The 72,089-nt window shown below is 32.9% G+C and overlaps 4 protein-coding genes across 4 annotated transcripts in view; all 4 read right to left on the bottom strand.

The window, feature by feature from the left end:
- Positions 1 to 5,765, bottom strand: part of LOC124940564 — an 8,587-nt gene extending 2,822 nt beyond the window's left edge. Inside the window, exons 1-6 of the mRNA XM_047481089.1 lie at positions 5,430 to 5,765; positions 4,656 to 5,015; positions 1,921 to 3,832; positions 1,763 to 1,834; positions 603 to 755; positions 1 to 163 (exon numbers count right to left, since the gene is read on the bottom strand). The exon at positions 1 to 163 is cut by the window's left edge and continues 1 nt beyond it. Of these exons, the coding sequence (XP_047337045.1) occupies positions 1 to 163; positions 603 to 755; positions 1,763 to 1,834; positions 1,921 to 3,832; positions 4,656 to 4,969 (2,614 nt within the window). The 5' untranslated portion in view covers positions 4,970 to 5,015; positions 5,430 to 5,765. The remainder of the gene's footprint in view (positions 164 to 602; positions 756 to 1,762; positions 1,835 to 1,920; positions 3,833 to 4,655; positions 5,016 to 5,429) is intronic.
- An 18,957-nt stretch (positions 5,766 to 24,722) lies between these two features.
- On the bottom strand, positions 24,723 to 30,462 carry LOC124938821. The gene is made up of 13 exons (XM_047479338.1): positions 30,241 to 30,462; positions 29,688 to 30,017; positions 29,189 to 29,239; positions 28,574 to 28,704; positions 28,393 to 28,509; positions 28,161 to 28,280; positions 27,750 to 27,823; positions 26,657 to 26,829; positions 26,467 to 26,520; positions 26,270 to 26,379; positions 25,403 to 25,516; positions 24,995 to 25,120; positions 24,723 to 24,907 (listed from the first exon to the last, which is right to left on the bottom strand). The coding sequence occupies exons 2-13, from the start codon at positions 29,862 to 29,864 to the stop codon at positions 24,880 to 24,882; spliced, it is 1,275 nt and encodes a 424-aa protein (XP_047335294.1). The 5' UTR covers positions 29,865 to 30,017; positions 30,241 to 30,462; the 3' UTR covers positions 24,723 to 24,879.
- Positions 30,463 to 37,132: 6,670 nt separating this feature from the next.
- LOC124940121 (acylphosphatase) lies at positions 37,133 to 37,881 on the bottom strand. Its single transcript, XM_047480605.1, has 2 exons — positions 37,577 to 37,881; positions 37,133 to 37,497 (listed from the first exon to the last, which is right to left on the bottom strand). Exons 1-2 carry the CDS (start codon positions 37,829 to 37,831, stop codon positions 37,231 to 37,233), a joined length of 522 nt encoding a protein of 173 aa, XP_047336561.1. The 5' UTR covers positions 37,832 to 37,881; the 3' UTR covers positions 37,133 to 37,230.
- A 15,036-nt stretch (positions 37,882 to 52,917) lies between these two features.
- LOC124939057 (chaperone protein dnaJ 6-like) lies at positions 52,918 to 55,600 on the bottom strand. The gene is made up of 8 exons (XM_047479569.1): positions 55,520 to 55,600; positions 54,739 to 54,847; positions 54,558 to 54,685; positions 54,411 to 54,470; positions 54,213 to 54,319; positions 54,067 to 54,149; positions 53,382 to 53,472; positions 52,918 to 53,304 (listed from the first exon to the last, which is right to left on the bottom strand). The coding sequence occupies exons 1-8, from the start codon at positions 55,598 to 55,600 to the stop codon at positions 53,097 to 53,099; spliced, it is 867 nt and encodes a 288-aa protein (XP_047335525.1). The 3' UTR covers positions 52,918 to 53,096.
- Positions 55,601 to 72,089: the final 16,489 nt, after the last annotated feature.

Below are 72,089 nucleotides of genomic sequence, written 5' to 3'. Positions count from 1 at the left end.
TGTCCTTGTGAAGCAAGACATGTCTCAAAGAACCATCAACCATATACTCTGTCACTGTAGCAAGTGTTCCCCCGGGTCCATTTTGCACCACACCATAAAATGCCACAACATTCGGATGGTGAAGCTTTGACAAAATATCAGCCTCCCGCCAGAACTCTACAGTCTAAATGATTGACAACAGAATTAAATTTTCATATCCAACTACATCATATGAACACAACCCATCAACTTTTGAGCAAAACCAACAAAGACACAACGAACTCTATTAAATAAAATAATCCCTGACTACAATTTATAGAAAATTCAGCCCTATACTAGGTGTCTTTCCATGGAGAAGGCTAGCAGAATAGCCCACCCACATCAATCAAGGTGTTTTTACTGATAATCAAACCTAAGGCATCATCCCCTTAGTTCATGACTCTTACCACTTACTCTAGGTGGGTAGCACTGTTAAATTGAAGATCATTTAACAGAGAAGTCATAGCATGTATAAACCAATTTTTGGTTATAGACATATGTCATTCAATAATCTATCTCCACATAGAATGTGTATCTGATATGCTATATGACATAGCTAGAACAATAGTGGAAGGAATATATACCAATCGCTCTTGCTCTGACAATCGAGCAGTAAAGCAGCTCTTCTTTATTCTCTTAATGGCAACATCTGTTCCTCTCCATTTACCATGATATACAGTCCCAAATGTACCAGAGCCAAGTTCTTTAAGTTCTTCAAGATCTCCATTATTTATAATCTGAATAATGTAAGGAAACAAGTATGAGTTTATATTAACCTACAATAAGTCATATGCTTAAAAAAAACATGAATATAACCACCAGTAGTGTGTAAAGAGGGAAATAATTCTTCACAGATTCAGGCAACAAGAAAGATGAGATAGACCTTATAATTGAAGTATCTTTCAGAAATACTGGAATTCAGTTGAGCTCAAACATTTAAGGGCTTGTTTGATAAACCTCTATCCCATCATCAATAACTTCTTCCATCAAATCATCAACTAAAATTACAAACTGTTACTTTACTTATAATATCCTTTTAAAATCTTAAATAGCCTAACGGCGTTTAGGTCGTTTTACCCAAATGAACCACTTTTTAAATCAAACAATATTTTTTGGAAAAAAGTGATAAAACCCCAAGATCAAAACAAGCTATAATATATCTATTGGTTTTAACTGGTCAAATAACTTGTGCCATCAACTGAAAAAAGTGATCAAGAAGAAAACAAATCCACATGCATGTTACTGGACCTGCAGAATCATTAATAGGCATGAATTAACTAGGAACATAGACAAAGTAAGACCTAAGATATTAAGTACTTTGATTATCAATTTATTACCAGCACAACATCCCTTGTTCAAGAATCCAAATCTAGGGATTCCTTAAAACCCGATTGATTACTAAATAAAGCAACAATGTTATTATACTTTTAAGTTTTAGATAACTTGATATCCCAGTCTCCTTGAGGTCCTAGGTTCAGTCCCGTCAAGCGGTGCATCTGGTTAAATTGGTTTAGTATGTCTGCGGGCTATGTGCTTAACCGGCGGGGAATAGTCGCACTCCGAAGAGTTGTGGAACCTAGCGTTCTAAAAAAACTTGATAAGGAACAAGGAAAAAGCAAAGTTTACAGAAAGGTACTTTTCACAAAATTGGAGAGAGAGCTTCTATCTGTGCTGAAACCTTTTTTCAATGATATTTGCTTAAAAACATATAGCATGACAAGTGGAGCAAATGAATGCATTATACCTGCAAGGTACTGATATCAATCTCTCCCAAAGATGGGTTTAAGGGAGGTGGGCCAACACTCCTGATCTCATCCTGGATAATATAAGTGGCAATCAGTCATGACTATACCAAATAGACATTATAATGAGAGTGTCATTAATAGTGAGACATTCATCTACCTGGGAAGGATTGTAGTTTGACACCAGAGTAAGATTCTCTAACGATGCACCATTCAATTCTTGGTGATCTTCTTCTCCACCATAGTTGATTTTGGAATCCACATGGCTTAATTGAATATCTGTTGTAAATTGTGAAAAATCATTAGTAAGAGAAACTTCTTCAGCAACATTTGGCAGTCCCGATGAATAACCAAAATGATCTTGGTCAATAAGAGACATATCCCCCTGAGCAAATCCGGCTCCAGCTAATTTCTGGAAAAATGACCAATGTTTAGGATCCTGATTTTTTATGTTCAAGCTCAAACCTGATCCATTCCGCTGCAATTTATTAATGCTAGGGAAGTCATCATCTGAAAGAAGTGACTTTGAGAATATATCAGAAAGGAAATCCAGTGGGAATCGATCATTGATATCAATAAGGATATCTCCGTGTTCTGGTTTGGAATCCCCAGACATGGGATCCCCTTGATAAGCATCCTTGGTTGAGCTTTCCATCCAGGAAGATGGTTGAGAACCTCCTTTAAAGTTATCAATTGCATTGTCCTCAGTCTTGTCAGGGATACCATGCAAAGTATCTTCATGGTACTTTATAAGACCCAATTGGTTCACAGAAATGGTTCCTTGACTTCCAACTTCAGTTCTTCCATTAACCAAGAGATCCTTCTTCATATCCTTATAAAATGTTGCTTCATTGTAAGGTCTATGCTTTCTACCCTCATCTATAGGATCTTTAACAACAGTATCTGAAAACACATGTTTCAATGACGGGGGCTGCATAATTTCATCATTTAAAACATGTGGATCTACTGAAGTTGGATTTTGAGACAAGATAAGCTGATCAGGGTGAAGGAGATTTTCATTCTGCAACTTTTGAACTGGATCAGAACTAAAATCTTTTGTTGTTGACCCAGAATGTGGATGGCCAGATAGCAATTGAGAACCAAATGAATCATCCGACTTTGATAACCTGATTAGTAAATCTGACTGCTCACGAGGGATCCTCTCAGAGTAAAAGGTCCTCCGAGGAAGTACTGATTCAAGGTAACTCAAATCTAGAGGGTCAGAGACAGAGTTGGCACATCCAGAAGTAAGCACACCATTATAAGCCTTGCATGAATTGTCACGAGATTGAAGAACCTGATATTCATTGAAATTGGCAAAAGATGAAGATATTCTTACAGGAACATGGTGTGTTTCCTCATTCTTTGATGACAATGAGAATTCTCCTTCTAGTTCTTGGAATAGAGGAAAAGGATCTTTGAGTTTTCCATCAACAGCCTCTGCCTGCAAGACAAAACTATTTACAGAAGGTTGTGTGAAATAATTTCCAAACTCCTGCAGGATTGAACCATCACTCTTCACTCTGGACATAATCAGTTCTCCTTGAGAGGGCAGTGGAACATGCCCCATAGTGAAAAGAATATAATCAGCATGAGGCTCATTATCTAGTTTATTGCCTGAAGTGCTTTTCATTCCATGCAAGTTCATGTTATTCAATGATCCTGTATCCAAGGAATTGACAGCAACAACATATTGAATCTCAGAATCAGCATTACTGCTCCCCAAACTAAAATGAGCATCATCTAGATCAGTCATGGAAAATAAAAACATTCTTAGTTTCTTTGACCCTTCTCCATAGCCTAAGATGTGACATTCCTCCATCATATTCTGAATATCCTCATCATAAGAGATAGATACTAATGCATCAAGATCCTCCCCAGGAAGCTGATACTTAATTACATGAGTGTGGCTATAAATAGCTATGACTTTCTTCCAAAGCTTCTGCCAATTTATGTTATTTTTTATAGAGAAAATATGGGTTTCACCCCCGACATACCTAAGTTTACCATCACTTGGCCGAGGAAGAATTCGACCACCAAAACTGCATAAGACCTTAATCTTCCTTGATGAACTCATAGTTGTCAATAGCGTATAGCGCTAAATAGCGCCAAAGCTGCTCATGGCTATAGCGTAAAGCGAATAGTGTAGCGAGGGCTATTTGAAAATAAAGCGTAAAAAACATGTAAATACTAAAAATAAAAAACATCACAAAAATAAAAGTTTAAAACAAAAAACCATCAATTCTTAAACTAGAAAAAGTTCAAAACATAATCTAAAATTCATTGTCATCATTTTCTTCATCAAGATCAAGATCATCTTCTTCATTTAAAATTGCATAATGTTTGGAATCATTCTCTTCTTCACTTTTTTCAATGTAATCAAATTCATCTAAAATATCAAATGTGTTAGATATTTCTATTGGTCTTTTCCCCCTTGACTTAGATGTGATTGCCTTCGAGCTTCTTAAATGTGTAGATGAAGAGAAAATAAGAGAATAAAGGATAAGAAAAGGCTAGAGAAGAGAAAGAGGGATAAGAATAGGCTAGAGAAGAAATGTAGAAATAAGATTAGAGGAAAGAAGAGAAAATAATTGGAAAAGACTAGAGAGGAAAAAATAATAAGAGAATAAAAGAAGAGTGCAAAGAAAAGGAAGAGTCAAAAAAAAATTTTGAAATTTAAAATTTTTGGGGAGATAAAAAAGTCATAATTAATATTAATTTTGTAAAAGCGTCGCTACAAGGGGCAATAGCTTTTGGCGCTATAGGAGCTATAGCTACAAAAGCGGGGCTATTTGAAAGTGCGTAGCCTATAGCCCCTTATAGCTACAAGTGGGCGCTACGCTACGCTATTCGCTATAGCTAGCGCTACGGGCGCTATTGACAACTATGGATGAACTATCAAATGCTCCGTAGTCTGATGATGTATGTGGAGCTGGTTGGACAGATCCATGAGAATAAGGTGTGTTTGAAACAGATGGTTTCCTAGGATTCACATGGTCCATAAACTCAAGTGCAAATTCCTCACCTGTCTGGATTGAATAATTAAGTATTGGTTTAGCCTCTTGAAAACTTAACTCCTGAGGTTTCTTACTGGGATCAGTACAATTTGGATGGCTTAGCATGAACCCCCTTGATGTAGCCTCATTGTTCTCTTTCCAAGGCTTTGCCAATTCATAAGGAAGCGGGCCACGAACTTTTGGCCGATCCATTATGTAGTGTTATCAATTTACCTTCCTTCGTATGTCAACTTCAATTCTGGAAATTTTCAGAAGGAGAGCAGTGTGAGAATCGAATGAAAGTCAATTATCTGTTGAAGCAGAAGTAGAAACTAGAAACCTTGTTCATTGTTGGATACATGAACAGTGGTAATTCAGCTCTCATCGTTTCTAAGAAATATTATACCAATGATAATAACATTTCAATAATTCGATAAAGTCAAGCCAAACCAAGCATTTAAAGCTAATCAGGCAGTTTTCATATTATTAACACAACTAACAGAGCTGTCAATTGAGCACTTAAATATACTACATGAATCATTCTTAACTAATAAAAAGAAAGAAACTCAAAACTCAGCTGAAGTGTGCATATCTTGATTCTTGAACTAGGGCATGCGAAATTGCGAGGAAGGATATCTCATCGATCAAATAGTATAGGAATCTTGATTTTTACCTCGAAAAGTGGCATACATTTGGTCGAGACAAGAGCACATGCATCCTCCATTATCTCTCAGATGAGAAATCAGAGTGAAAGAGAACTCAATAATATTATTGTTCTACTCTCTCTGGCGCCTAATAGGGATTCCACATATATTTTTCTGAAATTTCTGCAAGCTTGGCACTTTTTGCAGGGCGGAGATAACGACGGCTGCAACACCTCTGCTCTCTCACTTTCGTCTCACTCATTTTCGTCTCCTTCAGCTATCTCCTCTATGATGATTCCATTGATAAATACAAATTCGCCATTATAGTGATGATTGCTGAATCCCCGGTTAGAGAGATTTCAAGCCTTTATGATTCGCCAAATTGCTCTCCAGTGGGGCTATTTTTCAAAATACACTCTTTTAACTTCAGAACTTGTTTCATACATATACTCTCTTTTTTCATTTTCTTTTAAATAAATCATTTTTTATTATTATTAAAAGAACTATCTTCTTTTATCTTAATTGTCATTTGCAAAAATTAATTAAATAAATTACTAAACACTAATACGTAATATTATAATTTTAAAAAAATTAATTTAAAATTAATAATTAAGATCATATGTTTAAAAACATATTTAATTAAATTAATAAATATTATAGTGTAAAAATTAATAATAAAATAAAAAAAAAACAAATCACATAATTTAATAATTATAATACATAATTAAATATTTTATTTCATTTTGAATGAATTTATAATATTAATTTTTTAATATTCTAATTAATTATTTAAAATTAATATATAAAAACCATAAAAAAAAGACAAAAACTTAATAGCAAATTGAATAATAAAAAAATAGTCCCATTAAATTTATATTTATTCTATTAGACAAGGTAAAATATCAAAATTTAAAATTTATAAATATTTATTTTACTTATTATTTTCTCGTCAAATCTTTTAATTCAAATTCACATATTTTATCATATATTATCCTTCAAAAAAGTTATTATTGCATTTGAACCATTATTCTTTCATCCTCAAATTCGCACCACCATTTCATCAATCTCTCTAATTGAAATTTACATATTTTATCATATCTTATCTTAAAAGGATTCCATTATTAACAATCACCATTCTCTCAATTCCCTTTAATTCGAATTCACATATTTTATTATATTTTATCATATCTTTACCTTCAAGACCCTCAAAGATTTTATCATCAAATTCACACCAACAACATTTTAATTTTAATTTTTATAATACAAACTTTTAAAATGTGTACCGAGTGAGACTAGGAGAATTTGAAATGTTAATTATTTAACTATTGTACCACTTATGAGAATTTAATTTATAATTTTTTGTATGCATATATATTTAAATATTATATATATATATATAATGAATACAAATAATAATGAAATAATAATGAAATAAATAATTGATATGTATATAGAATATATAAAAATAGTCTTATTTAAAAATTTAGATTAAAATATTTTTAAATTTTTATATATAATTATATATTATAAATAAAAAGTTCTTGATGCTACTAGACCGAAAGAAAGAATAACAACACCTCGCCATAATTGGATGTTAGAAAAAGAGTTCGCGATGCCTTCCATTTGTACGAATCGCTCATAGTCCCTCAAGATGAAGCTTAACAAAGACCAACCAATAATTAATACAAGAAAATTATTTATATATATATAAATATATAATTTATTTTAAAAAATTAAATTAAAAAATAGATAAAATAATGGTTGTAACCCCGAAAAATACCTTTTGTTTCAGTTCCATGAAAAACTTGTGGTTCGAGAAATTTTAACATCAGTTTGCGTGCTAGAAATTTTATTTTAAAATAAAACATTGTGATAGGATCGACTTAATCAATAGAGACGGGGGTCTGACGATTGATGAAGGCTTATGAAAAACGGTTTGAAAGAAATCTTGTTAGGGATTTAATTCATTTTCTATTCTACGCAAACCTTTGTAAATACTTGAAACAGAATCAAGTGCGGAATGTTTACTTGGGTTTGAAGCTTAAGATGAAAATGAGAAGATGACAGAAAAGAACAATACATCAATTTGTTTATGGATGTTCGGAACAAACTCAACTATGTCACCCCTTCTTCCAACCACCGGAAAGATTCACTATAATATGATTCGAATCAAATACAGTTTGCACACACTTAGCTCACTATTGAACAGAACACGCTCTGTTCAACTTACAAGATGAAGAATATCACTCAGCTAAAGGATGCTTTGATTTTAACTCTCTCTTGATTAACACACAGTACAATCAAGAAAGCAGCTCACAGTATGAATATTCAAAAACATGATTTCTCAGTAATTTCAGTAAGCAAGATGATCGACTGATTTCTCTCTTTGTAATTTCGGTTGTTCGTCCGTTGTCCTTAGGAATCTTTAAATATGCATAGGTACCAACGGTCGAATCTTCAAAATGATACATGACACTCTTTCATTGGAACGCCTCCATAGTACACAGCAGACTCTGAATACAAGGATCGTGGCCGTACAAAACGAGTAGTGCGCCGAATATTCTTCAGAGATTTACAGCTGTAGCACGTGGGTAGGCGGGTGCTAACTTCAAGCAACTACTTAAGCAAAGAATTAGACGTATTTCAATTAAACGACCTCGTCTAATGAAATCAAACGTCCTCGTCTAATAACAGAATCCATTAGACCACCTAGTCTAAAGGGATTAGACTTACGTCTAATTACAATCACTTCAGGCTAATCTGAAGGAGTTAGACTGTACATCTAACTTTCACCAGTTAGACTGCACGTCTAACTTTCTCTTTCTATTAGACTACACGTCTAACTCCACGAGTTAGACTGCACGTCTAATTCCGTTCCACTTCAGACTAATCTGAAGGAGTTAGACTATACGTCTAACTTTCACAATTCATTAGACTGCACGTCTAACTCCGCTGAGTTAAATTGCACGTCTAATTCCGAATATATTAGACTGCACGTCTAACTCCACGAGTTAGACTGCACGTCTAATTCCGAGATCCATTAGACTGCATGTCTAACTCCACGAGTTAGACTGCACGTCTAATTTCGTTCCACTTCAGACTAATCTGAAGGAGTTAGACTATACGTCTAACTTTCACAATCCATTAGACTGCACGTCTAACTTCGCTGAGTTAGAATGCACGTCTAATTCCGAATATATTAGACTGCACGTCTAACTCCACGAGTTAGACTACATGTCTAATTCCGAGATCCATTAGACTGCACGTCTAACTCCACTGAGTTAGACTGCACGTCTAATTCCGAATATATTATACTACACGTCTAACTCCACGAGTTAGACTGCACGTCTAATTCCGAGATTCATTAGACTGCACGTCTAACTCCACGAGTTAGACTACACGTCTAATTCCGAGATTCATTAGACTGCACGTCTAACTCCGCTGAGTTAGATTGCACGTCTAATTCTAAGATCCATTAGACTGCACGTCTAATTCCTCCAGTTAAACTGCACGTCTAACACCGCTTAGTTAGACTACACGTCTAACTTCGCTAATTAGACTACACGTCTAACTTTGTGCATCTAATGCCAAATAGGTCTAATGAACCTCATTAGAACCAAGTCTAATCAAATTGTTCTTCAATACACCTGCATAAAAAACAATTAGACGCATATATAATTCATTCATCATTTCATCATCAAAATTCCAATAGTCAAACTAGTTCAACATATGGTCAAAATAATTTGACCCAACAATTTCCCCCTTTTTGATGATGAGATTGAAATCCTGCATAGATAACAAATTAAGCATTCATCATATAAATGCAGAGTAAAACTTGTTCATCCATAACACATAACCATTCTCAAAAACCAATATTCCAAAAACATAGTCAAATAAACATAGTTTAAAAAACAAAGTAAGAGAAAGGAGATCATTGTTCTTCCATTTTCACTCGAGGATTGATGGGGAATCGAGTTCCTTCATAGCTCATCCTTTCACTTGTCATCTCTTGACCGGTTAACAGATTGCGAAAAGGAGGAAGAGCGCGACCACCACGACCGCTTCCACTAGATCTCCCACCACGATCACCGCCACTGGCACGACCTTCTTGATTATAACCAGATTGCCCATCACGGCCACCAATACTGCTTCGGCCTCCACGATTACCACCACTTCTACCTCCGCCTCTTTTGGTTGGCCTTGGATTTTCATCGTTGGTTGGTGCTCGCTTAGATCTGGTGCTGGTTGATACATCGTTACCTCTTCTACTGGGCTCACCTTGAGTGATACGAGACTGTTCTCTTTCAGCAGCAGCTTTAACATTCTCTTTCTCTTGAAACTTTCTTGCAATGGAGTCAGCATACTCCAATCTTTCACCATCTATTCTTCTCAAACTTCCTTGAATTTCAATGAGCTGATTCTTGTATAATTCCATTGATTCCAAGACCTCACGATGATTATCAAAATTGATTTGTCTTTCAAGACTCATCATTTCAGATTGCAGACTGAAGAGTTGCTTTTCAAATTTTGAGAAATTTAGATTTGCAACATAAGTCTCATACGTATTCTTCTTCAGAGTATTATCAAATTCTTTAAGGTTTTGACACATTCAGCAACTTCTTTTCTGTCCTCTTTCTGAGTCTTCAAAATATTTACTACATGTGATCCCATAGCCATCACATTCGTCTGAAGAGAGGAAAGCAGAGATGTCATCGACTTCATAAGCTTGGTACCATCAACAGAGGATCCTTCATTGGATGAATCATCTTGTGATTCTGCAGCCATGCTCTGATTGGGATTAGCTTCAGTATAAATCTACAGAGATTGCTCGGGTTCACCCTTCTTAGACTCATTTACAGTTTTATTCTGCTCTTTTTCTTCCAGCTCCCTTTCTGCTCTTTGAAATCTTTCATACAGATTTCCCTTGATGTGGAGAGGATGAAGAAAATTCTCATGCAGACTACCAGCAATAATATTGAGAAATGGTAGAGGCTTGAGAGTTCTAGCGTTTTGATCATGTTCCTCCTCAAACGAGGAACTCTCTTCTTCTGCATCCTTATCTTTTGAGGGTTCCCCCTCAAATCTAATAATCTCTGGCTGACTAGCTTTATCCTCCTTTTCTTGAACTTCCTCTGTTCTGACAACAGGGGATATCACGGCCTCCTTTACAGTTGGAGTTTGAATGATCTCCATAGCAGTTTCTTCCTCTTGCGTTTCAGGAGCTTGGACCAGCTCTTTAACAACAACTTCTTCAAGAGCTTGTTCTTGCTCTTGAATAATCTCTTCCTCTTCTTTTAAGGATGGGTTCTCTTGAACTGGTTCCTTATTTAGCTCGACAACAAGTTGAGCCATTAACCGTCTTTCTTCTGCAAACAGATTTCCAAATTCTATCAGAAGAGCAGCAGCTTGCTCATCTGTATCAGCATTGTCAACAGAGACATCCATTGGTTCGTCTTCATCAGAGAAAATGCCAAAATAGCTCACTCCTGAGCAGTTGTCTCCATCAACGTATCGAGTGACTATAGACAGATAGTCGGCCATAATCTCATCTAATCTCTTTAGAACTTTTACTTCAACTTCAACACCTTTTTCAATGGGGGTTAAAATTGGCCTTTCTGGCTTCAAGGATGGGAAATAAAGCTCTTCCTCTCAGACAGGATTTGATAAGATCTTTCCTTTTCAGAGCTTCCGACACCTGCGGAGTTTTAGCCCATTTAAGAACCTTCTTTTCATCTTCCACAAGCTTGCGCCATTGAGTACTTATCTCTGAACCTGTGATTACCTCATCATACAGAATAGATAATCTGTTCTGGCTCCAAGAATTAAAGATTTCCATTTTCTCAGCAGTAATATCCTTAACTTGATTCATCATGAGGTCAACAATACATGTTGCCTCAGAAACATCTTCACTTTCTTCAATTACAACACTTTTCCCTTTTCCAACAACCTCAGCAAGTTTTGGAGAGGGTCTTGGTTCACCAAAAACTATTCCACATGACTACCTTGTGGAACGCATCAATTTATAAGCCGATACAGGTTTCTTGAAAAGTCCAAGAGGCAGCTTTCCTCGAGTGACTTTCCCGGTAACTATTGAATCTTTCGAAATGGGGTTGGTGGAGAGAGGCTCTCTAACAGAAACAGAGGGTTCTTTTTCAGCATCATTACCAGCAACAAGGGTTAGGACTGCACCTTGTTCTGGTTGAGCAAATTTTGTAGCACCAGCGGCTACTTGATCGAGTTGTTGAACAGGAAACTCATTCCTGTCAATATTCTCAACATTTGGACCAGCTGACTCAACAGTAGGCCTTTCAGCGGATTCCTTTTCAGGAATAAAAATAGATTTATCTTGTTCCATTACAGGAACATCAAACTTGGGCACATCGGCCAGAGATATAGAAGAAGTTACCTTCGATGACGCCTTCATCGATTTAGACGCGCGGGGCGCCTTTGACTTGTCACCTTTTGGGACAGATGGCCTTGAAGATCTCCGCAACTGACTGGCAGTCGGAGACAGTGAAGACATGGGAAGGGTGGCAAGTTCAATTGGACCTTGCCTGATACTGGAATCAACAGTTTCAAAAACCTTCTTTGAAGAGCTCCTTAGGCTAGTGGAATTAGCCTCTAATTCGTTGACAGTCTTGGATCTCTTTGCTCTCGTTGACAAGATGGAAGCGGCTGGCTGTATAGATCGAATAATCGATTTTCCACCTGTCTATTGGCTGGAAGCACCCGAATGTGTTTCCTTAAGATTCTTCATTCTAACCAGAGTGTTGGCAACTGTGAACACATTATATACCCTGGTTGAGTTGATGGGTTCTGGTTCGCCCATCAGAACCCCCAAATGTTCCAACAAACGACTTAGTTGAGCAGCAAATGTTATACTTTCTTTGTTCTCCTAGTTGATGGAGAAGCATAGATTGTTGAATAATGTTGAGGCCTAGTTTACCTGGATCCTCTTTGAATTGACACACATATAGTCAAATCGATCTTGACTATAGAGGTTAAAAGAACCAGCCTTCCCCTGAAGCTCTTTTACCACCACATCATTTAGCAAAATAAACTGTGGTTTAAGGACTTTCTTACTTCCATTTACATGAATCGTCGAGCCGTCGGCAGATAAAACCTTCTTCATCTCTTCTCTAACTTCCGTTGACAGATCCTTGTTGAAGGTATGGCCCTCCGACGGAAGTTCAATGAACTCTGCGTAAAGGGCTTCATCGAAAGATATTTTCATCCCATTCACAGTCGCTAAAATATAAAATAATTAAAATAAATTCATTTAAATATCTTATCAATGTAAATACCTAGTGAAGTTTGCTTCACTTCTATCAGCGCTGTAAATATTTAGTGAAATAAGCCTCACCAGGTAGTGTTTGTTTCACTCTTTTGAACGCTGTAAATACCTAGTGAAGAGAACTTCACCAGGTAGTGTTTGTTTCACTCTTTTGAGCGTTGTAAATACTCAGTGAAGCAAGCTTCATCAGTTAGCGTTTGTTGCATTTTTTTATTCTTTTGCAGACTTATATGAAAGCATGAACGTATAAATGTTTTTACATAAATGTGTTAGTAGTTTTACATTAACATTTATATATATTTAATATATAATTATATAAAATATAAAATATTAAAAATAAATTTATTTAAATATCTTAAAAATAAATGTTAAAATATTTTATTTTAGAAATTTATTTAAATATATTATAGAAATTTTTGAACATGTTGTTTTATATATATATATATATATTTTTATATATATATATATATATATATATATATATATATATAATATATAAAATATAAAATATAAAATATAAAATAATTAAATTAAATTCATTTAAATGTCTTACAAATGTAATTATCTAGTGAAGTTTTTTTCACTTCTATAAGTGATGCAAATATTTAGTGAAGCAAGTCTCACTAGGTAGCGCTTGTTTCACTCCTTTGAGCGTTGTAAATACCTAGTGAAGCAAACTTTATCAAGTAGTGTTTGTTTCACTCTTTTGAGCGTTGTAAATACCCAGTGAAGCAAGTTTCACCAGGTAGCGCTTGTTTCATTTTTTTTATTTTTTTGCAGACTTACATGAAAGTATAAATGTATTTACATGAACGTATAAATGTTTTTACATAAATATGTTAGTGGTTTTACATGAACATTTATATATTTTTAATATATAATTATATTAAATATAAAATATTTAAAATAAATTTATTTAAATATTTTACAAATAAACTTTAAAATATTTTGTTTTACAAATTTATTTAAATATATTACAGAAATGTTTGAACATATATATATATATATATATATATATATATATGTTTATATATATATATATATATATATATATATATATAATCATATAAAATATAAAATAATTAAAGTAAATTCATTTAAATATCTTACAAATATAAATAAATACGGAAGTTTGCTTCACTTCTATCAGCGCTGCAAATATTTAGTGAAACAAGTCTCATCAGGTAGCACTTGTTTCACTCCTTTGAGCGTTGTAAATACCTATTGAAGCAAGTTTCACAAGGTAGTGTTTGTTTCACTCCTTTGAGCGTTATAAATACCCAGTGAAGCAAGCCTCACCAGGTATCGCTTGTTTCATTTTTTTTCTCAGACTTACATGTAGGGTGAGCATAATTTGGGTTTACCCAAACCCAACCCTAACTCAAATCCAAAATTTTAATTTGGGTTGGTTAATTTGTTTGGGTTGAGTATGGGTTGAGTATGGGTTGGGTTAGGGTTACCGAAATTACTTAAATTATATAAATTTAATTTAATTCTTTATTATTAATCTAATATAAATTAATCATGTTCCAACTTTAAGTCGAACACGTTTTTGACATGCTTAACACGTTTTTCACACGTTTAACACGTTTTTCACACATTTAACACGGCTTTAACATTTTTAACACGTTTTCACACTTATAACACGTTTAACACGTTTTCATGTTTTGACACGTTTAACACGTTTTTGACATTTTTAACAGGTTTTCACACTAATAACACGTTTTTGTCACGTTTAACATGTTTTTGATAAGTTTAACACATTTTTCACGTTTAACATATTTTTGATAAGTTTAACATATTTTTCACGTTTTTGGCATGTTTAACTCGTTTTTGACATATTTAACATATTAACACATTTTTGATAAGTTTAACACGGTTTTCACGTTTTTGGCACGTTTAACACGTTTTGACATTTTAACATATTTAACCCGTTTTTTATATGTTTAACACATTTTTTACATGTTTAACATATTTTTCACGTTTTTGGCATGTTTAACACGTTTTTAACATGTTTGACACGTTTTTTACATATTTAACATATTTTTCACGTTTTTTGCATGTTTAACAGATTTTTGACATATTTGACCCGTTTTTCACATATTTTTCACGTTTTCACATTTTTGGCACGTTTAACACGTTTTTGACATGTTGAACACGTTTAACACGTTCACATTTTTAGCACATTTAACACATTTTGGTACGTTGAACACGTTTTTCACATTTTTAGCACGTTTTTCACGTTTTTAGCACATTTAACATGTTTTTGACATTATAACACGTTTAACATATTTTTGCAGATTTAACACATTTTTGACATGTTTAACACGTTTTTGACACGTTTAACACGTTTTTCACGTTTTTGCATGTTAAACGTGTGAAAAACGTATAAAACGTGTCAAAAATATGAGAAACATGTTAAACGTGTCAAAACGTGTGAAACATGTTTAAAATGTGTAAATAATGTGAAAAATGTGTCAAAATGTGTTAAATGTGTCATAATCATGAAAAACATGTCAAACGTATCAAAATGTGCCAAAAACGTGTCAAAATGTGTTAAAAGTGTCATAATCATGAAAAATATGTCAAACGTGTCAAAATGTACCAAAAACGTGTCAAAATGTGTTTAAAACGTGTTAAATGTGTTAAAAACATGTTAAACATGCCAAAAACATGAAAAATGTGTTCAACGTGTCAAAATGTGTTAAACGTGTCAAAAACGTGTTAAACGTGTCAAAAACGTGTTAAACGTGTCAAAAACGTGTTAAATGTATGAAAACGTATTAAACGTATCAAAAACGTGAAAAACGTGTTAAGCGTGTCAAAACGTGTCAAAACATGCCAAAAACGTGAAAAAGTGAAAAATGTGTTAAAAATGTAAAAAACGTGTTAAATAGATAAAAATGTGTTAAATTAGTCAAATACATGTTAAATAAAAAAATAATTTGATTACCTAACCCATACCCAACCCATATTAGTAAATAATATGAGTTGAGTAAATTTAATTTGGGTTGAATATGGGTTGGGTTTACCCGTTTGCTCACCCCTACTTACATAAAAGCATAATTGTTTTTTACATTAACGTATAAATGTTTTTACATAAATGTGTTAGTGGTTTTACATTAATATTTATATATATTTAATATATAATTATATAAAATATAAAATATTTAAAATAAATTTATTTAAATATTTTACAAATAAATTTTAAAATATTTTGTTTTACAAATTTATTTAAATATATTACTGAAAATTTTTGAACATGTTGTTTTATATATATATATATATATATATATATATATATATATATATATATATATATATATATATATATATATATATATATATATATATATATATATAATCATATAAAATATAAAATAATGAAAGTAAATTTATTTAAATACCTTACAAATGTAAATACCTAGTGAAGTTTACTTCACTTTTATAGCGTTGTAATCTTGTTTCACTTCTTTGAGCGTTGTAAATACCTAATAAAGCAAACTTCACTAAGTAGTGTTTGTTTCACTCTTTTGAGCGCGGTAAATACTCAGTGAAGCAAGCCTCACCATCTAGCGCTTGTTTCATTTTTTTATTCTTTTGCAAACATAAATGAAAACATAAATGTTTTTACATGAACGTATAAATATTTTACATAAATGTGTCAGTGGTTTTACATTAACATTTATATATATTTAATATATAATTATATAAAATATTTAAAATAAATTTATTTAAATATTTTACAAATAAATTTTAAAATATTTTGTTTTACAAATTTATTTAAATATATTACAGAAAATTTTTGAACATGCTGTTTTATATATATATATATTAATATATAATCATATAAAATATAAAATAATTAAAGTAAATTCATTTAAATATTTTACAAATGTAAATACCTAGTGAAGTTTGTTTCACTTCTATCAGCGCTGCAAATATTTAGTGAAGCAAGTTTCATCAGGTAGCGCTTATTTTACTCCTTTTGAGCGCTGTAAATACCAAGTGAAACAAACTTTATCAGGTAGTGTTTGTTTCACTCATTTGAGCGTTGTAAATACTCAGTGAAGCAAGCCTCACCAGGTAACGTTTGTTTCATTTTTTTATTCTTTTACAAACTTACATGAAAGCATAAATGTATTTACATGAACGTTTAAATGTTTTTACATAAATGTTAGTGGTTTTACATAAACATTTTTATATATTTAATATATAATTATATTAAATATAAAATATTTAAAATAAATTTATTTAAATATCTTACAAATAAATTTTAAAATATTTTGTTTTACAAATTTATTTAAATTTATTTTGTAATAAATTTTTGAACATGTTATATATATATATATATATATATATATATATATATATATATATATATATATATATAATATATAATATATAATATATAATATATAATATATAATCATATAAAATATAAAATAATCATTAAATATCTTACAAATGTAAATACATAGTGAAGTTTGTTTCACTGCTAATTTACAAATGTAAATACATAGTGAAGTTTGTTTCACTCCTATTAGCGCTGCAAATACTTAGTGAAACAAGCATAATCAGGTAGTGCTTGTTTCACTCCTTTGAGCGTTGTAAATATACCTAGTGAAGCAAGTTTCCTACTTCACTAGGTAGTGCTTGTTTCACTTCTTTGAGCGTTGTAAATACCTAGTGAAACAAGCTTCACCTGGTAATGCTTGTTTCACTCCTTTGAGCGATGTAAATAACTAGTGAAACAAGGCTCACCAGGTAACACTTGTTTCATTTTTTTTTTATTTTTTTTGTAAACTTACATTAAAACATAAATTCTTTTACATGAACGTATAAATGTTTTTACATAAATGTGTTAGTGGTTTTACATAAACATTTATATATATTTAATATATAATTATATAAAAATTTTTAAATAATTTTTTTAAAATATTATACAGATAAATTTTAAAATATTTTGTTTTACAATTGCATTTAAATATATTATAGAAATTTTGGAATATATATATATATATATATATATAATTATATAAAATAATTAAAATAAATTCATTTAAACAAATAAATTTTAAAATATTTTGTTTTACAAATCTATATATATATAATGATGCTTAATTTTTAAAGTGTCCGGATTGCCGGGTCGAGAGCTGTGGTTAATTTGGATATTTATGTGAGAGTAAATGGATACTTTGGTCGGATTGTGGGTTGACCCGTCCATAAACTTAAAACGGTTAAATATAAATTTAAAAATGTTATTTGTAGGTTTTGAACTTGCAACCTAACAAAACAAGTACAACCCTTTAACCAACTAGGCTAACAACAATTTATATTTAAGATTCAACACCAAATTTGATGAACGCGAGACATTTTAACAATAAAAGTTCAAATTTTTAACTAACTAATATATATATATATATATATATATATATATATATATATAATGATGCTTAATTTTTAAAGTGTCCAGATTGTCGGGTCGAGAGCTGTGGTTAATTTGGATATTTATGTGAGAGTAAATGGATAATTGGATCGGATTGTGGGTTGACCCGCCCATAAACTTAAAACGGTTAAAAATAAATTTAAAAATATTATTTGTAGGTTTCGAACTTGCAACCTAACAAAACAAGTACAACCTTAACCAAATGTGATTGAGATGTGGTTTGTCGAGAAAAAATAAACCAGTATCATTTGAAAGTGGTTAAAGAAATATGAATCAAATATTTAATTGACCAAAGTGTGAGGTAATGATGCTAATTATTAAAAAATATGAATCAAATATTTCATTGACAAAGTAAAAGTGTAAAGTCACGAAATGAGAGATTTATTCGGAAAAAATATGTGATGAAACATGTGAGAAAATAAGTTGTTTTATCGAAGTGAATAAAATGTGAAATGAGAGCGTTATATTTTTATTTTAATAATTTTAAACTTTGAATAAATTTTATTATAATTTTTTTAATTTATTTTATTTTGATCCTTATCTGTGTGCATCGCACGGAAATTTTCCTAATTATATATAATAATGCTTAAAGTAAACGAACACCTTAATAATCCACGTCATATTTTCTCTCAGTTCCCTCTTCCTCTTTTCTTTCTTAATTAATTTTTTTCATTACCATATATATATATATCCTATTAATCAATTATAATACTTAACTTTAATTTAAAATTCCATAATATTCAAAATGTCAAACAGGGGCTAAATAGGACTTAACAAGAACATAAAATTAAAGTACCATTTTATAAAAGGGTTTGGCACTTCATATCCAACCTTGATGTTCATTCAAACTTCTAAGATAAGCTATAATTATTTATTAATTACTTTTTTTAGGTAGGTATTTAGCCGACATGATCAACAAATAATGAAATTATCCTATTATGCTAAACATGAAAGCATAAAAATAAATATGTAGAAAGAATAGAAACGTACCCGGAACCGAAGACTAAACACAACGAAGTTCACACTTTTATTGATCAAACTTAAAATATATTACAGGAGAAGGAGAGTGAGAAGGAGAGTGATAGAGAGAGAGTACAATAGAGACTAGAGGGGTCGTTTTTGTCTGTCCTACCAAATGAAAATGAACAGCTATTTTAAGGAAAATATTTTACAAAAGTTAAAAATTGAACAGTGTCTCCTAGGATTCCCGGGATAAGTTTTTTCCGCACATTGCGGATCTTGTCTCTGTCTTCCACATATTGCGGATCTTGTTTCCCATTTAAATTTTAAACTGACTGGATGATGATGATCCAACTTCTTTCCTCGATATTTTTTCAACCAAAGTGTCTTTGATTGCTTCAAAAATATCTTCAATTCCGACATCACTTTGGGCATCTTGTAGATAATCAGATGTCATAGTTGAATCTGATTTGTTTGATTTATTATCATCTTAGAATTTATACATAAATTCTTTTTACATTTTCGTCAATGTATACAAATAGCATCTGCTCTCTTGATAAGTTCTCTGACCTCATTCTGAACTTTTTTGAGATATAATCAAAAGGGGACGGTGCTTCAGCTACTTGTCGTTTTTCTTCATAAAGGTTTTGTTAGAAAATAATTGTTAGAACTTATGAAAATTTCAATGAATAGATAAATTAAGTTCAAATAAATATGTTAAATCGCTAAGTCTTATCAAGTATATTAATTGGTTTAAATATAACAAGAAGCTGTTGTAACGTATTGGTAAACACTCTTATCTGTCACACAGGTGACCAAGGATCAAGTCTCGCCGACTGCAATTAATATTTAAAGTTTTGCTATTTCAGGGAAACTGAGCAAAATCCGAAATTTACCTATGGGAAATATCGGCTTGGAAATATATAAACCGGTTAGGTTGTTTAACTTCGGTTTGAAGTAGAAGCTCGGTCAATCGGTTCGGTCAAGAAGCTCAGTCAACCGGTTTAGTCAACAGTTCAGTCAACCGGCTCGGTCAAGAAGCTCAGTCAACCGGTTTAGTCAACAGTTCAGTCAACCGGCTCAGTTAAGAGATCGGTCAAACAGGCATTTAATGAAAGAAGGCTCAAGTCAAACCGGATCGGTCAACCAGCACTTAATGAAGCATGGTCGGTCATAAATGAGTTCCGGTTTATTAAAAGCTCTGGTTGATTAAATACTGTCAAGCTCCGGTTATTAAATCAACTGCAGACAGCAGGTAGCTGTCAGGCATGCTTGTCTCAGTGCAGAAACAACCTACAGACAGTAGGTAGCTGTCAGGCATGCTTGTCCAAATCCAGAAACAATCTCCAGAAAGCAGGTAGCTGTCAGGCAGGCTTATTCAAGATCTTTAGCATATCTCTGAAATAGACGGTCGGTGCATGCATGTCTGCCAGATGTCCAAATTAGCAAAACATGCACGCCATCTGAACCTGACCAGTGCATGCATGTCTGCCATGTGTCCAAAAGGATCTGTCCAAGAGGAAAGGCGTGCAAGTCCCTTGATCATTACCGGCTTCAGATGGCCAATCTCCTAGAGAGAGAAAATATGATCGTTGTCATATTTTCAATATAAAAGGAAGCTGAATCATTTCAAGAAACAAGACTCTCGCGCGAACACGTTAACACGCGTGAGATCATTTACGAAAAAGTTTATACAAGAGAGAAGAAATAGAAAACGAAAGATCTTGCGCATAAGTGATTGAAATTCCGAAAGTGTTTGTGTATTGTGTGTGTATTTTACTATTGAGTAAAAGTTATTGTATTACATCATACTAAGTGGTGTAACCGACGAGTAGTGATTAAGACTCGTTTATATAAATATCTTACATAATTTTTTAAAAATATTCTTATATATATAATATATATTTAAAAATTATAATGATAAAGTTTAATTATAATACAAAGTTTCTTTATTTATTTCAACACAAAGTTTAATTTAATGATAAAATTATAATACTGTATTATGATTTGTCCGAAACAGGGGAATAGAAAATTCAGTAGGGTAGCAAAGATCTAATTTGTATTTTATTTAGTTAACTTGGGTGTATTATGATTTGTCCGAAACAGGGGAATAGAAAATTCAGTAGGGTGGCAAAGATCTAATTTGTATTTTATTTAGTTAACTTGGGTAATTGAACTTTAAAAAGAAAAAGAAACAATTTGGATTTTATTACTCACAACACTAACAAACTAAAATCATATAAATTTCTACGGCTAGTTTTTTAAGTTCTTTAGAAGGAAACCAAAATACTGACCACGGAAATGATATTTTTTGTCTGTCTTAGCGGCAAGAATAACTTCCTCCGCCACGAATACCGCCTATTTAAATTCCCGCACCTTCTTTTCTATTCCTTTTGTTAGTGGAAAACCAAGCAATTTCTCTCCATCATGTATGACTTCCAAGCTTTACCTTCTTTCTTCATAGTTCTTTGTTTTAGTAGCTACCATGCCCGAATTCTTGTTCTTGGATAAAGATTTCAGCCGACCTTTTCTTTTCACTTCCTTTTACTAATGGGTTTCTGATATTTTTTCATTTTGGTGTCCAATAAAAGATTAATTTTTCCCCATGGAGAAGAAGAATATTAATGCAGAGCAGAGTAATAAACAAGAAGATAATGGAGGAAAGATGATGCAAGAGGATAATTCCACTTCTACCCCAAACCAAATTTCAAATCCAAACCCTCCTCTTTGTCCGCTTTCTCCATTAATATTTCCCAGAAATTTTGAAGTTTCATCTTTATTTCACGGATCACTTAATAATAATCAATTCAACAACAAGATTCGTTCAAATATAGTAACTGTCGATCCATATCATAATCCTGCTGACTGGTGTTATTATACCTATCCAAAAGATCAAAATTTGAGGACACCATTTCGTGATTGCACAGGAACAGGATTTTTCCTTCCAACTTCTTCTAAAATAACCCAAAATCCTGTAAGGCAATCTGGTTCACAAACTAACAACAATAAGAAATCCATTGCCTTTCGTCCATTAATGATTCGTCCTTTTACAAGTCAGCAGGGAAGTGGTTCTTCTGGTAAGAATGATTCTTCTGTATTTTAAGTTTTTAACTGTTAAAGGAGTTTTCATTTCCCTTTTGGATTATGTTCTTAATTTTTTTCAAGAAAGTACTTGATGAGTCCCACGAGTCTTTCATCAACTGGTTTTTGAATTCTTCAAACATTTACATAAAGACACGTGACCAAGAAATCCTTCTCTAATGCTATAACCCATATAATGTCTTCACTGAAACAGGAAACTGCAATCCAAAATTGACACTAACTAATAACAATAATGAATTACTTGGTTTTTGTAAGAATGTGCATGGTCTCATGGCCTTTGAACTATCATCCTAACTGTATTTTAACTGTTAAAAGAGTTGGAATTTCTTTAGTTCTTGCAAACATTTTTTGTGACCTTTATCTTTCTATTGCCTGCAGATGGTATTAAGAGAAGTGTAAACATAGAGTGTAGTCAAGTTTCATCGAGAAGATCGTTATCTACAGCTCAATCATCTGTATGCCATGATGATATTCATTCTTTTCCAGATAATACAGAGACTAACAGTATGCATTTGTATATTTTTTTCATTTAAAGATGTCAACTTTATTACTTAAAAATGTCTTGACTATTGCAGAATTGGATGAGAAGCCACTTGACGTTGGACAAAGTTGCAAAATATGCATTGAAGATATATTGGGTCATGAGACGAGAGTTTTTCCATGTCAACATGCATTTCATATCAAATGCATGCAATTCCTTAATCATCCACAAGCACATTTAATTCAACCTCATTGTCCTCATTGTCCTTTCTGTCTTGAATTTCCGATAAGGCAATCTGGTTCACAAACTAACAACAATAATCAATCCCTTGCCTGTCGTCCATTAATGATTCGTCCTTCTACAAGTCAGCAGGGAAGTGATTCTGGTAAGAATGATTCTTCTGTATTTTTAGTTTTTAACTGTTAAAAGAGTTTCCATTTCCCTTTTGGATTATTTTCTTAATTTTTCTCAAGAAAGTACTTGATGAGTTCCACAAGTCTTTCATCAACTGGTTTTTAATTCTTCAAACATTTAAATAAAGACACGTGACCAGGAAATCCTTCTCAATTGCTATAACCCATATAATTACTTCACTGAAACAGGAAACTGCAATCCAAAATTTACCCATCTGGATGGATGCAGTCCGGCTCACTAACTAATAACAATAATGAATTACTTGGTTTTTGTAAGAATATGCATGGTCTCATGGCCTTTGAACTATCATTCTTACTGTATTTTTAACTGTTAAAAGAGTTGGAATTTCTTTAGTTCTTGCAAACATTTTTTGTGATCTTTATCTTTCTATTACCTGCAGATGGTATCAAGAGAAGTGTAAACATGGAATTGTGTCAAATGTCACCAAGAAGATCATCTACAGCTCAATCATCTGTATGCCATGATGATATTCATTCTGTTCCGGATAATGCAGAGCCTAAGAGTATGCATTTGTATATTTCTTTTATTTAAAGAAGTCAACTTTGTTAATTAAAAATGTCTTGACTATTGCAGAATTGGATGAGAAGCCACTTGACGTTGGACAAAGTTTCAAAATATGCAATGAAGATCTACTGGTTCAAGAGACAAGAGCTTTACCATTTCGTGAGCGCACCGGAACAGGATACTTCCCTCCAATTTCATCTAGAATGGCCCAAAATCATGTAAGGCAATCTGGTTCACAAACTAACAACAATAAGAAATCCATTGCCTGTTGTCCAATAATGATTCGTCCTTCTACAAGTCAGCAGGGAAGTGGTTCTTCTGGTAAGAATGATTCTTCTGGTAACAATAAGAAAGTCTTTCATCAACTTGTTTTTGAATCCTTCTCGAATGCTATAACCCATATAATGTCTTCACTGAAACAGGAAACTGCAATCCAAAATTGACACTAACTAATAACAATAATGAATTACTTGGTTTTTGTAAGAATGTGCATGGTCTCATGCCTTTGAACTATCATCCTAACCGTATTTTAACTGTTAAAAGAGTTGGAAATTCTTTAGTTCCTGCAAACATTTTGTGACCTTTATCTTTCTATTGCCTGCAGATGGTATTAAGAGAAGTGTAAACATAGAGTGTAGTCAAGTTTCATCGAGAAGATCGTTATCTACAGCTCAATCATCTGTATGCCATGATGATATTCATTCTTTTCCAGATAATACAGAGCCTAACAGTATGCATTTGTATATTTTTTTTATTTAAAGATGTCAACTCTATTAGTTAAAAATGTCTTGACTATTGCAGAATTGGATGAGAAGCCACTTGATGTTGGACAAAGTTGCAAAATATGCAATGAAGATATATTGGGTCAAGAGACAAGAGTTTTTCCATGTCAACATGCATTTCATATCAAATGCTTGCAATTCCTTACTCATCCTCAAGCACATTTAATTCAACCTCATTGTCCTCATTGTCCTTTCTGTCTTGAATTTCCGATAAAAATAGACTTGTCATAGAATTCCAACAGATTAGCTTTAAACAAATGTTTATAAAGAGAATTCATGGTCAGTCTTATAAACTTAAGAAAAATAAAGTTTAAAATTTCTTTTATTAAAAAATTATTGTATTACTTTTTCTTTATGATCTTCCCAAGGATATACAAGAAAAATGGCTATACATAGAACAATCACCATTACACAATTATAACAACTCTTCTTTCTGTAGATTCGAGCAGAATCGAGGAGGAAAGTTGTACATTCACATAATGTTGCAGCCCTCTTGATCCCTGCAAAAATCATTAGATGATTCCAATGAATGGTTTCTCTCTAGTCGAGAAAGAAATGATTTATCGTTATTGTATTTTACTACTTACTTCTTCATGTCCTCATATCGGCTCAATGCATTTTCAAACTTAAGCAGTACAGGTCCTGTTTCCTGCCGGTTTACATTCTTCGGGCCACCTATATAAGCCTGAACAACAAACTGTGGAGACCTTTCCCTATAATAATAGCATACCCAACAGTTTCAGATTTCAAAATTGATAAAAACGAAAATTTTGAAGGTTTTTTAATAAGACTTTGTTCGGATTAGTTTATTTGAATAATCTTCAAATATCCCACAATCTATTTCTTGTTTACCAAAATTTTGTTTTTTTTTCATTATATGTTAATGTCTTTCTAGTAAAATAACTCACTTTTTCACCTCAGCTTAGCATCTCAAAAAGGCCTTAAGAAGATTATATGATGGTTTGATTGAATGAAAAAGAGAGAAATAAACTTGCCTTCCTCCATAAAGTGATAGCCAAACCATGTAGGCTGCACCAAAGTAAACGGAAACAAATGGCTTTGTCATATCATCAGCACACTCTACTCTATATGCCTTGTAACCAAGATCCCTATAAAAAAACATTTCTCATAGAGGTCATTCTAGAATCTAGATCATGCCAAATTTTGTTCTCTTTCATATATAATATAAACTCAACTTCAATCCACAAATTAAGCAACTTATGTTCCAATGCAGTCACGGGCTTGTTTGATGTGATTCATTTGGATTTACCATATCATCAATCACTTACATATGTACTTTACATTTATAATACTGTAAAATTGTCAAATATTAAGGATTTAAGGCCTTATTTGATCTTGAATTACTTGAGTAACCAAGTGATTATTTCTAAATAATCTTGTTTGATGTAGGTTATTAACTAACGTTATAAATATATAGTAAAACAATAGATGCTATTTTGGGTGAAAAGTATTTTCAAATGGGATCTAGGTCTGGGTTTTTATGAGAAATATTCGATAAATTTATTTTGAGAACACATGTTTTTGATAAATATCTTTTCTGGATGTGAATCTAGATAAGATAATGTGTTAGAAACAATTTAATCAGATATAAATTCATAAAATTATTGATGTTTTTCATCCAAACCCCAGATTCAAAAAAGTGTTTTCAAATGGGTTAATCTAAATAATCCACGTCAATTAAGGCCCAAATAAACCACTGTTTAAATCAAACAATATTTTTTGAAAAAAACAGTTTTTGTTTTTGCAAATAAAACCCAAGATCAAACTAGCTTTCAATTATTTTGTTTCTGTAAAGGAAACAGTGGACAGAAGAACAATTTAGAGATAGAGGGAACACATACTTGTAGAGCCAGCAAGCTGTAGGGTAGTCAACACCCATTATTCCTGGTCGTGGACCAACCCCATTCAAAAACCGCATGCTAACAATTTCCGCAATAGCACATAAAATTGTCTGCATGATGAATGAGATGAAAGTGATGATCAACTTCTTCTCTCCTTATTCTAGGAGAATCATAATAACTACATACAACTAACTTACAGGCTTTACTCCTCTAGTGCTGAAATGCTTTGACAAAATAATTTCTGCTACTGCCTACAAAGCAACGACGAGATAATGATTCATTTAAGACCATTCAGAGAAATCAAGATTATCAGATTAGAAGAATAAGGAATCTTTGCTTTGTGCTGCCAATCTTTTTTAACAAAAATCTATCTAGTAGGAACATTACCCTCAACTCAACGCGGGATAAATATGGCCTCTTTTTATCATCACGTGAAAAATGCACTTTATCTCTTTTGTTGCCTGATTTGTTCCACTCTTTGCTGACACTGGGACTATTCCACATTTCTAACATGTCTTCAGGTGAAGCTTTAGATTCCCATGTTGTCTCTGTACTGAATGCTATTCATACCAATGAAAATTCAAACAGTCTCATATCAATTAGGGTACTGAGGCTTCTACATAATAAAAACTCTTTTGGACTTGTTTGATGAAGGGTTATGTAATCTAACTACCATCATCAATCACTTCAATCAAACCTTTCAAATCATTAATCAAAATCAAATTACCCTTACTTTATTTTATAAAATTTAAATATTAATACAAAAAGATATTTTAGAATTTAACCCAAATAATATACTCTTTCATCCAACAAGGTTTTCAAACCATAACCCGATTTTCTGAGAAAAATCACAAATAAAACAAGGCCTTTGCAACATTAATAGAAAAACTACTTTTTATGCAATCCTTGAGGCCCTGCTTTGCAGGAAAGGAAAGACAAAGACATTCTAGTCTAGGAACTTGTTTGATGTTGGTTTTATTTTAAAAAATAAAATGGTTTCTTAAGAAAAAAGACTTCCTAGATAAAAAGTGGGTTATTTGAGTTAAATGACTAAAATATTATTTGTATTTAAATATTAAAATGTTATAAAGATTAAAAATTTGGTATTTTAGTTGATGATTTTATAGAAGTAATTGATGAGGTGATGTGAGAGTGGTTTATTTGGATTCAATCCAAATAATCCACATCAAACAAACCCTGGGAAAGGAAGGGACATGACAGTGTATATTGACCAGATTTCTGATCACTATTTGCATTTATTGAGCAATCTTTTTCCTAATTCCAAATGAACAAAAGAGAAGTTACAAGAAGTGCATAAAAAGCAACCCACTAGGGTAGTTCAAATGGCAAGAGTCGGTGGCTATGAGACCAAAAGTCACTGGTTCGATTCCCACTTAGAATGTTTTAAGTTGAAGTAAGGGTCATGACAAGGGATTCGTGTTAACTTCCAAAATTTTAAAAAAATGCATAAGAAGCACACCTGAGGATGGATGGTGATTAGGAGCAACAGAAGCTGATGGGTCATTCATGGCAACACCAACGTCAAAAACTTTTCTGAAAAGTATAACAAGGACAATTATCACGAGTTATATAGCATACTTCCTTTATACCATATACATTTTGCAAGTAAATAAACCACCTTCACATTTAACTCTTGAGTTAATATAGCAAGTCAAATCTTTTCAAGGCACAAAACATTAAATAATAAGGACATTTGGAAAATAACCATTTGGTTATTCAAATAACCCCATACAAACAAGGCTTTAATAACAGTCACCTGTAGATACTGTAGTATGGGTGATCAAGTATTATAATATGTAACAACATTGAAAGAAAACAAGATATTTGATTTGACTTAGAGCAGGTGATGATAAAATAATGAAGCAAGTACCTGGAAGGAAGACTTTCCTTAGCAGCAAGATATCTTTTCCAATAATCCAATGTCGTTTTGTCAGTTGCCTTTTTTGGGCCACCTTTGAAAGCCCTCACTATGAACTCTTCACTTCTTTCTCTACAGATAAATTTCAATCAATCAGTACTCAGTTTCAATAGACAATGTAACTAGAAAGGCCATAAAAGAAGGTTATATATAAGATATAGGAATTACATGGTCCAAAACTCACATTTGATCGTATTTTGAATACCAACTAAGATAGGCAGCGCCAAGGTATACATTTACAAAAGGTCTGTACAAAAGGTCTGAATTCTGTTCAATTTGATACATCTTGTAGCCCATGTCACTGCACATAAATTCTGAATGTTAACAAGTAATCTTGAAGTAGAAACATGAAAATACTTAAATACCTAATCAACCAATTAGCTGTCCTTGGCAACATTTGCATGATACCAATACTAGTTTCTTTTGTCTTTTTGTTATATCTTGTGGTTAGAGGCTTTCTGTCACTTTCAAGTTCAGCTATAGCACAAACCATATCCTGCATACCAGTACAGAATTTAAGAAGTATTAAATAGGGGGATATGATCCTGATAAGCAGTTGACCTTGCTTTTTAAGTCAAATATGAAGGGATCACAACAACATCATGACGGTTCATCATCAAACTGCAAATATAACTCAACAGATAAAACTACTACTTAAAATTCACAATAAAGTTGATACATTATCTTAAGAAATCTTCTTACCCAACTCCTTAGTAAAATGACTATCTCAAGCTTGTGATTTAGTGGAGGTCAAAATATCTCTCTACAATACCAAGTTCCAAAAATTAATAGGTTCTTTTGGCACAATTATATACATGTAAATCCTGGAAACTGGCAGAATAGATAAAGAAACATTTAGTGGGTACAATGATACATAATACCAAAAAATCAGATTCCTCTTGAGCCACACTATAAGATTTATACACAAACTAAATTGCAAAATCAAAATTACGGCACAGAAAAAGCGTTGACGAATATACCGAGTCTATCTTTGAAATAAAGTGCCTGCTAACAATAATTCCCGCCAAAGCCTGGAAAAACAAAGTAAACTATGTATTATTGTAATATTACACTAAATACCAGCTGATTTGCAAAGAAAACATCACTTGATACGAGGGTGGTCAAAACGGAAAAATGAAATGGAGAAATCTCGTTTCTGAGATCAGAAGATGGTACTTCTCTAAGAAAAGGAAATTGCAAAAACAAAAAACAGAGAACTAGCATTAGCTCAAATGCTCAATGGATTCAACTTTCATTTCCTCGTCTCCTCCTGAGAATGGGGATAGAGAAATAAGTCCATTGACCTGATTAATTACGCCAAGCATAAGATCATAATCTATTTTGTTTTTTCTATTTGTTACAATAACTGGCTTATTCAAGTTGGACTGGAACATAACAATGCAAGCCTCAAAAAAAGAGTCTTAACAAGGGTAGTAAACAATTCAATAAGAACAAAAATTTCATAGAAAACCTGTCTACCTTCATCTCAATTTGTGTGAGATAAGGCTGTCCATCTGGATCTCGTGAAAGATGTACTTTTGATCCTTTATTCTCTCCAGCATTAACCCACTCTCTTTTCACTGCATGATCCATCCACATTGCTTCCATATCTTGGGGATCAATGCAGTCATCCCAATACTTGAAACTAACAGCCATCTTTGGTAAACTTGCTAGATACTTTTTATAGCATCAAATAATAAATAAGAGCTTAATTAGTTGTTTTTGTATTAGGATGAAAACGAGATGGCTATGGACATCAACCCTTTCACAACTATGAGCATCATTTAGATTGTTCACACTGATTGGCTCCTGCAGAGAGACAGCCAATTAAAACAACCCTTGTTATTACATTTGCATCAGATAAATTTCTGCAAAACTAACTAATACATGCTTTTTCGTCTTCAATCAATTAAAAAAACATCTGAGATTCATTTAAAAAGTTGAACTCTGGCGTCACAATTCTGTCGAGAATTGCATTAGAGAGATGATAAAAGGTGGGTAATGTTAAAGAAGTGGATATAGGGTGTGGTACCTGGTTGCGAGGTTATATAAATGAAGAAGATGGTGGTCGAGGGCAGGAAGGATGACGGAGGAAGTGAATTATTCTGATGATGTCTCTCCTCTTCCTTCTGTTCATCAGGCAAATGAGAGAGAAAAGACGAGAACTTGACAGGGAAGAGATGGCTGCTATTCCGGGAAAGCACGAGAAAATTCCTCAGCGGGGAAGGCCTGCGGAATGGCCGCCGGGATCCTCTCCACACTTTCCCTCCTCCCATCACCTTCTTCAATTCATTTCTTATATTTATTTATTATCAATATATAACTTCATGTTTTTTCTCATATTAAAAATAAATGATTGACATAACTCATAATTAAAGTTGCATCTAAATAAAATTCCAATTGATAACTAGATTGATAGAAGGTTACACAATAACAAGTAACTCTTTCTTCGAAATGGAAACTAAGTTAATAGGCTAGTTTTAGTTATAGATTATAATTATACAGTCAAGATTCAAATAAAAAATTAATGTTGTTCCAATAAATCAAAACAGTCCGTTATTAATGGAATTCTTTGTCGGTTAATAATTCTTTGTCGGGCTCATGGTGACTCTAATTTAGTTAGGAGGCAAATCAATGACGATTCCTCGTTCTATTCCATATTATAGTCTCTAATAAAAAAATAGTTCCGTGAACATAGAGAAGAAATTGGGTTTTAAATTCTTAGAAACCACACGAGATCAATATGTAAAATCAGAACAGGTGATTGCTGAGATTCTTCTACATCGATTCAACCTATGATAAAAAACATATTTGTACTAATGTAATTAGTAGTTCAGAATTAGTGATGACAATAAGTACTGACTGGTTTACTCGATAACCGTGGGTACCTAATGATTGAGTTCGGGTATTTTAAATTGAGTTCGAGGTCGGGCATGAGAAGGAAGAGAAGGTACCCGGGTTCGGGGACGAGAAGTATACTAAACCCAAACTAAATACCCGTTTATATTAATATTAAAAATAAAATAATTTTTTTTTAATTAAAGAATAAAGTGATTTTTCACATGCCAATAATGACAATTATCATAATAAATACATTAGTTATTTTTCTCTTAACAATACTCCACTCAATTTTTTTTTTTAATATTCCCCATAAAAATATTTATCTCTTACTATTCTTAATTTTCAATTTTTTTTAATAAAAAGTTGTTATTTCTTTTTTCTCATCTTTTATCTTCAAAAACTTTTTTATTTATTTTAATTTTTCATCTTCAAAATCTCTTTAACTTTTTTTCAACCTTTTCGTTCTAAAGTTTTTCTTTATTTGTTATCTTTTAAGTAAGTAAATAATCAAGTATCTTATTGTTAGAATTATCCTAATTAGATCCTAATTTAATGTGTGAGAAATTAAAATCTTGAATTCTGCGGAAGCGTACCTTAATTAATCGCATGAATTGTGAATCTTCTCTTTCCTTAAACTTTGCATGGATTGAATGAATCTTTCCTTAAACTTTCCTTATATGGAATGGTTCTTCCATTTGATGAGTAAGTCAATAGGTTTCTCTCTCTGTTGATGGGGACGCGAAGGAGAATTGACGTTACTTCAAATGGGGACCATTACCGTTACATATAACCAACAATAAGTTAGTTATTATAGTTTGACAATTTCTAATTTAGCCCCTTCATAAAATTAGAAATGTCACTTAGGTATCCTCACTTTATTTTCATGACAAATACACCCATAAGCCATAAACTTAATTTCACATTAGATCACATTATTTTGGCTTATATTAAATATGACATATGCACAATTATTTATTATACAAGTGACCCTAAAAATTCCAACAATCTCCCACTGGGTCACGTATGTACAAAAATAAATGTATCAACCATAATGCGCCTGAAGTTTAATGTCATCTCAATCATATGTTGTATTAAACAATTTTATCAATTAATTATATCAATATAGGACCAAAGAGCTCGTCGTTGTATTTAAGCACAACTAGACCCAACAATGATCACATAAATCAATACAATTAATTGACAAATCATACCATGAATGTGAGGAATGAAAATTTCATGCAAGGTGATCTTTTCATGTCAATTTTCAACTGGTCCTGCTTAACTTTAGTGAGATCATACTTTAAACATAATTATACAAAGTGTAATGAACTGAATAATACTTAAGTTCTGATCAGAATAAAAAATTTATAAATATCTATAAAATAATTAAACTGGAAGATGTCAAAATTACAAACTCCCACTGAAGTTAGAGATCGTTGATCTCTATAACACTCATACGAGCAATATCCTCATGAAAGACATTAGATGATAAACTTATTTTCATGAGGTTCATAACCATAGAGTTTGTACATATATATTTTATAGAAATCTATCCACTTTGTATCATTTCTTTCATAAAATAAACTTGATATCAAAATCACTTAATTTGATGCCTAGTAACATGTCATAAATTTCGCTGCAATAGTGGATGACGCCATAAGTGTTTGTTTGACACTTCTTCAAGAAATGACAAAACCAGCTAGCGAAAAATATTATCCGAAGTAGATTTCATACTATTTTGGCATCTTGTAATATCGGAGTCAGAATACTCAATGATCTCAAGACTTTCCGACTTTCTATATGTGAGCATTTAATTCTTTGTTCTTTTCAAATATCTCGTAAGTATTGGCTACTTAATGTCAAGCAAAATTTGTGACAAACAAAATGTCACCAATAATAAAACCATAAATAGACGTTTACTCCCACTGAACATGTGATACACAAATAATCAATTAAATTCACCTCAAAACCAAAAGAGAGAATTATTATTTTGTAAAATTTGTGGTATCACTAACGAGATGCTTCTTTAAGTCTATAGATGAATTTCTTTAATTTGCAAACCATATTAATTTGGTCTCTCGACACAAAGTATTCTCATTGCACCAAATTGTTTTTCAATGTCTCTATTGAAAAAACCCCTTAACATCTACTATGGTGAAGCTCCATATCAAAATATGTAACGAGTACCATAAATTGTTCTTAAAGAGTAATTCAATTAAATTGGATTGTCATAAAGACACTTGATTTTGAGGTTGTTGAGTTTGTACTTAGTGAGTTTGATCATATTGTCTTGTTACTCTTGATTTTTGAACATTATCCTCAATATCAATAAAATCTTTATAAATGTCAAAAAACACTTGAGATATAAATCAAATATTCCACTATAGGAATTATTGATCTAAATCATTTTTAAAGACACAATCATTTCTCCCCTCAAACTCAATATCCTCAAAAAAAAATATTGCAGTCTCGTCTAAAAAAAACTATCTTTAACTTGACATAATAAAAAATTATAGCCCTTAATCACTTAGAATATTTAATAAAATAGTTGCTCACATTTATAAACTTAAGTAACAATTAAATTCAAATAATGATTTATCCCATCTCAAAATACTTAATGCAACATTAATATCAAGTCTTTGGACAGTAATATTAATTGCTAATAGTATTTTGGTGTAATGATCAAACATTAATAATAAGACATGTCAAATAATCAATCTATCTTTGGATGGATTAATTATTCACATGAATAAGACTTTATAATTATTACATATTTATCATCACAAGTATTAATGCAATTCTGTCAATTAATTATCAGCCTTTGGGCCAAATAATATAATCACATGAATTACACAATACTACCATTCAAAATTGTATTGAATTAATTTCAACAAACATTGTCACTTTGGTGATTATTTGTATCAATCAATACAATCCAAATAATGAACAATAATATCATTAATTTGAATTTAAATGTTATATTATTGTATAATCCAAATCAATAATATATGATTTTCCAAAGAAACATATAATTTATTTTATTATAAAAAATAAAATTATACATTAGGCTACTCTTGAATTTGAAATTTGTAATAGCTTATATTAATTAAATTAAATAATAAATCTTCAAGATTTATTTGACCAAATTTTAAATATTAGCCTAAATCCAATTATTAATTAATTTATTAATAATCATTAACCTTAATCTTTTAATCCTAAAATAAAGGATATAATTAAAATTTTATTATATATATATATATAACCTCTTAAACATTATTAATTACTTAATTCTCTTTTAATTTATAATATATATTATATATTATTTAATCTCTTAACAACAAATATCAACCGTCAATTTAAAACGGTCAATTTAAAACAGAGAATTTCTCCCTTCTTTAACGAGAAAATCTAAATTAAAACAGAGAATTTCTCCCTTTAACGAGAAAATCTAAACCAATATCAACCGTCAATTTAAAACGGATAATTCCTCTTTAACGAGAAAATGTAAACTTTAAAACAGATAATTCCTCCTTTAACAACTTTAACGAGAATATCTAAACGAGAATCTAATTTATCCATAAATCTAGTAAACATTATTAAATAATATCATAAATCTTTATATTCTTTAATCATTTATTCCATATTATTGGAAAAATCCATATATTCATATATTCCGAAATCAATATCCATATATTCCGAAATCATGAGAGAGAAAATTCGAATATTCATTTTATCTTAATCGTAAAATTCAAATATTCCTTAATTTATGACTTCATAAAATTTAATCTAAATTCAAAACAAAATATATGAATTTAATGAAAGATATATTTTTCCGATTAAAATTTTCATAATCTAAGATATATATATATATATATGATTATCAAAATCAATATATTTGTTAATCCCAACAAAAATATATTTTTAAGTAATCTATAAATAAATTCATGCATATATATTCTTGAAATATACATAAATCTAGGAATCTTATATCTTAATGATAATTGCTTAACCTTAATCTATCTCAAGTCAATCTTGATGATATGTATAACGATTACTCTTTAAATGTAAAATCTTTATATTATCATACTTTGATAACATGTTTTTAAATAATTTATAAATAATTCAAGCATATATATATACATATAATACGACTAACATACATGCTTTGAAATTATCTACAAATTCATAAATGAATGCATATATCATTCCAGAGAATCTAAATATCCCCGAATCTAGGGATCTTATCTTAATAATATAATAACTAGTCAAAATAGATAATTATAATATATCTTAAATCTATCGTAAATCTTAATTAATCTTAATTGATATATAATCATTCATATTTAACAAGACTTACCGAGAGAATCTAAATATCATAAATCAATAAATCTTTATATCAAATTAATATATATATATATATATTCCTAATAACATGCTTTTATTTTGATTATGAATTGCATTTTCATTCATATATCTACACCGATATAATTTTCTCACATAATTTAAATTAGGATGGCTCTGATACCAATTGTTAGAATTATCCTAATTAGATCCTAATTTAATATGTGAGAAATTAAAATCTTGAATGTGGCGGAAGCGTACCTTAATTAATCGCATGAATAGTGAATCTTCTCTTTCCTTAAACTTTGCATGGATTGAATGATTCTTTCCTTAAACTTTCCTTATATGGAATGGTTCTTCCATTTGATGAGTAAGTCAATGGATTTCTCTCTCTGTTGATGGGGACGCGAAGGAGAATTGACGTTACTTCAAATGGGGACCATTACCGTTACATATAACCAACAATAAGTTAGTTATTATAGTTTGACAATTTCTAATTTAGCCCCTTCATAAAATTAGAAATGTCACTTAGGTATCCTCACTTTATTTTCATGACAAATACACCCATAAGCCATAAACTTAATTTCACATTAGATCACATTATTTTGGCTTATATTAAATATGACATATGCACAATTATTTATTATACAAGTGACCCTAAAAATTCCAACACTTATGTCTTTTATTTTTATTAACATTTTCAAAATTATAATTTTTTTCTTAAATCTCTATAATAATCTAAATATTTAATCAGGTAATGGGGTACCCGATAAATTGAGGATGGAGATAGAAATGGAGATACCCGTCGGAGTCGGATCGGATAGTAAAATGAAAATAGGGTTTGTAGATGGGTATTTCACTATCCGACCTATAAAGTTCCCGTTGACTTCCCTAGTTACTTCCCTAGTTAGAATTCCAGAACTTAATATAAAAAAATTGTTTTCAAACTAAAGTTAAGAAGACTTCAACTTATAAATAAATTATCTTATTAATCATTCAACCATTAGTAGTACAATGCTATTATTCTTTTAAAAATATTACAATATAAAAATTTGTTAAGTAATAAAAAAAAGTTGGATTTAGCAAGTCTAGCACGCATAAATCAGCCTCGCTTCTACATTCATATATGATAATTGTGGAAAATGGACCCAAAAAAAAATCTCTTAATTTTCAACTCTTGTTTGAAGGACAAGTCCTCAAAGGCTAGATTTCTTCATTGCATTTGAGGTCCTAAGATTGGTTTATGTTTAAAATTATTTATATTTCGTTTATTAAATTGACAAATATTCCATTTTCTCTACATATATACAAGTCATTTAAAGAACAAACATATTTTATATTTTAGTTACATGCAAAGAAACTATTTTTATTTAGATAAAAAATCAACAACCCACATTTTTAGTCATAATTATCAACAAACAACTAAATGTTTGGTATCAAAAGTCACAAACCAAACACAATCCATTTGCAACACTTCAATACTAATGTATTAAACAAATGGAATGTCTCATACACAATATCTTTCTCTTTTCTTGGTTGAGTTATTTTCAATTATAAAAAAAAGAACAATAATGTAACGCCGTGAATTACAATTGTATTCGATTTTGTATTGTAAGAGAGCTCTACCCGCTTCTCCGACAATTGATTTTGTATTCAATCGTGAATCCATTTAAAAAATATAGTTATCTTCTTTGAAACAAGGTATGAAAAATAAGTAAAATAGTGTGATTTGTGTTTAATGAAATGTTTTATTGGAAAACAAATCTAAGACATTAATGATTAATAACCACAAATGACATAACTCCAGCTAAATTGTTCATCATTCATGCTTCACATTTTATCAAACAGTTGATCTGCGTTCAAATCCCATTCCAGGAACCTCATTGCAAGGAGAGACATTAAGACCAGTAACAATTGCCGACGGCGGACCGCGCCTACACCTGTCCTCCATTTCCTGCACCTTATCAGGGTTACCGGAGAAAACTGCCTCAACGGACCCATCTCTTCGGTTACGAACCCAACCACTCAATCCTAGTTCGGTTGCGTTATCTATTGTCCAATTCCTGTAGAAAACCCCCTGTACCTTACCTTTGACCATCACCTTTACCTACACACATAACACATCACGAATCGACACAAGAAAGGAGTTAGACGGAATCGGAGAGTGGAAGGAAGGCGAGGCTTACGGTTTTTATAGGCTGGGAATTGGGATTGTTGATTGAAGATGACATGATTCGAGATCGGAACAGAGGAAGGCTAGAGATAGGGTTGCGATGGATCAGAACCGGCAGAGAACGGTGAAGATGATGATGGAAGAATCGAAATTGTTGTTTCGTTAAGAATTCAGCATTTCCTGCAAAAGAGTTAGCGTATGATTTAAGAAGAATCTGGGAAGATGATATCTCTGGTTTGAGGAAGATCGATGATGCCAATTTTGCCATTCTCGAACACACAAAACAGTTTCCAGATGCCAGATGATTGGATGATGCCACCTGAATTTTTTATTTTTAATAACTTCTAACCTTGTTTTTATGTAAACCATTTTTTAATCCTAGTTAAAATATCAAAACATTTATGATCATTTAAGCTACCAATTTCAAAAATATTCTTTTTTATCAAACACCTTTGTTTTTTTTTTATAAGGAAAAAAATTATATTATATTTTCTAACTCCAAACTAAGAGGTCTTTTAAAAAATGTATTAAATTTTATTTTCTTTCTTTTTATTATAAAATGAAAAGTAACATTATAGAGAATTTTGTATCGAATCTAATGCCTTCTTGGAATAGTTCAGACTAAAGAAGAGCACCATGTCGAATTTCTCTACTATTTTTGTATGCGTAGGTTGATGCAGATTTGTTTTATCTAGAGGGTTTTCGGTGCATGAAGCTCGGAGGCGGAGGGGCAAATCAACCAAGCACCATTATCCTTCACACTAGTGAAAAAATGGTCATTACCGAGAGTACAATCTCTCGGTAATGCCCCTATATTTGTCGGTATAGACATAATACCGAGAGTTTGGGTAACTCTCGATATTCGTCGGTATTTCCACTCTCGGTAAATCTAATTGAGTGTTTACCGAGAGATTTCATAAATCTCCCTATTTAGATACCAAAGATAAAAACCGAGAGTTATTTGGAAAACTCTCGATTTTTCTTGATAGGGAAAAATCGAGGGTTGTGTGGAAAACTCTCGGTTTTTCTTGAATGGGAAAAACCAAGGGTTGTTTGGAAAACTCTCGTTTTTTCCCTTTCAAATAAACCCGAGAGATATTTGGAAAACTATCGGGTTTTCTCTTTCAAATAAACCCGAGAGCTATTAGGACAATTCTCGGTTTTTCCCTTTCAAGAAAAACCGAGAATTATTTGGAAAACTCTCGGGTTTTCTTGAAAGGGAAAAACCAAGAGTTGTCCTAATTACTCTCGATATTTCCCATATACATGTCTCAAATAGGCCAATTGTTTTCTGCAACCCAAACCTGTTCAACCAAACCAATACATTCATAAACCAAAACTTGTTCAGCCAAAACCAATACATTCATAAACCAAAACTTGTTCAGCCAAAACCAATACATTCATAAACCAAAACCTGTTCAGCCAAACCAATACATACACAATAACATTCATAATTCCAAAATTTAAACCAAACTGAATCATCCAAATAACCTGTAATCAAAACGTTTGTTCAAAAACTATAATGCACTAACTAGTTGAGGGAGGAGGAGGATGTTGATACTGCCTCATTAAGAATTCAATTTGTTGTTCATATTTTTTCATTTTTTGCTTCATTTGCATCATTTTCGCTGCGATTTTACTAGACTCTCATCGGATCCTTAGGTGATCTTCCTATGCAAGTAGGTTCTGGAATGACTTGTCTAGTGTGTTCGGTATTTTCCTCATACTCTTCCAAACAGTTTGCTTGCGACCTTCAAACATCCTTAATGCATATATCATTCATAAATTGGAGAATAATTGAAGTAGTAATAAGAATATATTAAAGTAAAAATATAAATCTACCTAATTAATCTTAACTATATATTCGTAAACCGTGAATTTATTTTTGTCACAATTTTCCAACCAGGTCGTGATGACATATTAGGGACGTAAAATACTTGTTTTGTTTGACTCGTCAATATATACGGGTCTTCACTTTGGGTTTTCAAAATCCGGTTTACATTTATACTTACGAAGCCATATTTATCCACTTTCACTCCTAGTTCCCAGAATGTGTATCAAACCACTTACACTTGAATAAGACAACTCGATTGTGAGAAAAGTATTGTACTTGTATTATATCGGTTAAAACTCTGTAGTATGACATAGTATCTGACTTGTTGTACCTTTCAACAACCACTCCGCTATTTTGAGTGGTCAAACCTTCGTCGTATTTTTCTGTACAAAATTTGTATCTGTTTATTTTACACCAAACATACATACATGAGTACATAGTTGGACATTCGCTTAAGATCTTAAGGTCTCTTGATATGTCGTTATCTTCTGCTAATTGAGCAACCTATATATACATTCCCGAAATTCAGTCGTTAATTGTAAAATCAAATTATACTCACTATATGCTTAAAATAAGTGGCATACGTTTCTCCACTAGACTTATTGTTATTGCAATACTGCATATATTCGCTGTAAATAGATCGAATATTAAATATCATACTCTTTAATGATAATTAATAAGACGTACTATAACAAAAAAAAATGAATCTTACATGTAAAAAGGTTATGTTTCGGGATAATTTTTCAAAATGTATGAATGAGCTGTCACTCGATCGCTATAATCCAAGTGATATATTTTTCCGTTGGATAGGTCTTCCAACGATGAAAATATTGAAATGCCCGAGCAGTTTGTGCATGTTCTTGGTCTTCCTCCTCCATATACCTGACACATAAACCAATACTCTCATTTACAAGTTAGCTCTTGATTATTGAGGCTTCGGAGTGGTTTTTATTCCGCAAATATCTTTTCATTGTACCCATGTAATGTTCTATTGGATACATCCATTGATATTGGACAGGTCCCCTAAGCAAAACCTCAAATGACAAGTGAACCGGGAGATACATCATGATGTCGAAGATTGATGATGAAAAAATCATTTCAAATTTGCAAAGTGTTGTTATAATATCCATGTATTATTGTTTGAGGTCCACTGCAATCAACTCTTTGGAGCACAACAACCGAAATAATCGGGACAAATTTACTATAGCATCATACACATGATCTATAAGTAATCCACAGATTGCTAAAGGAATAAGATATTCCAATAAAATATGACAATCTTGACTCTTTAATCCCGTAATCTTTTTCTCTTCCAAATTTACACAACCTCCAATATTTGAGCAAAAACCATCAGGCAACTTAAGATCTTTCAAGAAATTATAAACACATTTTTTATGATCAGATGACAAAGTGAAAGGCGCTTCTGGATAATGAACCACTCCTTCATCATTTATAGGATGTAACTATTATTTTATGACTAAGAGTGGTAAGTCTTTACGGGCTTTAAGACCATCCTTAGTCTTCTCTTTCACATTCATTATTGCTCCCAATACGCTATCACAAATATTTTTCACAATATGTATCACATCCAAATTATGTCTCAATAATAGTGATCTCCATAAAGGCAAACGGAAGAAAATGCTAAGTTTGTTTCAATTGTCTTTCTGTGTTTCATGATATATCTTAGTTTTCTTACTCTGATTCGTAGTAAGAACTGTGTCTTCTAGGTCTCGTGCTTGCTCGTAAATTTCTTGTCACGTTAATAATTTAGAGGACTCTCTATAATATGCTCGACCATCAAACGACTTTTTATCTCTTCTGTATTTGTGTTTTGGTGGAATGAAGTGTTTGTGACCCATGTAACATTGTTTTAAACCATTAATTAATCGAAGAGATATAGTGTCGTTGTTACAACAAGGACAAGCAAATTTCTCTTTCATACTCCACCTTGACAAATTCATGTTCTCTAGAAAGTCATTAATGGTCCATAGCAACGCCGCTCGCATGTTAAAGTATTGCGAGGTGTGTGTATCAAACGTTCTCACACCACTTTGTCACAGTTCAGTCAACTCATCGATCAATGACTGGAGAAATATGTCAATTGCATCTCCCGGACTCTTTGGGCCTAGAATTAATATAGATAGAATGAAATTGTTAGAATCCATGCAAGTAGTGGGTGACACATTATAAGGAACGAGAATAACCGGCCATACATTATATGATTTTTCCCATTTGTAAAGGGTTGAAACCCATCACTTGATAAACTCAGTCTCACACTTTGAGAGTCCGACGCAAAATCTTTATAATTTTCATCAAACGTTTTCCAAGTTAATGAATCAGTCGGATGTCTCAACGTATCACTATCAACTCTTCCTTCCTTATAGCATCTCATCATTGGAGCAGTTTTTGAGGACATGTATAGTCTTGGTATTATAAGAAAATATCTTAACACCTTAATGGGCATGAATTTCCCATTTTTCTTTTTTCGAACTGCCCTATTTTTTTGGTCGACTTTCCATCTAGAAAGGCCGCAAACTCTGCAAGACTCTACATTTTGTCATCCTTCCAAAATAGCATATAATTGTTCTTACATTCGTCTATCTTCGCATACTTAAGCCCGCTATATGTAATGAATTTTTTACATTTGTAGTATGAGTTTGGCAATTGAGCGTCCATCGGTAATATGTCATTTTTAAGTAGACGCAACAACATATCGAAAGAAGCGTTTGTCCATTGACCAGCATTCTTTATGTGAAGGAGTTTCAGTAGTGCTGATGATTTCGTTATTCGAGCACCTTCATACAATGGTCGTTTAGAATCATCAAAAAGTTTATAGAATCTTTGCGCATCTTCGATTGGTTCATGGTTGTTTGGGCCATCATTAACATTGGAGAACACATCATTTATAAAATCTTGTATATAACATTCTTCATTGACTGTATTATTCATCTCCGTTCTAGGATCGTTGAATTCCGGCACGACATCCTCCGATTGACCATCATCATAATCATCATCCAAGTTATCGGCATCATCATCATTAACCAAGTTAGTAGTAAGTATTTTTTTCTCCATGAAAATACCATAATTCATAATGAAGATTTATTCCATAAATGATGAGGCAAGTCTTCACATCGACTATTTCCATAGACGTCGTGTTTAAGCATTTCACGCAAGGACATTTCACTGTTTTTCGTCTTATACTACTCACTGCAAACTCGAGGAATTTGTCAACCCCTTCCTCGTAATCTAGATGATCTCGATGTAAGGTCTTCTAAATTTTATTGGATACTTACATCTTTCTAATAAGATGGAAAACAACTTGCATTATTATTTACTTAACATGATCTAAATTAGGCTTACATTTATCTTACATAATTCTAACCTAAATCAAACATAATTAAAACCTAATCTAACATAAATCAAACATAATTCAAACCTAATATAACATATATCAAACCAAATATCTAACATATTAACATAAATCAAACATAATCAAACATAAATTAAACCAAATATCTAACATATCAAATATATCTAACATATTAATTACATCCTTATAACCTAAATCAAAGCTCATTCCAACCTAATCTAACATTAATCAAACCAAATCTAATATATATCAAACCAATTCTAACATTAATCAAACATCAATCAAACTAAATATCCATAAATCTAACCAAAATCTAACCTAAATCAAACTCAATATATAACATATTAACCATAAATCAACCTCAATATATATAAATCAAAACTAATTCTAACCTAATCTAACATTAATCAAACTAAATCAACCTAAATATATAACATATAACCTAATATATAACTTAATCTGATCTTGAAATGCAGGCGGAGGCATGGCGGCGGTGGCAGGATCTTCAATTGGATGGGAGGCGGCAAGAGACAACTTCAATCTTCAAACTATGGCGGCGACGTCTTTAATCCGGCGACGACATCTTCAATCCGGTGGCGGCGTCTTCAATAGGGTGGCGGTGTCGTCTTCAATAGGCGTCGTCATCTTCAATCGGATGGTCATCGTCGGATGGCAGGCGGGCGGCGTAGGCGGAAGAAATCGGGGAGAGAGAGGAAAAAAACGGGCGGAATGAAGAAAGGAATAAGAAGGTTTTTTTTAATTTAAAAAGGTCATTATCGAAAGTTATATGAAAACTCTCGGTTTTTATCAATTGATTAATTCCGAGAGTTTTTATATAACTCTCGGTTTTGATCAATTCCCTAATTCCGAGAGATTTAGACTGTTGGGTCAAATTATTTTGACTAAAATAAACTAGGGAATAAGTTTATTTAATGCTAACATTATTTTGATGATCTATGTTAAACTTAGTTGTGAATAAAGCTGAGTGGTCTATTTATTTTGTGCAGGAACAAATCTAAAGACAGTGTTACTATAGACGCGGTCTAAAGCAGACTATCTTAGACATCTTACGTAGTTAGACGAGGTCTAACTCCTTTTAACGAAGTCTAAAGGGAAACGCAGTTAGACGAGGTCTAACTCCTTTAGACGGAGTCTAAAGGGAAATGCAGTTAGATGAGGTCTAACTCCTTTAGACGGAGTCTAAAGGGAAACGTAGTTAGATGATGTCTAACTCCTTTAGACGGAGTCTAAAGGGATGCGTAGTTAGACGACGTTTAACTCCTTCAGACGCAATCTGAAGGGATGCGCAATTAGACGACGTCTAACTCCTTCAAACGCGGTCTGAAGGGATGCATAGTTAGACAACATCTAACTCCTTTAGACGCAGTCTAAAGGGGTGCGTAGTTAGACGACGTCTAACTTCTTCAAACGCGGTCTGAAGGGATGCGTAGTTAGACGACATCTAACTCCTTTAGACACAGTCTAAAGGGAAGCATAGTTAGACGACGTCTAACCCCATTAGACGCGGTCTAAAGAAGAACGTTTAATGCCTTGCTTTAGAAGTTGTCTAAAGGAAGCATTCGTCTACCCACGATCAATTAGCTGCCTGCTCCCTTCTTTTAGCAGTCTGCCAAGCCAGCTAATTCCATCAATGAATGAACGCCACTTACGTGAATTTCCCTCAACTGTATTTCCAATACAAGACAAGAGGATATTCGGCACACTACTTGTTCAGTACGACCACGATCCAAACAATAAGAGCCTACTGTACTCTCGTACTATAGGGGTCCGTCCAACGGACACATGCCATGTGTCCACAAAGAATATTCAATTGTTGGTGCTATTCAATCATAAATAGAAGCTCGAGGACAACGGTCGAACTTCTTCACACATTCTCATTCAAGAAAAAGTGTAAAGAGCTAAAAGAAAAAACATCTCTCTTACCATCTAGTTGTGAATACATTGTAATTACATATTATCTTTTTTGTGAGAAACCTTAGTGTTGTAAGTTGAACAAAGATTGTTTTATTCAACAGAGAGTTTTCTAGATCAGTGAGCTGTATTTAATTCAAAGTCTTTAGTGGATATCCTTCCAGTTGTGGAAGAAGGGGTGACGTAGAAGTTTTATCTCCGAACATCCATAAAACTCATGATGTTATTAATTTATGCCATTTTATATTCAGTTGATCAAAGCTTCAAATCCAACGAACATTTCAGCACTTGAATCTGGTTCAAGAGTGTGGAGGATTTGCGAAGAATAGAAACAGATATTAATCCCTCATAGGATTATTATCAAAGAATTTATCATAAGTTGTTCACAATAGTCAAACCTTAGTCTCTATTGTTAACATCGATCCTATCAAGTGGTATTAGAGCCTCGTTTTCTATTCTTAAGCATCAAAAAAATCTGAATCATGTATAAGGATACCAGCTCCAAGGTTCCCACGTTCTCGAAAGAAAACTACATCGTGTGGAAGAAGAGAGTTTGTGTTCATCTTGATGCCTTAGATGATGACATGTGGAGTGTCATCACAGAAGGTCCTATCAAGATTGTGAAAGACAATTCTGAGTGGACAAATGAAGACAAGAGGAAGAACAACCTCGACAACTTGGCCATGGATATTCTGTATAAAACTTTTGATGACAACATGTTCAAATATATTATATCATGCGAATCTGCCAAAGAAATTTGGGAAAGACTAACTCAACTCTGTAAAGGAAACGAACAGACTAAAGAAAACAAACTTATGATTGCCATACATCAGTTTGATAACTTTAAGATGCGTCTTGGAGAGACGATGTCTGAGTTTGATGGGAGATTCAGCAAGATTATCACCACTCTTTCCACCTTGGGCAAGACTTACAGCAACAAAGAGGTTTCAATCAAAGTCATGCGTGCTTTGCCCAGGGAGTGAGATATTAAGTCGATGGCGATGAGGAAGTCTAGAGACCTCAACAAGGTGGAGCTCTTCGACTTGCTAGCCGATTTGAAGGCCTATGAGTTTGAGTTAAGCTCTAGGAATGAAGAGGAGCACCCCACATTTGCCATCACAACCAAGGCCTTGGTGACTGTTGAGGAGCCACCAGCTGCAAATGATGTGAAGACTGATGTAGAGCAAATTAGTAGCGATGCCATGGCTCTCTTCATGAAGAAGATCAATTCTAACTCAAGCTCTTCAAACAATAACAGTAATGATAAGAGCAACTATAAGGCTAACTTAAAGTGTTTTAACTGTGACAAATTAGGACTTCAAGTCAGAGTGCATGAAGCCAAAGCGAGATAAGAATAAGAAGGACAAGAAAGAGTCGAAGGCTCTAATGACAGCTGACAGGAAAACCAAGAGGGACCAAAGCGATTCAGATGACTCGTCATCCAGCGATAGTGATGATGAAGAGGTCACTTGCTTCATGACAAAAGAAGAAGTTGAATCTGAGGTATTTGACTTCTATTCTAAGGAATTTACAAGAGAAGAACTAACTACTGCACTCAATGACATGGTCAATGAGTATAAGAAGTTGTCAGACTCTTTGTAATAAAATAAAACTAAAATATGAAACTGATAACTCTTTTTCACATCCAATTTCTGAACCAAAAGTTTCTAACAAAGAAGGTCAGCTCTCATCTGAGAATGAGAAGCTAAAAGAAAAGGTCCAAACTCTATTTTCTGAAAACCAACGGTTATCATATGTGGTTAGTTCTTGGACAAGGTCTGGAGATGCAGTCAGACAACAAATAAGTGTGATGAGGCATGCTGGATGCAAATTCGGTTTAGGATTTGACAATGCAACTTCAAGCAAGTCTTGTGAAAAGTTAAACTCAACAACAGACAAGTTTAAGCCAATAGACTTTGTCAGAGGGAGTTTAACTGATAAAGGAACTGATCAAAAATGTGAAAATTTAACCTTAAAGGATGAGATTATTTATGTTCCTCCAACTGTAAGCTGGCTAAAACCTAGGAAGGAAGAAGCCAACAAGTCTGGAAAATCAAAATCTAGAAAGAAGTCAAAGAGTTTTAGACAAAAACCATCCTCTAAGGTTAATAAACCAGCTGATAGTAGGAAGACGTCTGCTAAGCCTAAATCATACGCATTAATCACAACACAACATGAGAAATCTATCAAGATAACTCAAATATGGATTCCTAAGGGACTGATTGATCGAGGAACCAAGTGAATATGGGTACCAAAAGATTATAAATATGTATTTATGTAGGTGCAACAAATAAATTGCATGGAGGAATTAGTATGGTATCTAGACAGCGGATGTTCCAGACACATGACTAGAGATAGACAACTTCTGACTAATATTACGGATTGCTTAGGGCCTAATATCACATTTGGTGACAAAAGCAATGATAAGACCATGGGTAAGGGTAAGATTATCCATGGTAATCTAACCATCAACAACGTGCTACTTGTTGAAAACTTGTGTTATAACCTGATTAGTATAAGCCAATTATATGATAATGGACTTACTGTTTATTTTCAAACGCATGCATGTCTGGTTAAGGATCAGCATGGTAACATTCTGATGTCCGGAAGTAGAGTAGGAAATTCTTACAAAATGAACTGGAAAAATAAGATATCTAATCCCATATGTATGATTTCCAAAAATGATCAAAACTGGCTATGGCATAAAAGATTAATTCATCTTAATTTTAAAACCATTAACAATATTTGTTCGCATGATTTAGTTTTTGGTTTACCTAATTTGAAATTTCAAAGGACAATGTCTATCCTGCTTGCCAGTTGGGCAAGCAAAGCAAATCATCGTTCAAGAGTAAAGGGAAATCTCAGTCCAACTGGTGCTTGAAACTTTTACATATGGATCTATTTGGTCCAATTCATGTAAAGAACTTAGGAGGAATGAGATTCACCCTAGTCATTATTGATGATTTTTCAAGATTTACTTGGGTTAAAATTTTGAAATCTAAGGATCAGACGGCTGAGAATTTGATTAAGATCCTTAGGAGACTTTAAAACGAAACATCTTTAAGCATTATCAAAATTAGAATTGATCGGGGAACCAAGTTCACCAACAGATGTCTAACTTCCTATCTCGCGGAAGGAGACTTTAAAACAAAAAATCTTTAAGCATTATCAAGATTAGAAGTGATCGGGGAACCGAGTTCACCAACAAATGTCTAACTTCCTATCTCGAAGAGTCTGGTATTAGACACGAGTTGTCTAGTGCCAGAACTCCACAGTAAAATGATATTGCTGAGAGAAGAGTTAGAACACTGAAGGAAACAGCGAGATCTATGCTTACCGACTTAGGTATTACTTAGAAGTTTTGGGCAAGAGCCATAAACACAGCATGTTATACACAAAATCGGTCAATAATCAATAAACGCTTTGATAAAACACCCTAAGAACTTTTCTTTGGAAGAATTCCTACAGTTTCATACTTTCAAATCTTCGGATGTAAGTGTTTCATTCACAATAATGGGAAAAATTATTTGATCGCATTTGATGCTAAAGCATATATTGGAATCATGTCAGGCTATTCTTCAGTCAGTAAAGCTTTCAGAGTATTTAATAATCGAACACAAATTGTTGAGGAATCCTATCATGCTGTTTGTGATGAATCTGTTGAAAATAATTCTAATGATTCCATTGACATTGCTAATAGATTAGAAGCGACAAGTCTTGAATCTGATAGCGATGATGAAGCTCTAGTGAATAGGATTTACTCGTCTGATCAGATGGCTAATCCGGTTGAGAGTCAACTAGACGTCTAGACTTCTAGTCAACAGATTGTTGACAGTTCGGACGTTGCAGGGCCATCTAATCAGATGTCTAATAATGTAAGATCAAGCTTCAGATGGAACAAAAATCATCCACCGGAATTGATAATTGATAATTATAATACTCCTCTAATGACCAGACACCAACTATTGGATGAAATGACAAACTCTACCTTTATCTCTCAAATTGAGCCAAAGAAGATTAATGAAGCATTTCTTGATCTAGATTGGATTAATGCAATGCAAGAGGAGTTGAATCAATTTGAAATAAATAAAGTGTGGTATCTAACTTCAAGGTCGACTGATCAATCGGTCATTGGAACAAGATGGGTTTTTCGAAATAAACTTAGTGAAGATGACTTAGTTGTGAGAAACAAAGCTCGATTAGTTGCTCAATGATATAGACGGGAGGAAGGAATTGACTTTGAGGAGTCATTTGCACTTGTAGCTAGACTTGAAGCAATCAGAATCTTCCTAGATTATGCATCTTTTAAGGATTTTAAAGTGTTTCAAATCAATGTGAAAAGTGCATTTTTAAATGGAACATTAAATGAGGATGTATATGTTGAGCAACCACCTGGATTTTTAGATCATTCATTGCCTAATCATGTTTTTAAACTTGACAAAGCCTTATATGGTCTCAAACAAGCTCCAAGAGCTTGATATGACACTTTAACTAAGTTTTTATTTGATCATTACTTTGTTATTGGCATTGTAGACAAAACTATGTTTATATTTGTTAAAGATTTCCATATTTTGCTTGTTTAAGTCTATGTGGATGACATCATATTTGGGTCAACTAATCCTAAATTCTGTGAGAAATTTGCCAAGTTGATGTAGGACAAATTCGAGATGAGCATGATGGGAAAATTGACTTTCTTCCTTGGTCTTCAAGTTCGTCAACTTGAAGAAGGAACATTCATCAACCAGGTCAAATACACCAGGGAACTGTTAAAGAAATTTGGTATGGAAAGTTGCTCGGCTGTAGCTATTCCAATGAGTTCCTCTAGCAAGCTTGACAAGGATGAATATGGCCAGAGTGTGGACATCACCGCCTATAGAGGGATCATTGGTTCTCTGCTTTATCTTACTGCCAGCCGGTCAAATATCATGTTTCCTGTTGGTGTCTGCGGGAGATTTCAGGCTAATACTAAACAATCTCATTATGTAATTGCTAAACGAATTTTGAAATATTTAAAGGGAACTCAAAATGTGGGACTGTGGTATCTGAAAGATTCCAGGTTCAATCTAACTAGTTATTCAGATGTAGACTATGTAGGGTGCAAAATTGATCGGAAAAGCACTAGTGGAACTTTCTAATTCCTTAGTGATCGTTTGATCTCTTGATTCAGCAAGAAACAAACATTTATTTCCACGTGTACAACTAAAGTCGAGTACCTTGTTGTAGGAATTTGCTGCTCTCAGCTCTTGTGGGTTCAACAACAACTGAGGGATTACGGCATTGAGACAAAAGAATCTCCCATTTTTTGTGGCAATAACAGCGCTATTACGATAACATACAATCCGGTGTTACACTCTCAGACTAAGCATATCGAAATCAGACATCATTTCATCCGGGAGCATGTCAGTTAGAAGCACATTCGCCTTGAATATGTCCTAACATAACAGCAATTCACAGACGTGTTCATGAAGCCACTCCCCGAGACTAAGTTTTTTTACTTTAGAAATATCTTAGGACTTGTTGATCTAAATTAAATTGCTCTAAATGTATATGCATGTATTGAGGGGGAAATTGACTTAAAGTTACTACACAGTCGTGTGTAGACACAGGTTCTAGTTTGTCTAATCTATTCACTCATCTAAAGAAGCTACGTACTTAGACAAATTCCTGCCTAAGCAACTTGCAAATTAAGTCTGGCTAAACACCTATGTATTAAGAACAGACGTCTATATTATCTGTAGATGGACGTAGTTAGACGCCGTCTAAATAGACGCTTGTTAGATGCCTGATGACATGCGCAGTTAGACGTCGTCTAAACTAGATGTCTACCCAACTTAGACGCAAGAGATGGGGATGGTTTGTGAGAACGTCTAACTTCGTATGCATTTGAATACTTTATCTTCTGACGAGTAGGACAGCTGTCCACTATCTCATAAGCTATTCATGTATTCTTCCCTCTCAAAATTGAAAAGTCATATCCCCAATAACTTGAAAACATGTGTCCGGTGTCTCTCAATGTTAAAGATATGACTAATATTTCTAAAAGTGTGTATCTTTCTATCTTCTGAAGTTATGATAGATTTTATAATGGATATTAATTGACGTCTTCTCATTATGAGTTTATTGGGAACACATTTTTGACGGTTATGTTCTAATGATGACCTTTATAGTTATATGTCAGCCATACTCTTTAAAGAGTAACTCTTCTGCCCGAAGTGACTTATTATCTTCTTAGTAATTCTGAATATCTTCTTACTCTCACTAAGAATAACCTATGTGTCTCTAAAGTGTCTAAGATCCCTAGCATTTCTAACTCCCTTCTGAAATTCAAGAAATGTCTTCCCTTGCACCATCAACTCTCCAAATAAATTTCGATTATGTGTCCTCCATAGCGAACCCAGCAATGGTGACCATGTTTGAATCCCTTAAAGCATCGGGATAGGAAAATTTTTGGGGGGCACCAGTCGTCATTCACGAACCTGAAGTTTCGTGAATTCTTCAACTTTGGGAGGTTTGTCGACAATAGGCTTATTGTGTCAAAGATTTTTGGAAAAATGTTTTCTTCGATGAGGAAGCTTTAGCCTCTTTCTTCGGACTCCCATCGGAGGGGTTGTCCGAGTTCCCCCCTCTTCTGAAATGGTTCTATCTGTGATGCGACTTGCATTCTCAGATTCATCATTTGAGGGGCGTCTCTTTCCGGTCGATACTCATGGACCAAAGATCTCTCTAAAGGTCGAGTTCTCCCTCCTCAATGATATTATCTCCAAGTCTCTCTTGGGGAAGATTTTCTCTAATACCTACTCTAAAAAGGTATTTGAGATGATAATTGCCATAACCAAGGGGACTCCTATCAACTGGTCCAAAATCCTCTTCACGAGCTTGTCAAAGATGATGACTTATCCCAGGAAGCCCTATGGTTATGCTGCTCCGGTCAGTATGTTGTTCTCTTCTCTCCTCCCAAATGTAAGAGACGGGGTCCTCATTAAGTCTTCAAGGGTCTTGGACTATCAAAGAGTCCTTGACTACGTCCTTAGGATAGAAAAGGTAAAGCTTCAGAGAAGAAATCGGGCGCGTCAAAGAGCTGAAAGAGCTTATTAGGACTCTTCCCGATGATGTCAAAAAGGGGGAAAGAAGTGGCCTGAGGCCTAGGGGGAATCAAGGGATAGGAAAAGACCCAACTTTTGTAGTTTAAGGGAAATCTCTAATAAGTTGTTTACCTTCCCCAGATCTTTTGCTAATATATATATATATATAAACTTTTGTTGTTTATTGATTATGTTTTTTTTTCTAACCGTCTAACTAAGTTTTAACATCATCAAAAAAGGGGAACTTGTTGATTCAAATTATTTTGACTAAAATAAACTAGAGAATAAGTTTATTTAATGCTAACATTATTTTGATGATCTATGTTAAACTTAATTGTGAATAAAGCTGAGTGATCTATTTGTTTTGTGCAGAACAAATCTAAAGAATAGTTTTACTCTAGACGCGGTCTAAAGAAAGCTATCTTAGACATCTTACGTAGTTAGACGAGGTCTAACTCCTTTAGAAGGAGTCTAAAAGAAAACGTAGTTAGACGATGTCTAACTCCATTAGACGGAGTCTAAAAGGAAACGTAGTTAGACGAGGTCTAACTCCTTTAGATAGAGTCTAAAGGAAACGTAGTTAGACGAGATCTCTCATCTAACATTTGTATGCCTTGTTTATTAGATATCTCAATCAAAATTAAGAGTTTGCATTAAATTATTTAAAATTTAATGTTAAATTTAGAATTTAAATGAAATTGTAAGAATTTAATTAAAATAATAGTTATATATTATTATGATATATATAATTAAATATAAATTAATTTAAATAATAATAAATAAATGCCATTAAAGAAGTTATAATTATAAAATTAATAAATAAGTTAATTTATTTGAATAAATAATATAAATTCACTTTATTTATATAAATAATATTAAATCGTAAAATTAATATAATTTATAACCTTGTAAAAATGGTAAAATTTTAACTAAATCACCAGTTTTTTTTAATCCATTTTCCACTCACAAAAAATTCATTTAATTCAATTACATCCAATTTCTCACCTTTTTTTTTTTTATTTTGGCAAAGGTTGTATTTAAACATAAAATCGTGGTTCTTTGGAACTTAAGACCTTGCAAAAAAACATAAATCAGGAATTTGGGTGATCAACAATATATTGGTGGGAACATGGAAAATAAATTATCATTGTATTTTTAATACATAAATTTAAATATTCAAATTTGAGTTTAAGTTATTGCACACACTTATCATACACTTATCATGTTCATTCCTGAAAACACTTTTACTTAAATTAACAGGACTTGAAGGAAGAAAAATTCCATTACCATAATGTCCAAAGACTAGAAATCATTACTACTTTTTTGAATATCCAGTTGCCTTTTTACGTTCAAACTTTTTCTTTGCAGCTTCAAATTCTTCCTCAGTAGGTTCTGAATGAGGCTCGCCACCACCATCACCGTATTTACTTAACAACGTTGAGAACAATGAATCAAACCTCTCTTTCTTTTCGCTCCTCCGTTGTGAAATCATTGCATATAAATCTTCCGAATCTTTCTTTGATCTGTCAAGGATTACCAAATTTTGAGTTTTGAAAAACAAAAACAGCATTTGCTTGTTCAAAACCAGGGGATATCTTACTTCTCTTGGCATCTTAGAGGTCTTGCAGTTGGTTCTATCTTAGATACTTGCTTAGCCCATGTTTGATATGCTTTAGTTGACTTCAATTCTCCTGCAACAACAATAAACTGAAATCCGATATTGGCTGCACTTCAAAACACTCTTTCAACCAAATTTCTCAAGAATCCTGGTATGGATCGGAATTAGATCTCATTTGTAACACAGACCCATTCGAAAACACTTTGACACTAAGAGTCTTAACTAAATTCTGTGCTTCAGAAATTTATTGGTATTTTGGATCTGAATCCAGACTATAAGGATTTTGAAATGTACACCTAAAAAAGGTTAGTAAATATAATTTATCTCCTAGGCAAAGATTGATTGGGCTGAATGAGGGGATAAAAACAAAATACATCATAAAGAGATTTACAAGCTATCCAAATGTCATTGTAATCAGACTGTTGGATTAGAAGAGATGGTTGAAGGTAACACAATTTTGGTGTATCTTACAGATCCATACTTTTTATACCCAAAGTAACTGGATTTGTATCCAGAAATTCATCATTAAAAGTTTATAATCCATATCTCGATCTAGGTCAGATACAGAATTGTTTCCAAATGAGACTGTTAACACAAACAACAAACAGTCTCGATTCTTCTTAATTTAAATGAGAACGAGAATGGTTAATCCAAAGAGGGCAGTTACCTGCTGCAATTGCATCATCAATAAGATCTTTAAACCGGTGAGAATCCAGCCTAGTGTCTGAGCACAACATGGAACAGAAAAGCCTGCACCAAGAAAACCAATTCAAAGAAAAGAAACAAGAGGTTAATAATTAGATAAGATTTTACCTGTTCATGTTACCCTTGTTCTGCTTGTAAAGGTTAAACAAATCATTCTTTTCTGACAAGGATCCTTTATAATTTGCTTCAAATTCTTCTATATCAGAATCATTCACCTAGAATCAATTAATCACTTATTATTATGATGATGTTCACAAATGAATATATCTTCATCAAGTAATATATAATTGAGTTAAACTAGATAACCTTCTTGTACATAGACTGAAAGAACTGTTTTAAGTCATTAATATCACCCCCTGCAAGGTCCTGTCAATAAGGGAAACAAAACTAATCTATAATCAGGGCATATTGAAATTGTATACCTAGATCAATTATACAAAATAAGAAACATACAGTTGTAGCATCATCTACACAGCCAGTTTGATCATAGAGGGCTCTTCTCTCCTCATCCCCAAGAACTGAAATCACTTTCTGAAGATACTGAAATTTCTCTTTGGCATCCTGTAGTTGAATGAAATGTACTCGCAATCAATCAATGATATAATCAAAGTAACTTGTGAATTGATCACATGACAGAAATTCACCTTGACGCCAGGATTCTTATCAGGATGTAACCGCAATGCTAACTTGTAATAAGCCTTTTTAATTTCTTGTAGCGAAGCTGTTTTTTCCACGCCAAGAACCTGTTAACGTATTTGGTTAACATTTGACAAAATCAATGCAGAGAGAATTAAGGGCATCTAAGAATGATCTTAATCTCAAACTTGTAAAGTCATTTCAACTTGATCAATTTATCACAAACCGCTCAACTTCAGATCTCAAAACTCAATTTTTATAGATAATTTGAATTTTTATAGATAAATGATTAGGTGAGGAAATTGGGTGAGGGAATGACTTGGCATAATCTTATTCGCTGAAAAAATCAAATAATTTCTCTCTTTCCTCCCACTTTTACATTTTCCAACCAATGAAGGTGATGCAAGTCATTCCCTCACCAAATTCCCTCACAAAATTCTTTCACCAAATTCCCTCACCAAATTCCCTCACCAAATTCCCTCACCAAATTCCCTCACCAAATTCCCTCACCAAATTCCCTCACCAAATTCCCTAATCAAATTCCCTCACAAATTCCCACACCAAATTCCCACACCAAATTCTTTCACTAAATTCCCTCCCTTCTCATTTTTATATTAAAAAACAAAATTGATTGAACATAGAATCTAAACCTATCTTGAAGACAAAAATATGATTGATTTGAAACTTTAGGGAAGACATGTTTAGTCAGACTGATGAAGCAGATTCGAAATTGGATGTATGAAAGAATAGAAGGAGCTACGACAAATCACGCAAGATACCTCGTAAAAACTGTTCGCGGTTGATGAAGAATGACGTCCCATATCGCCCTTAGTTTGTTGTTGTGCTTGATAATCTTCCATATCCTCTTTCTTACGCTTTGATTATCTTGTTCTCTGTAGTATCAAGAAAAACTAGTACATTGTAGATGGAGAGAGAAAAAGGCGATAGTTTACTTTTATTATTTCCCGCCATATTGCGGCTGAACAAAGGTTTCCCGCTCATCGAATTTATGTTTTACTTTTTATTATATTTTTATTTATTATTATGATGATTATTGAAGTTATTTGATTGATTTACTGGAATCTCCATATCGCTCTCCTTTCATTGGAATCGAATTTCTTCGATGAAATTTCAATCTCTCTTTCTCCCATCATCATAGCGCATAATAAGACGAGTTGCACTAGAATTGTTCAAAGTGATTGGACTGTGAATGCATACCATCACTGTCGTCTCCGTCAACCGTCATCATTGTTGAATGTTGAAGACGTTGATGTTGCTTTTACTGGTAAACGAGTAAATTGTTATGTTCTACTCAACTGGTATATATATATATATATATATATAATATGTTCTACTACTCAACTGGTATATATATATATATATATATATATATATATATATATATATATATATATATATATATATATAAATATAAATAAATAAATAAAGAGAGCTCTGCCTTGAGATTTGTTTAACTCACAATAATGCCACAAGCGGAGTTAAAAGATTTGTTTAACTCACGATTAACTATTGATATCAAAATCCGATTAAACTCAGAGATATGAAAAAATGAAATTTAATAAATCAATCTTATATTGTTTTAAGATAAGGATAATTAACATTTCAGGAATCATCAATTAACTAGTTCTATATTTACTTTACATGATCAAATCAAAGAGGTTTATTTGAATCTAGTGTAGATTTTACTTTACTTTCAGCCCTAATAAATCCACTTGTTTCTTCTCTTCCACTAATTCGTCTTCATCATCAAGTCTCCACGGCGGGTATCTCCAAGGATCCTTAGTTCCACCAAAGAATAACTGTCACAGAGTTCACCGCTGTGACCGCCCTTCTTTGGTGTACCGATAAAGAAAGGAAGCCTCCGGTCTATTAAGTTGTTTGTTTAATAATAATAAATAAATTAAGTTCTGTTTGTTTGATGTAATAAAATATAATAAAAAGTAATGATATGAGTCAACAACGTTAAATAATTTAACGGGTTTAGTAGTAGTCCTAAATATAACTAAATAATGTAAATAGAGTTCTTTAAATGATAAAAAAATTAGAAGAGTTCTAAATTTGAGAAATCTCTACAACTATTATCATTTATCCTAAAAAAAAAAAAACATGGAGAAGAGAAAAAAATAGTGTAAATGATAAAAGAAAAAATAAAATAAAAATAATGGAAAGAGTGGATGTAAAGTAAAAAGAAGAAGTTGGGAGAGAATTATATGGAAGGAAGGTTTCGAGGGGATTTGATGATTCCAAATATACAAGAATCATATTACTTTTTATCAATTAAAACCACGTACCAAATATAATCATATTATTTTTCATCAATTAAAACCACATATCAAACATCTGTTTTTAATTATTTTTCCATTCTAGAGTAAAAAAACCATGTACCCTTAATATATTTTTTTTTTTTTTTTTTTGCTTATTATTATTTTTAAAATAAAAATGTATATTCTTAATTCCTTAATATATTTTTTTATTCTCTGTACACATTCTAATAATAACACTTTTTTCTTCAATTTTTTTTAATAAATAGTTATATAAATACATATCAATAATTCTATTTGTATTAATTAATTTATAATATATAATTATATATTATATATTTACATTGACCATTTTTAAAAATTATATATATTGTATATATATAAATCTATTTAAAACTTAATTTGTTATATATTTAAATAAAAAAAATTAATCTTTTAATTATTTGTTTACATTATACATGAAAAAATAGTTATAACTTATTAATAAAAAGCGAAATGTTATTTTTGAATTTATAAAAATACTAAAATTTTAAAATTTTAAAATGTGGAGCATGCATACACAAAATTAATTAAAATTCATCGATCACAATCACAGGTGATCTAATTGTTAAAGTAATCATCTTTCACACTCAATACTAGAGTTTAAATCCTTACCAATGCAAATTTAAGTGATTTTTAGAAAACACTTATTGTTATTTTATTAAAAACTCCCAAAACACTTATGGTTTAATATGTCCATTTTTTTTTCTTTTGGGGAGTTTTTTTTTTCCAAAAAGAAAAAAATAGACATATTTCGTTTTAACATTCTAACAAACCTAGAATGATAAAATAAAGTTCGGAATAAAAAATGAAAACATTCAAAATTACAAATTTTATGACTTATTACAATGAATTAAACAAATATATCTATCTCGTTTTAAACATACTAACTTTCGTGACTTCTAAGTATTTGATACCCCATATTTTACATAACTCCTAATTTCTTTCGTCCTCGAGAATCCGCTTCCACGTGTCAATGAGAGCTCGACAATCGATCATAGCGTCCTTCCACACTCCATCCGCACTTCTACGAACTCTCCCGTAGACTCTTGCGTTTTTTTCACTCAAATATGGTAGACAATCGATCCAAACCCGCATTTATAAACACTTACTGTAATTTTTTTTACCTTTGGCTTTAGTTAAGGCAACCACCCTGACTTCATCCCACTCCCCCGGAAAGCTCAATAAACCCATAGTCGATGCAAATTTGTTCTAAACCAATCTAGTAAACAAACAACTGTCTAATAGGTGATCAATAGATTCCTCATTTTCTTCGCATAATAGGCAACTATCATTCGGAATCTCCATGTACTTCTTTACCAGATCCCTTGTGTTCAACCTTCCCCGAAACACAAGTCAAAGTATGAATTGTTGCCTTGGGATAATCTTGGACGACCAAACCAAAGGAGCCCACTATACAACCGACCTCCTTTCCCGAATAACATTCCATACCTTACTGGAAATTAGTTTCTCATTCTACTCGGCTTCCCATGAGTGTGAATCATTCCTATCATAAAATTGAATGTCATTAAGCTGATCAAGAACCCGTTGCCCTTCCGGTATACGTCGTGGGAGTGAATCGCATTGCCCATCCTTAAAATCTTTTATTGTGGCAGCCAAACAATCCCTTCTTATACGCACATTTCAGAACTCTTCTTTAAGAATAAGAGGTTGTTTTTCAAACTAGGGGGCCGTGCCAAAACAAAGTACCTCGACCATCTCCCAAACGTATGTCGAAAAGTGGTGTGGCTTTGTCTTTAAGTTTCAATATATTTTTGAGTGACCATGTCATTTTGTCTTTGATTTTACTTGTCCATACACTTGCCTCCCATTTCATAAATCGTGAGTGGACCCATTTCACCAAAAGAGAGTTTTTTTTGTTGAATCGCCCACAAATGCTTGAAAGTGAGTGCTCTATTCAACTCAACGCTGCTCTTTAGCTCGATACCGCCCTCGCTTTTTGGCTTGCAAAGATCAATCCATTTAACTTTGTTTCCCCCTCTACCTTGGCTGTTCCAAATGAAATCACACATCAAAGAATCCAGCTCCCTCATCACCGTCTTCGGAAGCACCAACTATTGAGACTAATACCCGATTATCCCCATGACAACGCTCTTAACTAGCTTGATTCTACCCGCATATGATAGTGTCTTCGCTGCCATTGGCTTGTTGATTTTACGTCTACATTGGCTTGCAAATTTAAGTGAATTATATGTGTGGATAAGAGATCAGTTCACTAGTAAAAAATCGACCTTTACCGACGACTTTTTACGAAGGTTTTATAAAACTCTCCTAAATACTCCCGAGAGGAATAAATCTTTCGGTATTAAAAATAGATTCCTAGAGGGGTATAAAACCTTCGGTTTTATTGATTATTACAAAAGTTCTACAAAGAACTTTCAATTTTTACCTTCCCAAAAAACCAAAAATAATTCTAAGTGTTGGATGTGGGTTAATTGCGAAGGTATTTACAAAAACCTTCGGTTTTGCAATCCCGGAGATTTTTAATTGCGAAGGTTATTCAAAGAACCTCCGGGTTAACCTTTTTTGAAATTCTCTTTTGGGAAGGTTTTCCAAAAAACCTTCAGTTTTGACTCAATTAAAAATATTTCTAACTTTGGTAATGGTTATTTCCGAAAGGTTTTTAATAAACCTTCGGTTTTGACTAATATCAAAACCGAAAGTAATATGAAAACCTTCGGTATCTACCTCTATAAATACAAACCCTAACCCTTCTCTTTTTCATTCCACTCTCTCCTTTCTCTCTTCCGCGCTGCAGCCGCCTCCTCCACGTTGTTTCTCTTCTTCTCCTCTCGCGTTCAGGTTTGTTTCATTTGTTTTTTTTGTTGTTTATTATTAGATTTAGATTTCTTATAATGTAGTTTATATATATTATCTAGATTTAGGCTAGTTTAAATTATTTGTTTGTTTCATTGATTTAGATTTGCCTATACGTTATTGTTTAGATTAGATTGAGGTTAGTTTGTTAAATATATATGATTTTGTTAGATTTGTTATTTTGTTTGATTGAAGTTATATTAGATTTAGGTTACAGTTATTTTGTTTGATTAATATATATACATACATATATCTGAAATGCATTTAGGATGAGTGATTCATGGAATAGTCTTCGGCGTACACCGGAGAAACTGCCTCCATGTTACCAGAATTTACTAGCACAAACAGACATTGCGGCACGTGAGGAAGATGTGAGACAGATGACGCTGGAAATGGAGCAAATCCGATTGAGGGATGCAGAAAGAGGCTGATTGCTGAGTGAAATTAAAGCGGGCAGGGCTGAAATGGCCCAAAGATTAGAGAATCTCGAACAGGAACTTGTATTGTTGAGGAGCCGACTGAATCAACCACCCCTTCCTCCCACCCCATCTAATAATTTCTAGATTATATTGTTTTTTTAATTATGTGTTTAGTTTTCCGTACGAACGATGACATTTTTATGTGTTTTGTTTTAATAATTATGAATTATTATTATTATCTTTGGTTTGGTTTTAATATGTTGTTGATGTATTATTTTATTTTTGTTTGTTTTTCACTTTTTTTTAAAAAAAAACCAGCATGGTCAAAACTGAAGGTTTATTTGAAAACCTTCGGTTTTGACCCTTGATTAAAAAAATCTGAAAATTTTCTAAGTATGGGGAAGGGTAAAAACCGAAAGTTTATTTGAAAACCTTCGGTTTTGACCCTCGATTAAAAAAATCTGAAAATTTTCTAAGTATGGGGAAGGGTCAAAACCGAAGGTTTTCAAATAAACCTTCGGTTTTGACCCTTGGTTAAAAAATCTAAAATTTTCTAAGTATGGGGAAGTGTAAAAACCGAAGTTTTATTTGAAAACCTTCGGTTTTGACCCTTGGTTAAAAAAATCTGAAAATTTTCTAAGTATGGGGAATGGTCAAAACCGAAGGTTTATTTGAAAACCTTCTGTTTTGACCATTGGTTAAAAAAATATGAAAATTTTCTAAGTATGGGGGAAGGGTCAAAACCGAAGGTTTATTTGAAAACCTTCGGTTTTGACCCTTGGTTAAAAAAATCGGAAAATTTTCTAAGTATGAGGGAAGGGTAAAAACTGAAGGTTTAATTGAAAACCTTCGGTTTTGACCCTTGGTTAAAAAAATCTGAAAATTTTCTAAGTATGGGGGAAGGGTAAAAACCGAAGGTTTATTTGAAAACCTTCGGTTTTGACCCTTGGTTAAAAAAATCTGAAAATTTTCTACGTACGGGGGAAGGGTAAAAACCGAAGGTTTATTTGAAAACTTTGGTTTTGACCCTTTCCAAAAACATTCTGTTTAAGGTCAGGACCGAGAGGTTTATTCAAAACATTTGGTGAAACCCATCAAAACCGAAAATTATACTATTAACTTTCGGTGTTACCACATCATAATTTGGAAAATTAATTGGTTTTCTACCTTCCAATCTAGACTTTTAACTAATATTATCAAGTGTGTGTTGTTTTTTAAAAATTAAGATTATGTTTAATGTTAAAATGTTTATGATTGTGTTTGATTATATAAAGAAGTGTGTATAGATGTTTGTGTTTGATGATCACATGAATGTGTATAAAGTTTGATCATATGAATTGTGTAACGTTTTAAAATTACCAAATGTGTTAAATTAATGTTGTTCAATGTCATTAGAAGATTAAAAACACATTAATTCAACAATTTGTGAAATTGTAATTCCGAAGGTTAATGCTATAACTTTCGGAAATAGCTATCAAAACCGAAAGTTATACCATTAACCTTCGGAATTGCCATTTCATAATTTGTAATATTCAATGGCTTTTTACTTTACAATCTAGACTCATAACTAATATAATCAAGTTTGTTGTATTTTTAAAAATTTAGATGGTGTTTAATGTTAAAATGTTTATGATTGTGTTTAATTATATAGAAAGTTTATATGAATGTATATGTTTGATTATCCTATCAATGTGTGTAATGTTTGATCATATAACTTTTGTGTAATATTTTAAGGATATCAAATTTGTTAAATTAATGTTATTGAAGGTCATTAGATGATTAAAAACTAATTAGTTTAACAATTTGTGAAATGGTAATTCCGAAGGTTATTGTTATAACCTTCGGAAATAGTTATCAAAACCGAAAGTTATATATAAAACTTTCGGTTTAGCTAATTAAATAAAATTGTAAATATTTCAAAACTGAGAGATTTAGACACATCTCTCGGAATTTAATTTATCAAAACCGAGAGACATGTCAAAATCTCTCGAAAATATGAATAATCAAAACCGAGAGTTATATGATTATGGAGGAAGAAGAGCAAGAAAATGCACAACCTGAAATCTCGGGCATTACAATATTTGCATCGTTGGAATACATATATAACTTGGATTATATCGATCGAGTGACAGCTCATTCTTACATTTTGAAAAATTGTTCCGAAACAGAACCTTTTTACATGTAAGATTCTATGTTGCTGTTACTAATTAGCATTAAAGAGTGTGTTATTTATTATTCGATCTATTTGCAGAGATTATATGCAGTATTGCAATAACAACGAGTCTAGTGGAGAAACGTTTGCCGCCTATTTCAAGCATCGAGTGAGTAAATTATAAACCATATATCCTAACTCTTTTTATTCATTTTAACAACTTCATTTCGGATACATATATAGGTCGCCCATTTAGCAGAATTTAACGACATATAAAGAGACCTCATGATCTTAGGAGAAGGTCTAAGTATGTACTCGTCTATGTATGTTTGGTGTAAAGTAAACGAATACAAATTCTATACAGAAAAACACGACGAAGGTTTGACCACTCAAAATAGTGGGGTGGTTGTTGAGGGGTACAACGGGTCTGAAACTATGTCATACTATGGAGTTTTAACGGATATAATCGAAGTACAATATTTTTCTCATAAACGAGTTGTTTTATTCAAGTGTAAGTGGTTTGATACACACTCGGGGGAACTAGGAGTTAAAGTGGATAAATATGGCTTCGTAAGTGTAAATGTAAACCGAATTTTGAAAACCCAAAGTCAAGACCCGTATATATTGGCGAGTCAAGCGAAACAAGTATTCTATGCCCCTGATATGTCAGCCCGACCCGGTTGGAAGATTGTGACAAAAATAAAACCGCGGTTTACAAACATATAGTTCAGATTAATTAATTAGGTAGATATATGTTTTTTTACTTATATTCATTCTTATTACTACTTTATTTCAATTATTCACTCATTTTTATTAATGGTGTGCATTAAGAATGTCTGAAGGTCCTAAAACAACTTGGAAGAGTATGAGGAAAACACCCAAAAAATTGGATAAAAGCTACCAAAACCTACTTGTCCAATCAGAGACCTTAAGGCTCCGAGGATCGTCTTCTAGAGACCAACCACCTATTGCTGTGATCCCGATAGCTACTGCTCCCCCAACAGACGAGGATGTTGAGGCTACGGAGCTCGAAGAGTTTATAGAGAGCACGTTTGCTGATATGGTGGATGACGATGAGGCTGAAGACGAGGGTCTCGAGGAGCCTATCGAGTAGGATGACGATGAGGAGCACGGTTCCACTCCCGACCCATCATCGACAAGTAACTCGTTTACAAATTAGTTATTGTTTCAATTGATTCACATATCTAATTATGATTTTGATAATTTTGAAGAATCTTCTACCCGCAGGAGACGGGGGAAGAACAAGAATATTGTGTTGTCTAAGAGGGTAGCGGGGACAAGGATTCCCCTTACGTTTAGAGAGAAGGATGGGAGGCTAGGCGGTACAGACGTGGGAAGAACACGGTGGTCTAGACATGTGGGGTCGATTATCCGGGACCCCGCAGCCATCTCACATCGTCTTCTAAAGTGGAAGGCATTAAGTGCAGACCAATTGGATTCACTTTGGACTGCTATCAAGGTAATACTTATTACTTGATTATACATTACGTAATTAAATAATTATTTTTAACATTTGGATGTTATTTTTTTCAGGATCCGTTCGAAGCTACTAATTGTGATATTGAGTCTTTTCGAAAGAGCGGATTGGGACACGCCAATCAGATATGGGATAGATGACGGTCAGATTTGAACAAGGCATATATTTGCGTCCACAAAGGAGACGAGGCGGCGGTACTGGCTAATCCTCCACCAGACTACGATCGAGATGATTGGGAGTTTGTGTGTCGCAACCATTTCTTCACGAAAAAATTTAAGGTACGGTTTCATAATTCAAATAAAAGTTGATATTAATTAATCTAACTTCATTTTTTATTTCAAAAACAGAAAAACAGCCGTACAAATATTATTAACAGGAAGAAGCTGAAATTCCCACATCGTACGGGAAGTAGACCGTTTGCACAAATTGAAGAAGAGTTGGTAAGTACATTATTTGTAATAACTTAATCTAAAGATTGTTATTAATTATATAAATCATTTATTTCAACAGGCGATTGAAATGAGACGGGCACCGTTTGTCATTGAAGTATTCAAGAGGACCTGTACCCCAAAACCGACAAAAGAAAACCCAACACCCGTCCCGAACGAACACGTGCAAGAGAAAATTGTAAGTGAATTGAATATGCCTAGTTTTTTATTATAGAAATGATAATTTATTTCAATTGTGCAGGTTTAGATGGAGGAGGTTGTTAGTAACGAACCTGGAATATCGGATTTTGAATTGACGGAGAGGGTGTTCGGACAACAAAAACACGAGGTAGTGTTCGGAACGGGATCAGGCGTCCGGCCCACACACTTTCGTGAGGATCGTCGAAGTGGAAATAGTTCACAGCGAAACAATGAGCGATTGTTAGAAGAGAATCAAATAATGAAGCTCAAGCTGGAGGAACTGGAGAAGAGGGACGAAGAAAGAATGCGCACAATTCAACAAATGCAAGAGGAAAAAGAATAAACAAATATGAGAATGGAGAGAGAGAAGTTAGAGATGAACGCAAGAATGGAGAGAATAGAATTGTTTATGAGGCAACAACCACCTCATCTTCCCCCCACAAGCTAAGGTTGTTTCAATTCAGAACATGTTTTCATTAGTAGTTTTGTCAATTGGAATTTATAACATATTGTTCGGATTATTAGTTTGGTTGCGAATATTGTAATGATAATGATCATTTAATGTGATCGTTTAATGTATGTGTCATTTCTTTTATTATTGATATATTGGTTTGGCTGAACAGGTTTTGGTTGCGAGGTTTTGGTTGCGAGCAAAATAATCAGCACATTTTTAAAATTTTATGGGAAAAAACCGAAAGTAATATTGAAATCTCTCGGTTTTTCTTCAAATGGAAAAACCGAGAGATATGTAAAACTTTCGGTTTTTCCATTTGAAGAAAACCGAGGGTTATTAGAAAACTTTCGGTTTTTCTCCAAAGAGGAAAACCAAGAGTTATATGAAAACTTTCAGTTTTCCTCTTTGTAGAAAAACCGAAAGATAATTGAAAAACTTTCAGTTTTTCTTCAAATGGAAAACCGAGAGTTTTACATATAACTCTCGGTTTTCTTCAAATGGAAAAACCGAGAGTTATATGAAAACTTTCGGTTTTCCTCTTTGTAGAAACCGATAGTTTTCTAATAACTCTCGGTTTTCTTCAAATGGAAAAACCGAAAGTTAATAGAAGACTTTCGGTTCTTCCATAAGGTGTAAAACCGAGAGTTATTTGTAAAACTCTCAGTTTTCCTCTTTGTGGAAAAACTGAAAGTTTTTCAATTACCTTTCGATTTTACTCTAGGGTATCTAAACCGAAAACTCTACGATATCTCTCGGTAAATGCCCAATTTTTTTTTAACGAAAGAGTCAATACTGAGGGATGGCGAGAGTTACCAAAACCTTCGGTAATGTGTCTTTACCGAAAGTTATAGGGTCAAAAACCGAGAGTAAAAACTCTCGGTTTTGACCCCTTTTTTACCAGTGGTTGTGGTTGGATTGACGAGCGATAAGAGGTCAGTAAAAAAATATTGCGAGGTTACGAGATTAGAGGTTGATTGAAATTGGTGGTTGCTTTCTCGATGGATAGGAGGTCGGTAACAAAAAATCGTGAGGTTGATTGAGATTAGTGGTTTTTGAGATGGATATGAGACGGTGAAATTAAAATAATTATTTTGATTTATTTTTGAATAAATAAAATCAAAGTAATTAACCCCATGGTCAAAACCTAATTAAAATAATTGATTAGATTAATTATTGTGACAAATAAAATCTAATTAATTAAGGAAAATGGCCAAAACAAAAAATAAAATTATTTGGGATAAATGTTTTACTTATTTTATCTTCAAATAATTTTAGAAAAATCAAGGGATTAAAATAAATAATTTAGGATGAAATGGGGTACACATTTCATCCCCCAAACTATTTATTTAATCCTAAAATATACAAAAAATAATGGCAAAATATTTGTCATATTTATTTTAATATTTTCTGTATTTAAAAATATCAAAATTAAAGCAAAAAAGGTAAAAAGAAAAATCAATTTTAAACAAACCCTTAAGGTTTTAAAATAAAAATTAAATCATAGTTCGGTACAACCGAAATCTGGAAGGATGATTACAGCCAAAACCGCGTCCATCGAATGAGCATTAAATTTTCATCCAACGCTCCAGACGCGCCCGCGTAGCCCGTTGCAGCCAAAGGTGCGCACATACGCAAAGAAGGCAATTGGATAACGCATGTTAGCCAAGACGCTAATGGAACGTCGAAACGCCAATAGAACGCAACGAAATGCTAACAGACCGCTCCGCGTCCGCGTTCTCGCCCAAACCGATAGCATTTTGGGCTGCCACCGTCTTCTTCGTCGCGATGCCAGAGGGATAATGATGATGTCTCATCCTTTGATTTTTTAAAAGTAAAACTTTCTCCACAGTCAACCAAATCGGCTTATTCGAAAGATGAAATGATCATCATACTGTTACAAACTGTAACTATAAATGATCCGGCAGAGATTATGGAGCCACGTGGATGCTAGAGAACGGTTGGATGAACTATTTTAGGTTTAGTTATTAATTTCCCTTTTGTCTGTAATAGCCCTTGAACTTATTTATCTTTTTCATTTTGGCCCTTGTCTGTTATGCTAGCTATCAATAAGTTGTAACTAAATCCATCTGGGTATTTATACTCGGTAGATTCCTCATATTAGGCATGTATGTTCAATGTAAGAGCTTTTGGCTCACTTCTCTACCTCTCATCTTCTTCATCAGTTATCCGGCGATCATTCGCCAGCCTTCTTTCTCTCATCTCGATCTAAAAACGTATCAATTTGTATCAGAACCTACGTTCCTCACGATGGTCAATAGGACATCAATCGGAAAACAACTCCTTTTGTGTGTCCATAGCTTCTATTAATGAAACTTTAGACAAGATGCGGAAATGGATGAAAAGTAAAGACGAAGAAGAATCGCACTTACTGTCTAGTAAGGGAAGATCTGAACGTCAAGAAGATTCTGCCAAAGCATCTAAAATAGAAACAGTAAGGGAAGACAACCTGGAAAATCTACAAAAGAGGATGCAAGGTGAGACAAAATGTTGTAATCCTCGATTTGAAGGTGCCGATGTTGAAAAATGGATCATCAAAACAGAAGAGTATTTTAGATCTAATCAAACTCCTGCAGAAAATATGATTCAAATGGAAAAAGAGAAACTCACTGGAGAAACACGTAAGTGGTTAATCTCTTATATATTTTCTAGAAATGCAGGTATTGCCCTAACTTGGACGGAGTTTAGAAGAGCTATAATCCCGAGAATACGTTAACAGAATCGCAAACTAATGAAAAGGTTAGTGAAATTTATGTTGGATTTGAAAGTAAGAGGTTGGAATTAGGTTTAAATCGACAACTAATTAGAGTTGAGAATTTAAGTAAACAAGTTGAGCTCGATTCAGATTTTCTGAGAGCAGATGAATCTGATCTACTTACTATGGAACTAAATGTCCAACAAAAAGGAGAGAAAATTGCCATGCATAAGCTCAGTCTTAACCTAGAACTAAATCAGAAAACAATTGGCATTCTAAGGTGTTATGAGGACGAATACATCAATGAGACAAAACTACCAGATGTTAAATGTACTTACCAGGGTGATCTGATTGAAGTTGAAGGCCAAACTATTGTATCTGTTAGAAGTTTTTTCTAGTGAGACACCGTCACAAAATGAAGCCAGAAAACAACAAACGAACGAGACGAAACAGCCGGATTAGATTGCAGCGATGGTGCCTTACATTAGAGAAAGATACTCGTTTCAAGGCAATAAAAACTTTGAAAGCTAAAGGACTTAGCTTAGAATCAAAGATTTGGGATACATTTGATAAGAAGGAAGTCGGACAAGAAGAACAAACGAATGAGTTATTTTGCAAGAGAGATGAAGAAGATATTGGTTTATATGGGGACGAAAATCAAAAGCTAAAAATCCAAATAGATGGTGGTAGGGGTGTAGAGTCTGGAGTGCTCATTTGGTGCTGCAGAGGAAAGGCTGACACACATGCAAGTTGAATTACTGCAAGATGAGACAACACATTCATATTGAGCTGTCATTTCAGAGATATTGAGCTATCAAGTTATTTTATTTTATAGCTTTGCAGGCTAGGGACTCTATTTTAAGGGCTTATTTGAAATGAATACAATTCTAGCCGAAGAAGAAAATGTTACATGAATTCGTCAGGACGTCGAATTTCAGATGGAGAAGGTATTGTTACAAACTGTAACTATAAATGATTCGACGGAGATTATGGAGCCACGTGGATGCTAAAGGACGGTTGGATGAACTATTTTAGGTTTAGTTATTAATTTCCCTTTTGTCTGTAATAGCCCTTGAACTTACTTTATCTTTTCATTTTGGCCCTTGTCTGTTATGCCAACTATCAATAAGTTGTAACTGAATCCATCTGGGTATTTATACTCGGTATATTCCTCACATTAGGCATGTATGTTGAATGTAAGAGCTTTGGGCTCACTTCTCTACCTCTCATCTTCTTCATCAGTTATCCGACGATCATTCGCCAGCCTTCTTTCTCTCATCTCGATCTAAAAATGTATCACATACTTTAGTGATAATTTATGCTACTTGAATAAAGATGATTCATCCCTATTCCAACAAGTTAGATGAAGAACAACCAAAACGCCATTAATGGTTTGTGGCTGATTCGATCCACTTGAAGCCTCCAACGACTCAAGAATGCTATAAATAACATTTCTCAACATTTCTGAAGCCAATGAATTACATTTCAAGCCCTGAATCAAAAGAAATAAAAAATCTTCCATTAAGGTTCAAATCTTCGGATATTCGAAAATTCTGTATAAGGCTTTAAAGTTTGGATCCAGGCATCTCAAAAAGTTTCATAATGTCTAAGGAGTGTTCTCCAATCCCTTGTAAGTTTTAATCATCCTTTAATTCATACTTACAGTTTGAAATTAAAATTTCTATACTTTATTTTTTATAAGCTTGTATGATGTTTGGTTCTTGAATTTGATGATTATAAATCGATCTTATGAGCTGTTTGTGAAAGCTATAACCGATCAATCGGTCTTAAAAGGAAAAACTTAAATTTGAATTTAAAATATCAAAAAAACGGGTTTGTTGTTCTTTGGCTAATCCTTGAGGATCAGAGTCCAGAAAGCTTTCGAACATGATTGTAATGATGTTGGGCAACTACTTGAATCACGTTTGATCCATCCAATCATGTTTGATCAAAAATCAAAATTTTCAAAATTTTGAAACAAACAGTTAGTGTTATTGTTTTGGTACCAATCAAGTATATGAGGTATAAAGAAGCTAGACTAGCTCCTTTCACCTCAAAACAACTTTAAAATTAAAAACCCGTTTTTGGCTACAAATTGTTTTAAACAAATTAATCATCACTCATGTCGATTGATACCTTAGATGATGTTATAATGTTTATGAGATCATTATGAAGCTACCTAGGCCCTTGGATTAAAGTCTCTACCAAAATTGCAAAAGCTATAATTTTGATGTTCTTAAGGATCGAGAGATTTGATTGAGCATCTTCGGTCCCGAACAGAGAGGTCCGACCGAGAAACCTAACCTAGGATTGACAAGTCCGACCGAGGCTTGTTAGCCAGGACCGAGAGGTCCGAACAAGGGTTTTTACATCCAACCGAGAGGTCAAACCTAGGGTCGAGAACTTCCGACCCTATGACCAATGACTTCCACCTAGGACCGAGAGGTCAAACCTAGGACCGAGGAATCTTAACCCTGACCAAGAATTCATAAACCTATGACTGATGAAGTTAGCCTAGGGCTAACCCAAGACCGATGGTTTTTACACCCTACCGTACTAAAAGAAACTTTGGTTAATACGTTTATACACGCATGTCACTTTTATTGATTTCCAAAAAATCAATTAGCGACTATGTTTCAAATAAATAATCTTTTATATTAATTATTTATAATTAATTTAAACAACTAATTTTTAAAAAATTAAATTGTAATTTAATTACCACACATCTTTGGATTATTTAAATTTTAATTTCAAATTAATTATTTTTAATTAATTTCAAAAGTTGTCGTGGATCATTTGAAAAACCTTTTAAAATATTATTTTATTTAAAAAGAAAATTCCTGACACATAAACAAAGTTAAAATTTCTCGAATCTCGAACTTTTCCGTAAATACCAAATAAAGAGTTTTTTTGAGGTTAGAATAATAATTCATACAAACTAATATATATATATATATATATATATATATATATATATATATATATATATATATTTATATATATTTCATTAATGGAATAATTTTGTGAGGCGTTTATAATCTTTGACCGGCTAGAAATACATTGAATAATTAATATATATAATATATATATATATATATATATATATATATATATATATATATATATATATATTAATTATAATTATACCTAGTCATGCCTCACAAAATTAATCCAGAAAAAACTTATTTGGATGACGTCATTTTGAATAAAGATATTTAAAGCTCATTCATTTTGTATTTGAAAATTTATTATTAAATAAAAATTATTTAATAAAACTTATATGATTTAAATGTGTTTTATTACACCTAACATATATATACTTTTGAGAAAACTATAAGAAACTGTACTAATCTTTTTAAAACGATTCTTCACAAATAATTCTCAAAAGGAATGGAAGCATGTAAAATATTAATTCTTGTAAAATTTGAAAGATATAAAAAAAATTCATGTTATTTTGTTTTAGTTGCTAAAAGAAAAAACTGACTCATATTTTTATTTAGAATTTTTTAATTAAGTGTAAATCATATATGTGGGGGAAATTGGATGAAATGGCCCCCATAACAGGGGAAATTCCAGAAAAGGCCCGCGCCTGCTAATGTTGGCAAAAAGGACCCTTTTGTCCTGCGAAATGTCAGAACTACCCCTCGGGCGCCAGATTTTACGCTCATTGACGTGAATCGCCATTCACGCGATTTAATCTAAATCGCGTGATTTTATTAACGCGTTTTAGATGAAACGCGTGAATGGCAATTCGCGTTTTTCAATTAACGAGAATTCTCATCCACGCTTTTCATCTAAATCGCGTTGATCAACTCACGCGATTTAAATGAAATCACGTGAATGGTAATTCGCGTCTTTAGTCTTATATATAACTTTTTGGCCCTAATTTAAAACAAAACCTCCCCGATTCTCCCTCCCACCCCGACTTCCAAAACCACGTCTTCTCAACTGTCGACTTTTCATTCCGACTTCCTTCAACATCGATCAAGATCATCGTTCCTCAACATCGTTCCTCGTCCAACATCATCGACTTTCCACCGTCTCTTCGACATCATCGTCTTTCCACCGTCTCTTCGACATATTCCGGTGAGTTTAGGGCTTAAGGGTTAGGGTTAGGTTTTGATGTGTATTATGCCGTTTATATTGATTGATATTGATGTTTTTAGGGTTTAGGGTTTGGTTCTGGTTTCGTTTATGTGTGTAAATGCTTTTAGGGTATATGACGAGTATTATATCAGTGTTCTTATTCTGCATGCATGCATTTCACGTTTATTCATTCATTTCTCGTTTAAGAAATGGCATTTTCGTGTTTGTTATGTTCTTGT

The sequence above is a fragment of the Impatiens glandulifera genome, chromosome 5 (genome assembly GCF_907164915.1).
Source record: "Impatiens glandulifera chromosome 5, dImpGla2.1, whole genome shotgun sequence".
Classification (NCBI taxonomy): Eukaryota; Viridiplantae; Streptophyta; class Magnoliopsida; order Ericales; family Balsaminaceae; genus Impatiens; species Impatiens glandulifera.
This window is presented reverse-complemented; position numbering and strand designations above follow the sequence as displayed.

What these genes read in the sequence shown, in the direction of transcription:
- LOC124938821 (XM_047479338.1), bottom strand. Translation starts at nt 29,864, where the DNA reads ATGGCTGTTAGTTTCAAGTATTGGGATGACTGCATTGATCCCCAAGAT. An exon ending in ACAGCTAATTGGTTGATTAG is followed by an intron (nt 28,510 to 28,573) that starts GTATTTAAGTAT and finishes ATTTATGTGCAG; the next exon opens with TGACATGGGCTACAAGATGT. An exon ending in TATCCCGCGTTGAGTTGAGG is followed by an intron (nt 26,521 to 26,656) that starts GTAATGTTCCTA and finishes GTTGCTTTGTAG; the next exon opens with GCAGTAGCAGAAATTATTTT.
- LOC124940121 (XM_047480605.1), bottom strand. Translation starts at nt 37,831, where the DNA reads ATGGCAAAATTGGCATCATCGATCTTCCTCAAACCAGAGATATCATCT. An exon ending in ATTCCCAGCCTATAAAAACC is followed by an intron (nt 37,498 to 37,576) that starts GTAAGCCTCGCC and finishes TTATGTGTGTAG; the next exon opens with GTAAAGGTGATGGTCAAAGG.
- LOC124939057 (XM_047479569.1), bottom strand. Translation starts at nt 55,600, where the DNA reads ATGGAAGATTATCAAGCACAACAACAAACTAAGGGCGATATGGGACGT. An exon ending in TGGCGTCAAGGTGAATTTCT is followed by an intron (nt 54,686 to 54,738) that starts GTCATGTGATCA and finishes ATTGATTGCGAG; the next exon opens with TACATTTCATTCAACTACAG. An exon ending in TTCAGTCTATGTACAAGAAG is followed by an intron (nt 54,320 to 54,410) that starts GTTATCTAGTTT and finishes AATTGATTCTAG; the next exon opens with GTGAATGATTCTGATATAGA.